At 40.3% G+C, this 59,129-nt stretch overlaps 2 protein-coding genes across 3 annotated transcripts; one reads left to right on the top strand and one right to left on the bottom strand.

Annotated features, from left to right (window-relative positions):
• Positions 1-14,337: 14,337 nt before the first annotated feature.
• LOC139453126 (uncharacterized) lies at positions 14,338-19,527 on the bottom strand. Its single transcript, XM_071234756.1, has 3 exons — positions 18,237-19,527; positions 17,118-17,272; positions 14,338-14,626 (listed from the first exon to the last, which is right to left on the bottom strand). Exons 1-3 carry the CDS (start codon positions 19,432-19,434, stop codon positions 14,444-14,446), a joined length of 1,536 nt encoding a protein of 511 aa, XP_071090857.1. The 5' UTR covers positions 19,435-19,527; the 3' UTR covers positions 14,338-14,443.
• Positions 19,528-25,223: 5,696 nt separating this feature from the next.
• On the top strand, positions 25,224-57,058 carry LOC139452720 (carbohydrate sulfotransferase 15-like). 2 transcript variants are annotated; one of them, XM_071234296.1, is made up of 9 exons: positions 25,224-25,646; positions 31,732-31,908; positions 33,684-33,903; positions 34,634-34,672; positions 35,622-35,729; positions 39,694-39,850; positions 41,033-41,186; positions 43,298-43,445; positions 55,723-57,058. In XM_071234296.1, exons 1-9 carry the CDS (start codon positions 25,641-25,643, stop codon positions 55,899-55,901), a joined length of 1,188 nt encoding a protein of 395 aa, XP_071090397.1. In that variant the 5' UTR covers positions 25,224-25,640; the 3' UTR covers positions 55,902-57,058. The 2 variants fall into 2 exon arrangements, with proteins under 2 accessions (XP_071090397.1, XP_071090396.1); XM_071234295.1 differs by lacking the exon at positions 25,224-25,646 and adding an exon at positions 27,358-27,411.
• The last annotated feature ends 2,071 nt before the right edge of the window (positions 57,059-59,129 follow it).

The following is a 59,129-nucleotide window of genomic DNA, read 5'->3' as shown; positions in this document are numbered from 1 at the left end:
CAGACAGAGGCACTAGCTCATCAGACAGAAGTACTGGCTCAGAGTATGGAGCGTATGATGTCGCTAAACGAAGCCCAGTCTAACTCTAGACGACAGGCTGAGACCCCACGTCCAGCTGACAGGCAGCCGATGGGCCAGTCCCCGAGACAGCCCAGTGGACCCAGAGGGAGGGGTGCAGGTGGTTCACCTTGGCATTCCGACGCAAGACGAACCGGTAATATACCCAGTGGTTCGAGGCCGGCAAATTTCCGGGGTTATACGGACAAACCGAGTTTCCGGGGGTATACGAATAAACCGGGATATGAATGGGCTCCAGACGGATCGCCCATATGTAACCACTGCGGGGTAGTGGGTCACACTCAAAGGAGGTGTAGAACCAGACAGTACACTTACGACGGACCGAATCAGGGAAACTATTAAACCCTGTAGGCGATGACCGTAGTCACGCAGGGGGTAAGGACACGGTTAAGGAGATGACAGGCGACGTGCAAGGAGGATTAACCACTGAAGTATCGATAGGTCGGGTACGAGTAGACGCTTTAGTAGATACTGGGGCAGACCTTAGTATAATCGACAAAGAAGTGTTTGATTCAATACACAAGAAGAAAATATCAGCTTACCAAACTGACCCCATTTCATTGGTACCGATGATAGGAGTTTCGGGGAAAAATTTAAACGTGGTAGCCAAAGCTAAGATTGAAATAGTCTTGGGTATGTCAAAATTTAACGTGAATGTACAAGTTATTGAAGGGTTAAGGAAAAAGATGATTCTAGGAAATGATTTTCTGACAGGCTTTGGAGCTATGATAGATTTTAATAGGAAGACTCTAGCAATACAAGGAGAAATAGTACTGCTGGAACCCGCCGAGAAGCACGCTTCCAGAAATCAAGAGTACTTAGTCAAAGCTACTAGATCAACTCACATAGCACCTAAGTCAGTGACCCTAATACTCTGTAACATAGGGACAAGAACCGGTCCAAATTGTTTGTTGGTATCACCTTTAGATAACTCAACTCTCTTCATGAACCAACCAGGACTACTTATGGCAAGCTCGGTAAATTACTCTAGAGAAGGGGTAATACAAATAGAAGTGATAAATGAGACGGGAAGAGCTTATAGGGTTAAGAAAGGTCAAGTGACGGCAATAGCCGAAGGGATATCAGAAGGCAGTGTAAGGACATTAGAAGAACAAATACAGAGAGGGGGAACAACTAGTGTAAGAACGGCAGAAGTAAATCACATGAGTGGGGCATCTACGACAGACAAACTGAGAAAAATACAACTTGACCATGTACCGCCCGGCCAGCGCTATTCGATAAGGAAAATATTGAGAGCAAATTCAGAGCTTTTTGTAGAGACAGATATGTAATTAGGAAAGACTGACGTCATCAAGGCAAAATTGGACACAGGGGATCAACCCCCCTTTAGGCAGAAACCCTACCGGGTACCTATCAATCAAAGACCAGAACTAGAACAGAAAATGAACGATCTGTTAGATGCAGGTATTATCAGGCCGTCTACGAGCAAATATGCTTCTCCAGTAGTGCTAGTACAACAGCCGCACAAACCACTGAGAGTATGCATAGACATGAGAATGTTGAACCGTCAGTTAAGGCAAAACAGCTACCCTCTTCCGCACATGGAAGATGTGATATCAGATTTGGGCGAGGCAAAGTATTACACTGTGCTGGATTTAAAAAGTGGTTATTTCCAAATAGAATTAGAAGAAGAATCCAAGGTTAAGACCGCGTTCACAACCAGGTATGGACTATATGAGTTTAACAGATTACCTTTAGGCATATCTACAGCACCGTCTATATTTCAAAATTTGATGGACAAAATTATGGCTGGAGCCTTGAACAAGTATGTGAAAGTTTTCATTGACGACATTTTGATATATTCAAGGACGTTTGAAGAGCATCTTAAACACCTAGAAGACGTGTTTGCTAGACTGAAAGAAGCAGGGTTAAAATTGAAAACCACAAAATGTGAGTTACTTAAGAAAGAAATTAAATATCTGGGACACCACATTTCCACGGATGGTATAAAGCCAGATCCTGGGAAGGTAGAAGTGATACAAAGGTTGGAACGGCCACAGACAGTGAAACAAATCAGGTCATACATAGGATGTTTATCATTCTACCGAAAATTTATACCAAACTTTTCGGAGTTAGCTCAACCACTGACTGCCATGACAAGAAAACACGCTAAATTTGATTGGACAGAACAAGCGGATACAGCGTTTGAGGAGTTAAAACATAAACTAACTGTGGCTCCCATATTAGCCTACGCAGACCCCACCAGACCATAGAAACTGTACACCGATGCATCATTACATGCTGTTGGGGGAATATTAACGCAGGAATTCGAAGAAGGTGAAAAAGTGATACAGTACATATCACATCAGCTTAGCCCTGGACAGCAGAAATGGCCAGGCATAGAGAGAGAGGGATACGCAATAATCTATTGTGTGATTAAACTAAGACATTTCTTGGTGGCGGCAAAGTTTACTATTTTTACGGATCACAAACCGTTGAGGTCATTGTTTACGGCCGAAATGAAAAACCCTCGTATACAGAGATGGGCCATTATTCTAGACGAGATGAACTGTGAAATAAAACACACACCGGGAAAAGATAATGCCCACGCTGACATGTTATCCCGCATTAAAGCTACGGAGCCTTACACGGCTGATGAAGTAGATAAACAAATATATGTGATGGATACAGACAAGCCCGACTATGACAGACTTGAGTTAGTAGAGACAGAGGACTCTAGCGACGGGGAAGAAGGTAGATCTGAGATAGATAGTAAGTTAGGAATCACTAATCCTAAGCAGTTGCAGAAAAATGACCCAAGTTTGAGGGAATTGAGGAATAAGATGAGGAAGGGGGTGTCGGATAAGACTACAGAGGACTATGTTTTATTGGAAGGAGTGCTATACCATATAGGCCGACCAATAAAGAACGACAAGAGTCCCACGTTACAGTTAGCAATACCCAGCGAAATGTCTCAAACTATCTTGGACGGTATGCATAACAATGTGTACAGTGGCCACACGGGCATAGACAAGACATATGACAAGATAAGAAGTAGGTATTTCTGGTCAAACATGTATAAGGATGTAGTTAATTACGTGGGCAAATGTGATAAGTGCAATGCTAAAAAGCTACGTAGGCAGAAGGTTTTTATGCAAGACATGCCACAACCGGAATATCCCTATCAGATTATTGGCATTGACACATGTGGAGATTTTCCGCTGAGTGACAATGGGAACAGGTATATGCTCACTATCATAGATCATTTTAGTGGATGGCCAGAAGTTATACCTGTTCCGGATAAGAAAGCAGAGACGGTAGCCAGAGTATTGTTGGAAGAAATAATACCAAGACATGCTTGCCCTAAAAGGATTATTTCGGACAGGGGAACTGAATTTTGTAATGAAATAACTAGCCACCTTACGGGTCAATTAAATATACATCACATCAGAACTTCAGCTTATCACGCAGCATCAAACGGGAAAACCGAAAGATTTCATAGGTTTTTAAAAGACACCATGAGTAAGTATGTAAATAGAAGGCAGACCGATTGGGATAGGTACATCGCCCCCATATTGATGGCATATCGTACCTCTGTGAATGAGAGCTCAAAGTTTACACCATACTTCTTGATGTATGGGAGAGACCCGTTATTACCAATGGACACGCTGTTAGAACCCAAGCTTAAATACATGGGGGAGGATTATGTTCCTACTATGTTGCAACGACTGAATACAGCCTTTTCAGAAGTAAAGCAGAATATGGGAGAAAGTAGAGCTAAGAACAAAATCCAGTTTGCTAAAAGGGCTAAGAAATGCGAGTTTAAAGTAGGTGATGCAGTATACTACTATGACCCAACCACCTTGTTGGGAGTGTCAGCGAAACTAACCTCAAAGTGGAAACCGTACTACAGGATAGTTGAACAGATTTCACCAGTGAATTTTAGGATAAGACACCAGATGACAGGGAAGACAAAATTAGTACACGCAGAAAATATAAGGGAGGCACATCCCGAAAATACTTGGGATGAGGAAAGGGAACAATACCAACCGATACTAAATAAGGTTAAGGTAGGGAAGGCTAGGAAGGAATTACCGGTAAAATTACGAACACAACCCATTAGGAGCGCAAGGTTAAATGTACCTAACACCGGAGGTAGCGGGGACCATGGGAAGGGGGGAACAGAACCGCAAGGTTACAGCTCGGGGGAAGAGAGTCTGGATACTGACCCCGAGGCAGATTACGACCAACCGGCAGGTGCGAACGATGCACTTGTACGAGGTCAAGGACCTCTTGACCCGAACGAGGCTGACGCTGAGGAAACAAGGGCCATGAATAATGACGGACTTAGTCTAGACAGTGACAGTTCGTACGACACAGAAGACGAGTTACCGCTCGTGCATTGGTCAGCCGTTTCCCCTACTGAGGAGACTATAGACGTGGATAGTCCAATGTCATGTAGGGAAGGTCTGAAAAGGAGGGTGGTCTTATCCCCTCAGGTAAGCGAACAGGAAAAAAGGGCCAGAATGGAGCACAATTATTCAGACAATGAAACCGAAATAGAGTTCGACGATTCGGAGGACGTTTCAGAAACGGAGGACTCTGGCCTAACCAGTAAAGTGATGAGACTGATAGGCCTATGGTAAAGGTCCCAGATGGCAAACTCACGGCTAAATTCAGTAAGTTGAATGGTCGGAGTAGGTACCTGATTTACTTGAACGCAAGTAATCACGGTTCAGGGCGAAGTCAGGAACGTACTGTCACGCCAAGATAAGTAAAACTACTGGTTATGTCGCTGCATACAAGTATAGTATGGCGGGATTAAGGGGGAACTATATATGTATCAGTATATATGAAATGTATTACAGATGTGCTTGCATATATATACAACGTAATGAATGAATACAAAATTGTTAAAATTGTATGTTACAGATGGTTCTAAGGTATCTCTCAGTGTTAAGCTTTATAGGGATAATTGTATTAATGCAGTCTGTGCAACCAGGGAAAGCCTTAGCGGGAGTAAACTTTGTACACTTGAACGATGTGTTCGCTTCTTATAGTACCTGGCTAATATCCTTCACAGTGGATCTTAGACCCTATGACCGACAACTGAATAAGATTAACGACAATATTCATATATTTCGGAATACGGTAAATGCATTAAAAATACCGACGAGCAAATACGAGGACGTGACTCAATACATACATAACAGCATTCGGGCCTTACTACAAAAAGAGAGCCAACAGATATTGGACAAATATAACAAGTTTAGAGTTTTGTATGGAAACCTACAAACTGTTACACGGACGCAGGGCGAACGAAAAAGACAAAAGAGAGCGCTACTGAATGTAGGCGGATTCCTGTCCCAAACTATTCGGTACAGCGAGTCAGGACGAGATGGAAAGAGTTAGGCAGAACATAAATTCCTTAAGAAATAGCCAGGAAAAGGTTATTCATGTATTAGAACGCAGCCTGACTATATTAAACGTCTCGAATGCAGACATTCAAGTAAACCGAGCAAGTATAAATAGGCTAGGAAATCTCACTGTTACTATGGCTACCAAACTTTATGAACTATATGACAAAATTAGTCTGGGAATGAGGCCAGTGATATCCTATACGGAAACAGTAGGTCAAATTCACGCGATGTTTCACTTGCTAAACAATGCAATTGACTCCCTGGGCGCGACTTTACAAGATATGTTTAATCAAATGATAAGATGTATACAAGGACAGATTTCTAGGACATTGATCCCTGAACATGCCCTACGTAAGGCCTTGTATACCCTGAAACGGAGGTTACCACCTACGCTAAGACTACCTTACGTGGTGAGCAAGGCTACCTTAAAATTGTATTATCAAAACTTCCATACTACGCTTTTACCTGATCGAAATTCCTTCATGTTATAGTGGCGATACCACTGCTACAAATTTCAGCGTACTTTGAATTATACAAAATAGTAATGGTACCTACGCCCAATGTAGTCGGAAATACAACCTATACCTTCCAAACCGAGACTGATTTTTTGGCGATATCACCTGATAAAGGAAAATACACGCTATTAGACAAAGCTGAAGTTTCATCCTGTGCGAAACGGGATATAGCGTATTGTCCCCTGATTGCGGCTACTTATGTTACCACGATGGTTCCAGTGTGTATAACCTCGCTGTTTTTACAAAAATCAGATAAGATAAAGGAAAATTGTGAAATCAAAATTAAACCTCCGTCAGACACTCCTATTATTAAATCTTTAGCGAAAGGCAAATGGTTGGTATATACTAAGGAAAGATTAGATATTGAATTAGCTTGTCTTCCTCCAAACTCCGATTTACCCACTACTATTTCAGTAGAGGCAGGGGCAAGTGTGATATCTATACCCATCCGATGCGCTGCACACTCGACTCATTTTAGCTTACCAGTTTATTTGAGGCCTGAGTCGCAATATAAAATTAGACCTAGTTTCCATAAGGAACTAAGTCTGGAAATGTATACAACGCGGTCGTCAAAATCCACTGCTAAATTAGTAACGACCACTAAGGGACCTACACAGTTTAAGATTCCACCGATAGAACCAGTTGATAACATTGATGAATTACTGGATGAACTGGATAGTGCAGACGAAGATATCGATTTTAATAATGGTGTTCAGTCTAATCCATCAAGTACCTTAACCATTTCGTATGCAGTTACCGGCGTATGTGTAGTGCCACTAGTTATACTTATACTAATTATTATATATTCAAGGAGTAAGTGTAGAAGTAGGGAAATTGCTAGCAGACAAAGTGATCATGAACGGGTAGAACTGAGAGAGAGAAACCCTAGAACCCACCGAACAGCCCAGGCAGAGTTGATTCCTATGACCGAAACAACCACCACCACACGATCCCAAGAAGTTTCGCCTAGACCAGCTCCTCGACTAGCAGGTCAGAAGAGAAAACATTCACCGGTTTATCGGGAGAAGATAAGCGAAGAACGAACATCCCGCGATGGAAACTCTGATGAGGAGACCATGCATCTTACATCGGCACCCCTTGATGTACGCAGACAAAACCCAAATCAAGGAACAGGTTCATTCCGATTGGTGCAGTAACAACTACCAACTAAATGGCGGGAATTTCAGGGAATGGCGTGTTGCAAGTGGATAAAGGCCTGTAACTAGAGGCTACGGTGTGATTAATAATTGTGCAGCCAAAAGTGAATGTGTGGCTGGATTATTCGAGGACGAAGATAAAAGAAGGGATAGTGTATTCTCGTATGAATATGCCGAGAAATCCCTAAGAGACTATTCATCAATGCAGACCAAGAACTGTAAACTATTAAGTACCAAAAGAGACAAGTTGTGCTAATGGACTATGAGTATATGCAAGAAAATGTAATTGTAAATACATTTTCTTACCCTAAGAAAGGGAGGATTGTAACCAGGAGTTGCACACCCGGTTATAATTATCTATAAATACGTAAATTAAATGCAAGTATATTGATGTACATGAATTATATATTACTATGAAATTGTTAATTTCACTATGAGATGAAATGACTCACGTTGTATACCTATATGTACGAGGAGCGCAGGTGGCGGCCAATTATATTTAATTAATTGGTTTTCCATAAAGAATGACAGGGTACACAGTACAGGGATCTCAGAGTCATGTAGAAGAGTCAAGGCTGTCACGAACCAGCCAAGATGATTTAAGAGATATTAGTAGATAGCATTTAACTATACGAATTGTACAAGGGGAAGAACCGGTTCCACTCATGTAATTGGAAGTTAGATTATATATCAAGGACTTGATAGATGAGATTAACCTGAAGGTACAAGGTTAGAATCTCTGATAAATTACTAAGAAGCTGGTTAGCTACTCAGTCTTCATAACAGACTCACGTGTTGATCAAACCTCGTGACGTCATAGTAATTTATCATTAGAAAAGTTTAAGGATAAAATGAGGTGGAAAATCATGAGTCGGGGAGAACGGTTTGCGGGACGCAAGTAGATAGGTCAGAGGTCACTGCGCTCCTAAGTAACTCAGATTGCCGCCAGCACGTTTGTGTGGTATCTGTTTTACTGTACATAAACCAGTTTGAATAAAACTTATCGTAACTTGAATTAAGTCGTTGTGTTCCTGCTGTGGTGACTCCTGATTGCGAAGATCAAGAAAAAAGGACCAAGGTTACACAAGCAGAAAAAGACGCGGTCTCTAAACCAGACGTCGGCCAAAGAAGATCTAGAGGGCAAGATCAACTGTCCCCGTGAGCTGTTCTTCGCCAAGAGTCAGCCCATACCCCGGCTATCCGGTGAAGAGATACCGAATCAGCTGCGAGAGGATGGGATCGTCCCCGACCGACACCGATCAGGTGGAGTTGCTTTCTCGGTTGCTGTCAAGGATGGCGTAACCGGCCCACGTGGTAAACCACCCAGACGCCTGGAGCATATGTCTATCAAAGGCCATTATACCTCGGAAGAACGCCAGATAATTGCTGATGTCACTCGCTTCGACAAGTACGTACCTATTCTTATTTCAAAACAAACAATCTTCTCTTAACAATTGAAACATATATTTACCAGTCTAAGTACGTGCCACTGTCCGCTGCAGGTTTGTGGAACAAGTTCAGAGGCGAGCCCTGGATCGAGACATTAAAAGAAAGACGGTGGTTCTGGAGAAGGAGAGGCAAAACCTCATGAAGAAGATGATGGCGCATCAGAAGCTATGTGAGAGGGATAAACGTCTTCAGCAGTTTACAGAGGAAAAGGAGGAGGGGAAGGCGGCCAAGAAGAAGGCGAAGGCTGCAAGGAAGAATGATAAGGCAGCAATAAAGAATTCGCCTGTCAAGAAGTAGAGGAAGACTGAGGGAGAAGTGGGGACGGGCAGGCGCCTCGGTAGTGAGGAGAGCCCGCTTTATGAACACCTTGCATCTCTGATGTGACCATGTTGTCATATGAATGCAAAGGAAGCTTAGTTACAATAGGTTTATAACGTTAATGTATAAATATAAAAATAAAATTAAAAATGGAATACTACACAATATCAAAAATATTTATTGTATCTTCTTATCATCAATACCAGTGTGGTAGCGTGGAGAAGCCTCTGTGGACAGAAGCGCCCGGGTTGTGAACACCATACTCTATGGTATATTATATATCTTTATGTTATAATTATCATTTGAATGTTAGAAATATCTCAGATAAAATATGTAAAAAAATAATAAATTCTAAATCCACAATATTTTCAAAGTCAAATTCATAGAGTCGTCTCGATAGGGACAGGCGCAAAGCTAATGATCAAGTGTGTGGTAACGTCTTTCATATGGAAGTCCTTGCTTCAAAAAATGTTTAACAAAACAGGTGTTCCTGTACACATTTAGTTTTGGTGTACTTTTCATTATGTAAATACTTCGTAACCGTTGTCTAAGTGTAATTTAACATTATCAGATCAATAAAGTTTTATAATGAGAATGAGAATTTTTTTTTTTATAGTTAAGGTATCTTTTAGTTCAATTCTCTGCTTTGGCCTCCTTGGTATATATGCCTATTTTACTCCGTTTACATGCACACCATTTACTCACACAAGTAATTTTACACACGTTGGTAGGGATGACGTTCTATTTCAAGAACGTGATCTTTCAGACTTTTGCTTGCGTGATTCTAGCAAAGATTGCGTTGATCAACTCTTTAACATGTGTGATTTTGGATGTTTTGTTTTGTTTTGTCTTGCCACGACCTTATACAGTTAGACCAGATAAGCTCAATAGGTTTGAGTTCACAATGTCAAACTGGCGTACGTAGGACAACGTGACCGTGTTGTGTCGCCAGGACATCTGTCCTGTACTTTACTGGCTTCATATTCAGGCGACCCGTGAAGATTCCGGGGTATTCAGCAACCCATACTTGCCGTAAAAGGCGACTATGCTTGTCGTAAAAGGCGACTAACGGGATCGGGTGGTCGGGCTAGCTGACTTGGTTGATGCGTGTCATCGATCCCAATTGCATGGATCGATGCTCATGATATCAATCACTGGATTATCTGGTCCAGACTCGATTATTTACAGACCGCCGTCATATAGCTGGAATATTGCTGAGTGCGGCGTTAAACAACAAACCACCAACAACAACAAAATCATATTCAGGCGAGTATTATTAATGAGTTGAACTTTTGTATCAGATCTGGTCTGAAGTCGACATTGCACGATGTCAGATAATCCTGCATGGTCGCTTTCTTCTACTCGAGGTTGGCGCGACAGTATCTGGTTCCGAGGCGTCATGATAACGTTATCCATGGCAGTGTCACTGGGATTGTATGGATTGGGCAGGAGCTGGTGTTCCAACCAGTCTATGATCACTATTCATTTCCTTATAATTTCATACTATAAAGTTTACACTGTTTCTTTCATGCTGATTGGCTGAAGGGATGGTCACGTGTTCTGACGTTTTGAGTTCAAACACCTGTGAACGGACAGAAAAGTTCACACGATGTGAACAATGTTTTTGTGAAATTGATCGTGTGAACCTTTGCCGAAACTACTTTCCGGGGTTTCCAAGACTTCTCGATCGGTGTTTACGATCAACTCGTTTTTCTATTTTCTTTTTAATCCCTTATTTATCAGCAATATGATTAATTTAGTATTTTGCCTGGTCTTGTAACATTTCACCTGACTTGTAAATAATAGATGTTTTGGTGCTGGTGTTTGATGTCGTCTAGCTGCTAGGCCTACATGAAACAAAATGGATTGTCCTTACGGTGATTCGGATATGGAATGGCTATCTATCAATACTAATAATGCAAGTGAAGAAAATGAATTCTGTAAAATTACTGAGGTGAACGAAATTGATTTATTGAGCGATATTGACTTTGATGCCTTGTTTTCGGAAATGAAAAACACTCAATTAATAGGCTCTGAAAATGTTCAATGGTAAGCCAAATAAAACTTATCTGGCTTTTAAAGACCTAAGACATAAAAAGGTAAGGAAAGAAACTTTAATTAAAAAAACCGATTGGTCATCGGAGACGAGTAAATATCCGTAGACGGAATTGTTGGCCGACCTTCTCCGTGCATTCTAGGCCGAGAAGCGGCGGCATATGATTGGTTTTAAGCCGCACTCAGCAATAGTCCGGCTAAATGACGGCGCGGTCTGTAAATAATCGAGTCTAGACCAGACAATCCAGTGATTGATATCATGAGCATCGATCCACGCAATTGGGATCCCTGACATGCATCAACCAAGTCAGCGAGTCTGACCACCCGATCCCGTTAGTCGCCTTTTACGACAAGAAAAGTCGCCCTTTACGGCAAGTATGGGTTACTGCATGAAGACCTATTCTATCCCGGAATCTTCACGGGTCAGGCGGCACATGAGGAAGGACTAGGCACAGAAATGAAGCCGGCACATACAGGAGGTGAATCTCAGGTGACAAGAAACACCACCCAAGCAAAATATTACAGCACACACGACAAATCACAAACTCCAAATATAACACACCCTGACGTTGAAAATTAACAACATACACACAAGTTTCAGAGGACTCCATTCAGTCCCCACCAGTCCATTTTAGTTACTCTCTAGCAATAGTCATTCATTCATCTTGTTTTAACGAGCAAAAACATTTTTCCAGCCTTTCCGACAGTTGTTTTATCGAGTCGAATCTCAATCTCCGTTTGTTTTCAAACTGTGGTATATGATAAACGTGACAGTAAGATACATTCGTCGTAGGCTTATCCCTCGGAGATGTATTCCCCGAGGGATAAGTTTACAACTTATAATACAGTAGGTCCATCTCAGGTGACAAGAAACACCACCCAAGCGAGGTATTGCAGCACACACGACAAATCACAAACTCCAAATATAACACACCTGACGTTGAAAATTAACGCAATACACACAAGTTTCAGAGGACTCCGTTCAATCCCCACCAGTCCATTCCACATCGTCCGAATGTTGGTTTGCGATTATCCAAACACAAGCAACACATTCATAACTCAGTCATATTACCAATTTTCTAGTGCCATGGGAAGATTTATGCGTCGGGGTATTTTCCATAACTGTTCCATAAACTTTATTTTCAACAGCAGCTATAAGTATAAATTTCATCCTCATGCTCCTTCCGTCTCGAAATGCACCTCTTTACAAACTTATGTGACGTCATATATAAATTCACACTCGATGGTTGACCTCGCCTCGGTGCATCGAGTCATGTTTATATTTTTGTTCACTTTCCTGTTATCTATTTTTAAGATTTGATTAATCCCAAATATCGTTTGTCAATTTGTTCAGAGAATAAAATTATGTTGATGATGACATATTTTTAGATTATGTTGTATATATTCATAGAACTATTTTTCGTTGCGTAACTGAGTATGAGTGTGGAAAGATATGTGACCGAGAGCCGGCAAATACCGACAAAATAACATTGTTGCAATGTTCTTCTGCGAAACCAGAGAACTTCAAATTTAAGCAAACATTGTTACCATCTTATTCAGCGAGACCAATAAACTACAAAGTATATGAAATTATAAGAATTGAACGTCAGTTTGTGCGGGTTCATAGAAGCGTGGATCGATGCTCACGATATCAATCACTGGATTGTATTGTGCAGACTCGATTATATACAGACCGCCGTCATATAGCTGGAATATTGCGGAGTGCGGGGTTGAATATTAAACCAACCAACCAACCTTTTTTACGACCTGGTTTTGATTTTTAGACGACCAGTTATTTTTTTACCTGATACTTGTTGGTATAAAAGCCCCAGACTTTGGGAAGTGCTGTGATACAGTGTATCTAAACCAATAAATGTTTTCCCTCTATCTCTCTCAAGTGTAAAAAAGTTGGATGCATTTCCTACTACGTACACTCCATGTCGTGTACAATGGCTATGGCTGTGCACTTGCAATGCAACATGCATCGAAGGAGCACTGTTGATGCACTTGTAGAATGTTTTCCATTTGACTTTCCCATTTGACTTGTTTTTGTGAATCAGATGTTTTTTGTTTGTTTGTTTTTATTATAATTATTATTGTTGTTGTTATTATTATTATTATTATTATTATTATTACTATTATAACACCACATACGCATATATCTATATAGTCTATTTCAGAATCCCCTCATTGGACTTAGAATAACATTTATTTATCTAATCTGAACTTGCTGTTTTCGTTCGAATTTTTCTCCTGTAAAATTGTCGATAGTACCCCTTGTTACTGAAGTACTTCAAAACAGAGGTAGGTAGATTGGTAGTTTCCCATATATTTCTCTAGCAATACTCTGTGAAACAGTCTATCTTGTTTTAACGGGCAAAAAGCATTTTTCCAGAATTTCCTACAGTACTTTTATCGAGTCGAATCTCAATCTCCGTTTGTTTTCAAACTGTGGTATATGATAGACGTGACAGTAAGATACTTTCGTTGTAGGCTTATCCCTCGGGGAATACATCTCCGAGGGATAAGCTTACAACTTATAATAGCACGTCATCGCGCTCAATGATCCGCCAGTGGACACTTTTTATGACCACTCGCCCAGTGCAAACACAGACTATACAATATTTTCAGGGTGCTTCAATCAATAAGTATAGTTCTTATCGACACGCTTTTTTTTAAAACTTATACGAATTTATTCAGTTATTCTACTTTCGTGTTCATGTGTCGATGGGATGCCTTGTTTTCTAGATACCCATTTTGTGAAGGAGTTCAACGTCGCTTAAACTGTCAGTTATATATCACGGCGTGTCATCTTAATTTGGGAGGAAAGCCAGAAGTGATGCAGGTCTTAGAATTTTACCACCACGTATACGGGTATGTTGCTGACAAACCAAGAAACATTATCAGGGTGAGACTTGGATTCGAACCCACGATAATATGTGTCAGAGTGAAAAAGCTAAATCGGGACGGCCTGTGTAAGGGTGGTGTGTGTGTGTGTGTGTGTGCGTGTGTGCGTCCGTGCGTGCGTGCGTGCGTGAGTGCGTCCGTGTGCGTGCGTGCCAATGGTATATAGCATGGGGTTAATCAGAACAGATCTAAGAGTGAGTAGGTGTTTTCCACCTCTCTTATCTATATTAAATCTCCATCTGTTAATAATCGATCTGGAGTCCGGGAACCCAGGGTTGATGAATTATCAACGCCCAACACTGTCGGGGCACGATGACCCACAAAGATAACTCCATGCTGCAGGTCAGGGTCGAATTGTAACCACCCTATTCAATACGGAATCAATGAATAGGAATTTATTCCGAGTTCCAACATAGAGTCACACGTATAAGTTTACCACGTATACAGTTTATCCCTGTTGGGAATCGAACTGGGGTATGAGTCACTATAGCTGAATAAACAGTTCATTTTGCATATCAAAACATATCAAGCCTTTCCCTTGCAGAATCTTTTTTTAATAAGTTTTTTGTTTCACTTTGTCCACTTAAACACATGCTTCTTTATTGTCTCTGACTTGTGTCCGCCATTTTGGAGACTTTGATTTAATGCCATGTGCTCCCCACTGATGGCGGGCTAGAGCGTCTGACCTCGTGTATCTCTGCTCACATCCGGGTACATTACACATGTGCACCTTCTTTTCCGCCGTCTTCAGATGCGTCTTCTGGTGCTGCAAATAACAACATCATCATCAACAAGAGAGATTAGACCAGAGTCTCGATCAGGTGAGGTGAAATGTGTATAACGTCGCGTCTAAGATAATTGCACTTATAAAGCACTTATATGGCTGTTTGTACTAGTCCGGACTAATACCGATTTTATAGCTTGTCAATTGAGATACCATGCCGCAGTTTATCATGAATACCGCACTCAGACACAGTAAACTGACTCCGAGCCGACCAGTCCTTGTTTTATCCCCTTAATGTCGAGCGCCAGGCAGGGGAACAACAAGTACCATCTTTTAACTTCTTTTGGTATGACGCGGCCGGAGATCGAACCCCGGACCTTCCGCTCTCCGGGCGGACGCTCTACCACTAGACAACTGAGGCCAAGTCGTATATAATACACCTGCAAAACAGTTAAGCACCACCATGCTTGCTGATTTGATTTGATTTGATTGATGCATGTTGTCGTATCCCAATTGGGTGGATCGATGCTCACGATGCCAGTCACCTGATTGTCTGGTCCAGACTCGATTATTTACAGACCACCGTCATGTTCCTAGAATAGTGCTGAGTGCGGCGTTAAACAACAAACAAACAAACATTGTCATGACTTCTATGAAATATCAACATATGACATTCATATCATATTCATAAATACTTACTACATAAACACGGAATGTTTTTTCAGTTCATATAGACGTATTATAGTCAGTGGTTATAACCTTTTTCTAGGGATAAAGATAACGTTAAAGACATAGGTCAGAATTATACACGGTTAAATCGAAAGTTTCGTGACCTCATTGATATTCCTTTGTGTAATGTGAGACCTCAACATGTGTATTTAGAATATCATCTCTTGGAAGAAGTAACATCATGTTAAAGACTGGCAACTGTGTCTGCTTTTGAGTCAACTAGAGAAACTGCGAAATTGGAGAAGACTGAGAAACGAGCTGTGATTGTGTTAATACATTCATACAAAGGGCCAGTTACCAAAGCACCACGCGGAGATATAAAAAGCACAAGATGGGATGACTGTTCTATTAAACTGTTTTTTAATGGAGTGTGGTTAAGAATCGAGGTAGAAGTAGCAAAGACGATGACTCAATGTCAGCTCGCCCTTAAAGTACCACGTCTGACACTCACGGGGAGGCTGGTCATTGTTGGCTGACGGACGTATCACAATTAGACATGTGTCTGACACTGGGATCAGTTGTGTATCCGTATAGTTCACGTTGAGTGAAAATCCGGGGTACAATCATCTTCCCGAGGCAAGAGAGTTAACTGACTTTAAAAGTCCAGGATCCACCCTTGCCGAACTAGGCTGGAATTACTGGGCTCGACCGTAGCGCCACCAGTGGCTATTACCAGTTATGTCCCTTCTGAGCCTCTCCTATGGACCAATCAGATTCAACCTCTCGCATCACTTGCGTTTGTTTCACACAAAATGGTGGCGCCGATTCAGGACGATCTGATCGATAATCAAGATCTATATTGTAATAAAACGGGTCTTACATCGCGAAATGCATCAAATCACGTGAGCACCTTGATTAAAAACATTAAAAGATTTGGAAAATGACAACGAGTTGGCGGTGCACATGCTTTGCTAATCCTGCAATCGACCGAAATCTGCACGACAGTTTACGAACCGGATTTCGATTTTGGTGCGCGATTTAGATTGGACTATGCATAGACTCGTTAGTCGAGCCAAAATATAACTCCATAATTCAAGCCTAGTTTGGCAAGGGTGGAAACTGGACTTTTATAGTCAGTTAACTCCCTTGCCTCGGGAAGATGGGGTACAATAGGACTTCAGCACAGCAATCCATATCGTAAGAGGCGACTGACGGGATCGGGCGGTCAGGCTCACTGACTCGGTTGATGCATGCGTGTCATTGTATCCCAATTACGTGGATCGATGCTCATGATGAAAATCACTATACTGTCTGGTCCAGACTCGATTATTTACAGACCGCCGTCATATAGCTGGAATATTGCTGAGTGCGGCGTTAAACAACAAATACACACAACAAACAAACTGAATGTTGATACGGATCAACAGCTGATTGAACATACCCTTGGACCCTTTGACCAGTTATCGGCAGAATTGTTGATGCAAATTGTAAATTTGACCCAGAGTCAAAACATTTGGTGTCACTCCTACTAAAGATGTACAAGAGGGTAGCGCCAGCGCTAACTTGCATGGAAATAGACGGGAGGACCATTTAAGGCCATCCGATTAGAATTGGAGAGTTGCTTCCCTTAGTTGTGCCAGAATCCGATGATCGATGGTTCGAATTTAGCAAAAGTGGCATTTCGTCTTGGACCTGCATCACTTTTGAATTCACAAACACGCTTAATTATTGGCCAAAGCGGTGGTAAACCCAACTCACTCACTCACTTCGATTAGATACCTCAATTATAAATGAAATATATCACTATTTGGTCTACTATTATATATTGAAAACAGTATGCGTATATTTTCAAAGTATTCTTTACCTTATTGAGATGATCCTTCCTTCCGAACTTTTTGCTGCACGTGCTGCACGTGTGAGGGCGGAGTCCGGAGTGGATTCGACGGTGACGGGTCAGTTCTTCGTTCCTGGCAAATGCTCGGCCACAGTCCACGAAGTCACAGCGAAATGGCTTCTCACCTGAATCACATAAACAACAGGTTATAGAACAGATTCTTACAGGTACGAATAAACACAAGTTGCGGGGTACATGCATACGTGACGTAATAAAAGCCAGAGGATTTCCACGTTCAAAATATTTCATCTAATAGAAATAGCACTAGTACCACCACTAATCACCAGCACCACCACTACCACTAACACTGCTACTACTACACGTACTACTACCACTACTATTTGCATTATCTCTAACATACAACTACCACCACAACTACTTTTATTTTTACTACTACGACTACTACTACCACTACTAGGACGACGACTACACCTATTACTATCACTAATAGTTTTATTACCTCTACTACTACTACAACTACGTTTATTTCTACTTCTACTACCAATACTACGCCTACTACTACACTCCTACTCCTACTACTACTACAACTTCGTCTACTAGTACTACTAGTGTTACTACACCTACTACTACTATTCTTATTATTATTACTACTACCACAACTACTACGGTCGAATAGTTTCATATGCTGAAAGAATGACGAAATAAAGAAATGGTCACGAACCGCTTCATCACACACTTTTCTATACATGCATTGTTACCACCTGATACACATCCTAAACGCCTCTTTCAAGCACTGGATATCGTGCTTAGCTTTGTTTGTTTTGTTTGTTTGTTTTGTTTGTTTGTTGTTTAACGCCGTACTCTGCAATATTCCAGCTATATGACGGCAGTCTGTAAAATAATCGACACTGGACCAGACAATCCAGTGATTAATAGCATAACATCGATCCACGCAATTGGGATCGATGACATGTAACAACCAAGTCAGCGAGCCTGACCATCCGATCCCGTTAGTCGCCTTTTACGACAAGCACAGTCGCCTTTTACGGCAAGCATGGGTTGCTGAAGACTATTCTAACCCGGAATCTTCACGGGTCGTTTTGTTTGTAAACATCGCCCTTGTCCTACCTGTGTGTACTCGGAGATGTCCCTTAAGCTGACCGTTGTTGGCACAGGAGACGCTACAGTAGGGGCACTTATACTTCCTCCCCCTCCTGTCATCCCCCTCCTCGGAATGGGGGGACAGCAGAGGGTCATTCAGCATCTCCAGGAAGGGATCCGAGAATGATGCCTCAAACGGATATTCCGATGGGAACCCTGAAGTAAATTCCGGTTTTAACCCCATTTCCGGTTCCACTGAAACAGGAAACTCGGAACTGTCCGCAAGTCCGTATTTAGTGTCCAGGAAGAATTTCAATTTTGCACTGTCAGTGTTCGGAGCTTGATGGTTGCTTGGTTTAAACTCTGGGATGTAAGGAAAACTAGGATTCCTCATTTGTTCCTGTGGCCTCCATGCTTGAAATGCGCTCGTTGTACTATGATCCCCGTGAGGTAATTTCAAAACTTCTTTTTCCGCCCGCGGAAGCCATTGGCTCGGTTGCAATGTTGGTTGATGCGGAACAACAAACCCGGGTCTTTTGAATTCAGGGTATAGACAATTTTGGTATCCAGCTGAATTAAATCCAAGACCGTCTTTTGTGCATTCCCCTCCTTTGACGTTATCGCCTTGAAACATGCGTTTGTATTCAAGTCCCTGCAACCCAAGCCTGAACCGGTCTTTCTCAAAATATGAAGTTTGAGCTTCCTTATTTTCGGCATCTTTAAATCTTTCGCCGAATGTCAAGGACGGCCGTTGGTAGATCAGGACCGGAGAAAATGTCTTTGGGGTCACATGTCCCCTGGGGTACACACCCGGATGTTGACCGTAGTTGGGGAGGTGCATATGTGGAGGCGGAAATGAAAGAGGATGTGACAGTGGGCTTGACATAGGGCTTGACATCGTGCTTGACAGTGGAGTTGACATAGCGTTTGGTGCAGCTTGATACGGGCAGGCTTGGCTGCCGTGGCACATTGGCTGGTTGTAAAGGTGGCTGAAAGAATCTCTTGTAGGGATATGGCGTTGAGATGAAATATATCTCGGTTCCGGGTGGGTTGAAATCGACATGTTTTGGTCCTTGTCGTTTTCTTTGAAATCCGTTACACTCCATGTAAATCGACATGAAAAATCTACAAGTGTCGTCGACGTCACGCCCTTCATCTGCGCGAAACTGTACACCACTGGAGACAGGTTCCCTTCTTTGAAAATACGATCCGAGGTTTGATCCATTTCAGTTTGAAATTGACACTTGTCAATTTCAAAATGTCAATTTCACCCACCTACGAATTTGGGTACATTTCACACAAAAACTTCTACATCATCCACGGGACCTGAACGTCCTTACTGCAACGCACGCCCATAAACAGTACAATCAGATTGATAATATACTATCTATGTGCAACCAGCTTCCAATCAAAGTTCATGTCAACAATTACGCCCCCTGCTCTTTGAACGGTCGTCATCGTCTATTGTGGTATACAGCTGATTACACTACACGTATAACAGTACCCTATACTTAACATACATCACAGGTATCCATTACGCCTTTTGACAGGAGTCGTCTCATATATCCATGAATAAGTGTCATTTTCTTATATAAAATTTATTTTTCAAAATAAGCGCAATAATAAGAGTGAATGTACACAATTTCTTCATTGATCAAGTTGCTGATCGAGCTATTTAAAACTGTAGACACTATTTCATGAATAATTATTTAAATGTTTTAATTGAACTTTTAACAATACAGGAGATTATTCATGTGATAACTGAACTGTTATTTATGATAACATTCGGTTTAACGTCGGCATCAGCAATAAGAAGTACGTCTGCAGTAAACTGATGACCCGTAATATCACCAACAACGATTCTAATTATTCCACATCAGTTGAATAAAAAAATGTTTTGGAGATGATTGTACACGCTTATGAACACGTAATATTTTCCAATTTTAAATGTCACAGTTAAAATGACATTCCGAATATTGCATTAAACTTTTATCCACTTGGCCATATTTGTTATCCGCACGCCTTCCGACCGCCTATTATCCACCCGGCCATCCTTACCAGGCGGAGGTTTGAAGGGGTTTAGCACTGGGCGTGACTGGACAGGCTGCTGCGCACGTTGTATCAGCACTTATACAAAGTCCACCGAGGCGATTAAGTCAGTTCTTCGTATCAGGGAGAGAATACAAATCGCGTTGATAGATAGGAGCGTTGTTGTAAGGCTATCGTGCAGTAGATGTAAGGCTTGTGGTTTAGCTCGTATCAGCGTTTATTGTTTCTCTCGTCAAGTGTTGAACCAAGGGGACAGTGGTGTAAGGTGATCAAATTTGGGATCATTCGATCAAGATATGTTCACTTGTTTTGCGCCGTTGAAATAAAACATGTCACAGCGAGCCATGTACTGCGTTTCAACAGGATCTTCCAAGTGAGTTTACGCCACAGCAATTATCACCCAATGTTGAAATGTGGAAGATGTAATCTATCCACTTTTATAAATGTTTTCGTTTGTAATTGTTCATTCAAACGTGCAGAATATACTACTTTTAACAAGTAAAAGAACACCCAGAGTTGGAAGGATGTGTGTTGCAATACCAACCATCCATGACAGATTAACTATCGTCATATGAACGAAATTCTGGTTTTCTTTAACTTCATTTGAGTATTGTTTGAGTATTTGTTTCAAAGTCTCAGCAGGGGGTTATATGATGGTCATATACCATTTTAGCCAGATATATAACATGCAACATATAGATAATAATATAAAGTACCTAAGAAAATGGGCGGTCGGGTAGCCAAGTGGTTAAAGCGTTCGGTCGTCGCGCCGAAGACCTGGGTTCGATTCCCGACATGGGTGCAATGTCTGACGCCCATTTCTGGTGTTCCCCGCCGTGATATTGCTGGAATATTGCGTTTGTCTAATTAATTCTAGCCATTTTCACAGAAATGCAAACACCCATATTTACAAAAGTGGGTTGTACGAGGGATCAAGTTGACCAGTATTAGCTCAGATCTATTGTGTGGAGAATCGAGCCCGGTTAACGCTTTACCCACTAGGCCACCCGGCGCCATGCCTATAGGTATTTTGCTATCAGGAATGGTGTGTGATAGTAACACAATACCCATATCATTCCTCATCGTAACTGTCACAAACATGAGATAAGCGAAATGACAATTTATTAGGTAAGTATGTAAATGAGTTAGGGTTAACGCCGCTTTGAACAGTATTTCAGTCCTGTGGCTGCGTGTCAGCCCGAAGTGATGCAGGTCTTAGAAGTTTACCACTCTGGTGACATCCACCAGCAATCTGGAATTTGAACCCACCATTATAGGTGTCTGGGGCGCCCAAGGGAGATAGACAAGTAAGTGTCGATCCAAACACATAAAACATATGTAAAGTGAAAAAGTGAAAATAGGTCACTTTTATATTCTCCAAGTCGGGTTATTTTGTTAACAGTTGTTTTGCGTGATTCCGCTGAAGATACATGAAAAACAAATATGTTTGGAAGATAAATGTTTAAAACGTCAATTGTATATTTCGTTAAACTATCGCATGGTTTGTTTCATCATTATTTCGTAGAACTATCACAACGTTTTTTCCCTATTTTATTTCATAATTTGAAATCACAGCTTATGTCCCATCATTTGGTCATTAAACCAGACAATATAGGTATTTAAGGGTTGACTTTCACTTATGAACGTCAGTTTTGTGGTCATGTGACCGACCTCTCGTCCAGTGGAAAAGCCGTATATCGTGGCAACTTCACATTAAAATAAATCTTTCCAATAACTACCACAGTCCAACTGAATTATATTTCCCCTAGAGCTAGACTATCGAATTCGCTATGAAATCGTTTATTACATATTATGCATTTGTGTTGTCTGAAGAAAAAACAACAGTCTAATGCTGATTTACACACACACACACACACACACACACACACACACACACACACACACACACACACACACACACACACACACACACACCCCTGTATCCGTGTATAACAACGTGTATTCCATTCTTGTTTCTGACAGCGTTAATCCATTCATTTTTTCCCAGTTAATCAATTGACTTGCCTTTGCCTATGTTGATGACGGGCGCCACGGTGGGACAGGATACGCTCACCCTTTCGCGAATACCTGGATCATCACTTTTTGATAGTGATTCAGAAACGAATGTTCATGATATAGTCGGAACCGTACGCTCGACTGAGCAGAGATTTCTTATGATTTGTTTGTTGTTTAACGCCGCTCACAGCAATATTCCAACTATATGACAGCGGTCTGTAAATAATCGAGTCTGCACCAGACAGGAGTGATTGATATCATGAGCATCGAGATTTCTTATGAATATGAAAAGGGTTTTTGGAAAAATCTATTTCGATATAACAATTATATCGTTAATTCCATTCCAAAAAATAACTACGTACACAAGTACATATATCACAGCATTTATTCTATTAATTCTTGTGTCTTGTGTCATCACCATAAATAAATAAATAAATAAATAAATAAATGAATGAATGAATGAATGAATGAATGAATGAATGAATGAATGAATGAATGAATGAATGAATGAATGAATGAATGAATGAATGAATGAATGAATGAATGAATGAATAAATAAATAAATAAATAAATCTATTTCGCCATAACAATTATATCGTTAATTCCATTCATTTTATAACTACGTACACAAGTACATATATCACAACATTTATTCTATTAATTCTTGTGTCTTGAGTCATCAAAATAAATAAATAAATAGATAATTAATAAATAAATAAATAAATAAATAAATAAATACATAAATACATAAATACATAAATCTCTGGAGTTGACGTTTTCAATTCGTGAAAAGTGTGTCTCTAATACTAAATTGTTCTTCAGACTTTACGAGGGCTCAGCGCACCAACGGCGAAACACGTAATGGTTTCAACACTTCGAGGCTGGCTGCTTGTACCAGTCCGTACTAATGCCGACTTTATAGTGTTAGTCCACTTACATACCATGCGGCTGTTTTAACATGGATACAGTATACTGACACTGGACCCACCAGTCCTTGTTTTATCCCCAATGCCGAGCGCCAGGCAAGTACTAATAACGTCTTTTGGTGTGACGTGGAAGGAGATCGAACCACCGAACTTCCGCTGGTCCACTAGACCACGGAGGCGGTCTTGATGAAGATGAATAAGTGTATCTCGTAGTAACCATGTGGAAACCAGTGTTAAAGTTCACCCCATGTGTTTATCTTTTGACCCCCAGATTGGTTTGAGGTCCAACTAGTAATGTGGTTTCATATGACATATGACGTCACACTGCGAGAAATAAAACTCATTGATTTTGTTATAAACAATTCATAATCAATAAAATGTGTGTTTGGCTCAATTCACACATGTAGGTTATAATAAAAAACGTCATTTGAGTGTATTGATACACGTAGGTATAATAAATCAATAATTACTTTGAAATATAGTTCATTAATTGGGCGTTCAGGATTCAACGTTGGACCTGTAAATACGTGCTCAGTACAAATACGTGCAACACTTCGGGCTTCCCTCCCAGATTAAGCTGACACGTCGGGATATAACTGGAATACTGATAAAAGCGGCGTTAAACCCAACTCACTCACTTCTTCAGTGTACCACTGCCTCAAACCCACGTCATAATGGTATTATTCGAGTTTACGAGTGTTGACCAGTTTGTTTCATGTCAACAAGCAAACACAGCACGTGTGTCAATGGCGAAAGTAGCAACAGAATACGGGAACAAATATGTACGCGTCGTTTACTGCACTGCTAACAGCGCTGGCAGAGTTTACGAAGGCTTCAAGCTGAATCAATTTGAGCTTGTTAGGTGCAAGTCAAGAGCTGTTATATGACTAATTTAGATGCAGTAAAACCACTTTTCACCATCACTTCAAGGTACTATAACCAGCCTTGTCAGCCTCCATGTTAAGCAAATATGTACTGCTACAGTTGAAACCCGTTATTCCAGGCACGGATGTTCGGGGGTTTATGTTAGGGAGTGTCGTGTGTTATCATATGTGTCGAAGCAATAGGTTGTGTTATTTACTAATATTGGATCAGTTGTCAGTTGCAGTCTTCAGTTAAGGGGGTTTGGCTTTTAAATGTTCAACCCCATGATGTCCCTGAAATATCGATCAAAGCGGGGTGACTCACTACAGCTAATACATCTGTCGGTATAATCGTGATTTATATTAACAATAATCAATGATAAGGCATATATGCAGAGACTCTGAAGTAATCGGCATACATATATATATACACACAGATACAAGTATACATATTGCACTTATATAACGACGTGCATGCACGTGTGTGTGTGTGTGTGTGTGTGTGTGTGTGTGTGTGTGTGTGTGTGTGTGTGTGTGTGTGTGTGATTGTACTAGTCCATCTGACTGATGCCGATTTATAGTGCGAGCACAAGAGTACATGAGTACCCCACTCAGACACAGTATTCTCACTCCGATCCGACCAGTCCTTGTTTTAGCCCCTTAATGCCGAGCGCCGGACGAGAGAGAGAGAATACTCATATATATATATATATATATATATATATATATATATATATATATATATATATGAGCATTCTCTATAATATATATAGTAAACTACGCTTATAACGAACACGCTCATAACGAACTGACGGATATAGCGAACTTACTTTTTGGTCTCGACTACTTGCTGTAGTCATGCTGTATATGTACTTATAACGAACTACGGTTATAACTAAAAGTAGTAGTCACATTGAGTTCGTTATAACCGTAGTTTACTATATATATATATATATATATATATATATATATAAACACACCACATTATACATATACAAACACATATACATATACACACAGATATATATATATATATCGGATAAGATAGAGAGAATTTCAGAGAGGGGGATACAGCAAAAACCAGTACAGAGAAGAACGAGCGATGGATGGAAAATGCACGTGGGAGGCGGAGAAAGTTCACATCGGAGAGAGAGAAACGACGAGGAGGTCGAGGGAGAGGGAGTAAACGGGAGACAGAAAGAGTGACAGAACGCGGGGGAGATATAGAACGGGAGGGAGACAATACACATACAGAGAGCGAGATACGGAGACAGGCAAGCTGGAGAGAATGCACTGTGGGAGCCCCTACACAGAGTGCTGCCACATCCAGCTATAACAGTTCGCATGGTATGTCGATGCGTTCACCATATTAATTAGACACGTGGTTATGTCGATTGCCATCGCGACAGATGCAGCAGTTCAACCTTCGACCTGATAGGTGTCCGGCAGCACATAAACACAGGGCAACTCCCCTTAACCTAGGCATGAAAACGTGGACACTTAAGCCAAGGACATCCACCGTCACGGGATGAAGAACTGATCCTGACGGCCCTCAGTGCTACCGAGCTGTATTTCAAATGAAGGTGTGTGCCTTGTCATTGTTCTTTATCGTTAATAGACATTGAGTAAACGTCAACTGCACCTGATGAAAAGTAAATACGTAATGCAGATTGGCGATGTAATTGTACATGTAATTTCATTCAGATAGTTGTCGATGTGTGCTACCTGATATGTTTGTTAACAGCTGTTGGTGCATATTGTTGTCTGCAGTGCAACAAACATGGATTTCCAATGCTTAGGGCTGTGAAGTATTCCACATAAATATTGAAAATTGAACAGGAGGAGCGTCATCACGGCGTATTGGATACATTAGAGTATTTAACTGAAACTGAACAAAGAATGGTCCTCAGGGTCACGTGTATGTTTAACTAGTCGCTACTGTTTGTTTTTGTTTGTTTGTTGTTTAACGCCGCACTCAGCAACATTCCAGCTATATGACGGTCTGTAAATAATCGAGCCTGGACCAGACAATCCAGTGTCGCCTTTTACGGCAAGCATGGGTTGCGGAAGACCTATTCTATCCCGGATCTTCACGGGTCACAACTAAACCTTTTACTCCTAATACTTCCGGGGTAGTATAGGTCTTCAGCAACCCATGCTTCCCGTAAAAGGCGACTGTGCTTATGGTAAGAGGCGACTAACAGGATCGGGTGGTCAGGCTCGCTGACTTGGTTGATGCATGTCATCTATCCCAATTGCGTGGATCGATGCGCATGATATCAATCACTGGATTGTTTTGTCCAGACTCGATTATTTACTGACCGCCGTCACATAGCTGGAATATTGCCGAGTGCGGCGTTAAACAACAAACAGAAGAAAAGATGACCCCGTCGTCAGGCACGAGTACTGCCGTGCGGTGTCAGAAACAAACATATTTTTTTATGCAAATTAATTGTGTGAGTGGGCGGGTGCTACGGGTAGGGAGGATATTGTAATTGTTGCCTCTCTCGGAGAAAGCGTATACCGAAGAACGAGTGAGTTTTTTTCTGGCGTTTACGTATTATTTTACATATTTATCAATAAATATGCCGTTTATTTATCAATTCAGATTGACTGTTAAAGGACGTATGATCAAATAATAGGTCACTGCTGTGAATAATTCATAATTTATGCCAGAATTTGGTACATCATAATTGGGGTCAATATCTTTTATACCTACACTTTTTAAACTGGTATCGCGGTGGCAATGCGCGATCGACAGTGAAGATGTGGATGGAAAAGCAGAAAGCGTGAAACAGGTCCCATCAACATGTGAGGCAATCGGATCGCCCCAACGGCATACGTAAGCTTGCAATGAGGGACTAAACACTAGGACTTGTTCACGTGACTGCCACATGACACAAGACATCTGTCCGACGCTGATGTATATCTTGAAAGTGTTTTTGATACGAACGATTATGCGTGCTCATGTGCGTATTGTCAAGCGCGCAATATATTGCTTTCATGAGCTCGAAGCGGCGGGTTCTGGCGGTTTGTGCACTACGCTAGTACCACGGACTATATGCGTGTTTTAAAAGTGTTGTGGACCGACAGATGTTGACCCAAGGACACATAGACTCCCGTGTGTAAGGAGACTAACAGATATCCAACTATTGTACCCGGGATACTAGTGGTCCATGAAGCATTATAGAGGTATCGGAAAGAGTCGAGAGAATCCGAGTGCAAAACAGACCGAGACCTTCAGAGGACCGCTTGCCTGACAGTAGTTTCTCGGCTTATTCTGGAGAGGATTGATCGGGCGTATACGTTCTTCAGATAACCTTCATGTGTGGAAACACAATACGCACGGTAACATCTGTTTGCTAATATCGAATACACTGTAAGGCACACGCCTCCCAAACATTTGACGCTATATACATTGTATACTTAAAGGCCCGGTCGATGGGATTTTATCGTATGGTAACGCTGCATCTAGAAATGAATAACTTTTTTCGGCCCAGTGTTAATCCCGTTGGACAAACCAGCAATATTTACAGTAATAAAATTCCGATTTTAGTCATCACTTTTGGTTTTAGGAAAGCCAATATATAAATGAATACTGTTTGATGCCGCATTCGGCCATGACCCAGGTCCATCAGAGGCCTGTAAAGATTCCCGAAAAGTCAGTGACTGAAAGTAGAAGCAATGGGCCATGTCATCGGAGTTGGGATGGCACGCAATTACAGCCACACGGCCAGGCCACCCAATCCCTAGTTTAGTCGGCCTTCGTGGCGAGCATCGGGGACTCCTTCTAATCCGAAATGGGGGCACGGGTGGCCCAGTCGTCTGAGGCGCCGCGATTCGCTGTGCAGAATTGCGTCCCTTGGGTACGCCAGAAACCTATGATTGTGGGTTCGAATCCCGGTTCGCCCCAATTATGTTTCTAGGTTTGTCAGCACCATACCCGTGCTCGTGGGTTTCACCGAAGTGGTAAACGTCTGAGACCTGCATCACTTCGGGCTTTCCTCCCACATTAAGCTGACACGCCGCGATATAACTGGAATACTGTTAACAGCGGCGTTAAACTCACTCACTCTAATCCGAAATCCTCACAGAGGTGACATTGTACAGAACTAAACTCACTGTATACTTCTTAATTGATTGTGGTGTTTTGACGTATATTCACACAAGCCTTTGTACAGAAACAATGATAAATCACACGTAAAAGAGACGTGCTATAGGTTGGTAAGTGAGTGAGTGACTTGAGTAAGCGACGCCTTGAACGGTATTTCGATTGTACGACGGTTAGCCCAAAGTAAATACAAAGAAAATTGGGGTGGTAGACGTTCATTACTTTGAGGATGCTGCTGAGGACACTGCTGACGAACCAAGGGTCATAATCGGAATTAAATAATGGAAAAGCTGATTATGTCAAAATGACAAAAACCTTTCCACAGAAATTTCTCCTAAAAGCAGAGGCCATTGCACGATACCGACTACATCATGAGCATGTGTTTACGAATCACCATCAAATAGTGATGATACCAGGTGTTTGCGAAAAGGTGGGCGTACCCTGCCCCACCGATGACAAGATCGTTTTCTCCTATAGGAGGTTGCGTCACTGCACTTTCTGATCAGCTTCTAAATTCTCGGTATTAGTGAGCGAATCATGCAGACAAGCAGATTTCGGTATCTCAAATTTGAACATAATCATGGAGATCCGAATGCAAAGATATAAAACGAATGCCTATTATGTTATTGTGCATATTTCATAAACACTGCTGTTGCGTCTACACACGAAAGGATGCACAATGGGGTGGGGGGGTATTTTTGTTCTTTGATTGTTTTGTTCTGGTAAAGAAACGAAGCCGAAATGTCTAAGAAAACTAAACACTGATTGGCTCAAGAACCCACGCATCCTTCAGTTTGATTGGGCGGTCAAAGTTCGCTATGAGTTCATATGACACGGGATGTATCGTCAGTTCTCCACGCAGCGAGGTGTCGTATCGGAGTAGAAGTCTGATTTTTATGAGCTAGAAACACACGCAAAGTCATGCAAATCGACACACTTTCAAACTAAGGCCAGCCACAAACTAAATATTTGTCATCCATTACAGTAGGAAGTTTCTCTGTTTGAGCAAATTATCGTTGAGACTAAACTTTATCTACCAAATATAAATTGAACAAATTATTGCCTCGTTAAAGAGAATGTGTGTGCTGTTCAACTGTGTCAATATTTATATCATGTGTTCAATATAGATATCGGTATTGTTATATGTTGGTCGCATAATTATGAATGTAAATAGGACTGTTTTGACATTGGTTTACTATAGTTGATTTCATTTCGGGGTGGTAGAGGTGACTGATTGTTAAAACGTTAACCATAAGTCCTGGTTCGACTCCACACATGGGTACACTGTTTGAAGGCTATTCCCTGTGTACCGCGGGGGTACATTGTCCGAATAATGATAAAATAACATCAAACAATACTTTCTGAATGACCTAATATGTAGAGCTGACCGAAATAATAAATAAATAATATCAGTGCACGGTTGGCCCAGTCGTCTTAGGCGCCGCAATTCGTTGTGCAGAGTTGCAACCCTTGGGCACGCCAGAAACTTGTGATCGTGGGTTTGAATCCCAGTTCGCCCCGATTATGTTTCTTGGTTTTTCAGCACCACACCCCTGCTTGTGGATATCACCGAAGTGGTAAACGTCCGAGACTTGCATCACTCCGGGCTTTCCTCCAACATTAAACTGAACAGGAATCGTGTTCATAGCGGCGTTATACCCAACTCACTCACTTATACAAATCTTACATTACACATTTTAATCTACATATGGATTAATAATTCCCGGTGTTTATTGATGGGAACGTGTGCATATATTTCACGGAACAATACTTGACATCGCTGGTACTCTTTCATGGGTATTTAGAAGTGGTGTATTTTCTCCCTTGACACCCATGAATGGGTAAGCCGGAAATAAGTTAATTCATTCTGCAGGGCTAAAAGAAGTACACATATTTGAAACAAACATGGTTTGTTTATCCCATCGTGATGTATTTGATACGGGTATCATGGTTGTGTTTTGGACCATTTTCAGTGTTTCGGCGGCTGTTTTCAGCCCACTAACGTTTTGATAACGTTTGTATTTTTTTAAGGGTATACTTTCTTTTGCTTGGCAGTGTATATGACTTCACTGGAAAAGTTTTTGATTGGGCAAGTATACGAAAAAATCTTATTTCTCATGAAATATTTCAAAACTTACTGGTGGTGAGGTGAAATGGGGTTTAACGTCGCGTCCAAGATTATTGCACTTATATAGCGACGTGCATACATGTGTATGTGTTTGTGTGTGTGGCTGCTTGTACTAGTCCGGACTGATGCCGATTTATAGTGCTAGCACACTGAGATACCATGCCGCAGTTTAACATGAATACCCCACTCAGACACAGTATACTGACTCCGAGCCGACCAGTCCTTGTTTTAGCCCCTTAATGCCGAGCGACAGGGTAACAACAAGTACTATTTTTAAACGTCTATTGGTATGACGCGGTCTGGGATCGAACCCCGGACCTTCCGCTCTCCGGGCGGACGCTCTACCATTAGACCATGGAGGCAGTCTCAAAACTTACTGGGTTCGGAGGGAAGATTTAAGTTTGTTATTATTTTATCAGTAGGGTACAAATCTATAAAACTGAACGTGATTTAAATGAGGCACCACTTTACCTCAATCGGTCATGACACCTGCATCTAGAAGTATCACGACCCGAGGCGAACCACGTGAATCAGATACACAATGCATAGTGCATAATCTGGTGCATTAACGAACTTTGATGTCTGAAAGTCGTGGTACAGGACACGCTCACGGTTTGATAGTGATGTAAAAACACGAGACTGTCGGAATAATACAATCGATATTTTATGGAGATGAAAGGGGTTTTGTCGCTTTTATAAGGAGTGTTTAATTTTAGTAAGACTGAGCCATGATAAACACGAGATATCTACATCGCACGTCACCATTATGACGTCATATCGCTCATTGTGACGCAAAAGATATGACGTCACAGTCGTATATAGAAAAGCGCCAAAATTACAAGCTCTCTCTTGTCTCCAAAACGTAAATACATTCCCTTTGTAGATTTCTATCGTGTTTCCTGATTGAAATGTATTGCCACACACCCTTTGAATATTGTAGCAACCGCACCTGTGCATTTTGTAACCTGTAATTGTAGATATAATTATTTAAATATGCCTACCGACAGAGACTGAAAATAGTACTATTCTATCAATTTTAGCTTCCGCGGTGATGCGGCCGTCAAACCAGCTGTTTCAATCAGAGGGGGTTTATTGTGATTTAATAGCCGCTGATTGACCAATCAGAATCGAGTAAATTCCAAATTCATGGTAGAATAAGTATTAACGAGGCTCCACTGTCAGAAGCTGTAGGAGATGAACACATACCCGAGGGAGGGTGCTTACTTGTTTTCAAACAATACTGCTCGTGACCACACACTGCACCCATCTTTCAAACAAAACAGCTATATCGTCGTTTGAACAACAATTTCCAACGCAGAGCTACTTTCCATGTTGACTTGACGACGAAAAATCGAATGTGGACCCGAACGCTCAGTTTGCATGTTGTTAGTTACATGCAAACCTGAAGCATATTTTTGTCCTATTCCAGTGGCGTAAAAGGATATGCACTGCTGTATTGTCTCTGACATTGACGCTCCTGGCGTGGATGTCCACTACAATGTCCAGTGCGAAGGTTGGAAGGAAGACACCGATGGTCAGACCAATATGTCCCGGACCAGAGAGACCAGGGGAGAAGACTCAACAAGGATTTGATATTCTCAGTTTTGTAAGTATAAAGGAATGTATGTAGGTGCGTGTGCTGGCGATTGAGTGAGTGAAGGAGGGAAGGAAAGATAATTGAGTTTGGAGGGAAGGAAAGGGTGAGTTCGCGAGGATGACATTAAGGGAGGAGTGAGGGTGGGAATGACAACATGGTGCCTCGCGTGACGTTACCTTTCTGTATTGTACTGTGCACGTTTGTTGTTGTTTCTGTTGTTGTTGTTGTTGTTGTTGTTGTTGTTGTTGTTTAACACCTAACTCCGCAATTTTCCAGCTATATGATGCCGGTCTGTAAATACTTAGACCAGACAATCCAGTGATTGACATCATGACCTTATACGCAATTGGGACACAATGACATGCATCAACCAAGTCAGCGAGCCTGACCAGCCGATCCCGTTAGTCGCCTCTTTCGACAAGCATTGTCGCCTCTTTCGGCAAGCATAGTCGCCTCTTTCGGCAAGCATAGTCGCCTCTTTCGACAAGCATAGTCGCCTCTTTCGGCAAGCATAGTCGCCTCTTTCGGCAAGCATAGTCGCCTCTTTCTGCAAGCATAGTCGCCTATTTCGGCAAGCATAGTCGCCTCTTTCGGCAAGCATAGTCGCCTCTTTCGGCAAGCATAGTCGCCTCTTTCGGCAAGCATAGTCGCCTCTTTCGACAAGCATAGTCGCCTCTTTCGGCAAGCATGGATGGCTGAAAATCCACCCCATATCAGTCCAAAGGATAATTGTATGGACTCTATGATCCCGTTAGGTTGTACACGCCAGGTAGATCACTTGAAGCTGAATCACAAGATGTACTGAGCATTCCAAAGGTAAAAACTGCCAATACTGTTCCTTCTCTCTGCCGCAGCCATTGCTTGTTCGTGGAGTAATGCGAGTTATAAAATCATAATTATCATACTAACGGTGTGATTATATCGAAATGATGTTTCTTTTAAAAGCAACCTAACCATAATTTCCTCATACTTATACTATAGAACGAATGATTTTACTCTCATCATACGAATAATGCTTTGAACATACCCATATAAACAATGATGGTCGCATGCTTATACATAATGCTTTAATCATAACTATTCTAACAATGTTATAATTCGAAATAAAATACATATCCATTCTTTGGACGTAATCACATAACGAATTATTTTATAATTATGAAACTAACAAAGTTATAATCATATTAACAAACGATTGGTCGTATAAAAAAGCATATCATATAATGAACAGTTTGATCAATGATGATACTCACAATACTTTGATCTTAAGGATACAATGCTTTGATCCTAAGGATACAATGCTTTGATCATAAAGATACAATGCTTTGATCCTAAGGATACAATGCTTTGATCATGAGGATACAATGCTTTGATCATATCGATACAATGCTTTGATCCTAAGGATACAATGCTTTGATCATAAGGATACAATGTTTTGATCCTAAAGATAAAATGCTTTGATCCTAAGAATGCAATGCTTTGATCCTAAGGATACAATGCTTTGATCCTAAGAATACAATGCTTTGACGATATGGATACAATGCTTTGATGATATGAATACAATGCTTTGATCTTAAGGATACAATGCTTTATCCTAAGGATACAATTCTTTGATCATATGGATACAATGCTTTGATCCTAAGGGTACAATGCTTTGTTCATAAGGATATAATGCTTTGATCATATGGATGCAATACTTTGATCATATGGATACAATGCTTTGATCATAAGGATACAATGCTTTGATCATAAGGATACAATGCTTTGTTCAAAATCTACTACAGCCTCGACCTGAGTACATCGGCAACTTCCGCAACCCGTGTTGGTATGGGCACAGCTTCCCGGATGACATCCAGTCATCAATCCGCTGCATCCCCGTGTTCTATATAGTCGGACAACCAAAGTGTGGAACCACCGACCTCTTCAGTAAACTCTCCGCGCACCCCGATATAGCCGATAAAACTGCCTACTCAGCGGTTCACTGGTTGTCAAGGGGACGATTTAGTAAGTATGGCCGCTTATATATATTGAACAGGTGGAGTTTACGACACAGTCTTGGGCTTCCTTTAGGAATACCAGGATCCGCTGACCGTGGGTTCGAATCTCAGTTTTCACTCTGATTATGATCCTTTCTTCGTCAGCACTATACCCCTGCTCGTGTTTCACAAAAGTGGTGAACGTCTACGAACTGCGTCACTTTGGGCCTGAGTGGGTTAGATCGCTGACTTTGTGTGCAGTCGACTAGGTGCCTCACATAGCAGTTCCGGACGGGACTCAACCCCAAAAAGTACGAGAATCTGTACTTTACTCAGAAAGTGTTATCCTAAAAATAACATCTGTTACATTGATAACTTTCTAAATGGCATTGTGTGTTCACGTCTATCCAAGTGTTCATATCAGTGACTATTAACACGTCACCAATCAAATCTTATGTTAGTACTCGTACTACAGACATATGTCCCTGATTCGCGCAGTATATAGCAGTGAGCAGGGGGCACCCTGTGCTTATCTATATTCACGCTACAACAAGCCACGGGACTTCGAGAACGGGATTTGCACATTGTACCCGGGCTGTCAGCGTGATAAGGGAAGTTTGGACTACATAGTTCTCCCCTATAAATATCGATCAGATCAAAATCGATATATTCACAAATTTGCCTTATCTATTAATATACTATTGAATATGTTCTGAATTATATTTATGTAAATTGAACTGTGTATCTCTTAATTTTAGAGCAGAGGCTTATAGACGCACCGCCGAAATACAGACCTCGTAAGTGTATAGTTTTATGAAATTTGAATACTGCAAGGGATTTATATATGGTCTATAGAGTGTGTGATATGACACTGTTAAGAATGTTTGCTCGTGTAATTTTGTCTTCACAGCGCAACTCGAACTGTCTTTTTCCGGGGGCCCTTTAACAACAAACCACAGGTCTCTCTGTCGCACATCTGAAGCTGTGCAGCAGAGTACCTTAAACTACAGTCAAATACACGGCGCAATATCGCATACAAAACGTGAAATAATGCACAATTTACGACAGGGAAAAGTGAATGGGAGTAGCACCGAACCGTTCTGAGAACTATGACGTCACTGCATGGTAACCTTGCTGCGCATGCGTGACGCCAATGGACTGCATTATGTCGTCATAGATGATGTCGTTGCACGTACCAAATAAGGGGGAAAAGTAAATGCGCACGTATTATCCATTTGCTAAATAAATTGCACACAACACATGGAAATTATTATTATTATTATTATTATTATTATTATTATTATTATTATTATTATTGTGTAAAATGTTGAGAGGGTGGGTGATTACCCTACATGCCCCAATAGTGAGTGCGAATTTGGCGCGGTAGTAAATAAGGGCGCCCAGTTCAGTAGAATGTATACTAACAGCCCTCATTTGTCAATTGTAAAGTTAAAAAAAATCGTCATGGTTTTGAAATACCTATTAAATACTCAAATGTATATAGAAAAGCAGACATCATTCCAAGGAACTCTACATCATCCATTTCATGAAGGAGTGACCTGGATCTGCCAAACATTATTTACCCAAGCCATATATTCATGTGAGTCACACGACGTTGGTCAATGAAAAATATTTCAGCGTTTAATATATACGCATTTCCCAAAATAATAATCTGACAGTTACTTGTACTTCTGTGTCGACTTGCATGTCATCTTGATGTCATCGGTTTGTCATTGTGTGTTCCAGGTGTCACGTTTGATCATTATGCTTCGAGATTCCGTAACAGCACCAATCAAGTGGAACGGAAGGTGGATCTCAGTTCCAACATAATAGATTACCATCCCATGATCATAGGTAGGTCGCTGGTGGCCAGTTGGTTGCTCGGGTCAAGTTACTTTAGATGCTGGCATCAGATTACTGTCTCGGATGTTATTACACGGCGAGCCTGCTGAACTGAGCATAGGCTTGGTTGTTATGTTGTCATAATCGTTGACTGTACATACTCTGGTTGTCATGAGCGTTGACTGTACATACTCTGGTTGTCATAAGCGTTGACTGTACATACTCTGGTTGTCATAAGCGTTGACTGTACATACTCTGGTTGTCACAAGCGTTGACTGTACATACTCTGGTTGTCATAAGCGTTGACTGTACATACTCTGGTTGTCACAAGCGTTGACTGTACATACTCTGGTTGTCATAATCGTTGACTGTTACAGTACATACTCTGGTTGTCATAATCGTTGACTGTACATACTCTAGTTGTCATAAGTGTTGACTGTCACAGACTCTGGTTGTCATAAGTGTTGACTGTACATACTCTGGTTGTCATAATCGTTGACTGTACATACTCTGGTTGTCATAAGCGTTGACTGTCACAGACTCTGGTTGTCATAAGTGTTGAATGTCACAGACTCTGGTTGTCATAAGCGTTGACTGTACATACTCTGGTTGTCATAAGCGTTGACTGTACATACTCTGGTTGTCATAAGTGTTGACTGTACATACTCTAGTTGTCATAAGCGTTGACTGTACATACTCTGGTTGTCATAAGCGTTGACTGTACATACTCTGGTTGTCATAAGTGTTGACTGTACATACTCTGGTTGTCATAAGCGTTGACTGTACATATTCTGGTTGTCATAATCGTTGACTGTACATACTCTGGTTGTCATAAGCGTTGACTGTATATACTCTGGTTGTCATAAGCGTTGACTGTATATACTCTGGTTGTCATAAGCGTTGACTGTACATACTCTGGTTGTCATAAGCGTTGACTGTACATACTCTGGTTGTCATAATCGTTGCCTGTACATACTCTGGTTGTCATAAGCGTTGACTGTACATACTCTGGTTGTCATAAGCGTTGACTGTACATACTCTGGTTGTCACAAGCGTTGACTGTACATATTCTGTTTGTCATAATCGTTGACTGTACATACTCTGGTTGTCATAAGTGTTGACTGTCACAGACTCTGGTTGTCATAAGCGTTGACTGTACATACTCTGGTTGTCATAATCGTTGACTGTACATACTCTGGTTGTCATAAGCGTTGACTGTACATACCCTGGTTGTCATACGCGTTGACTGTACATACTCTGGTTGTCATACGCGTTGACTGTACATACTCTGGTTGTCATAAGCGTTGACTGTACATACTCTGGTTGTCATAATCGTTGACTGTACATACTCTGGTTGTCATAATCGTTGACTGTACATACTCTGGTTGTCATAATCGTTGACTGTACATACTCTGGTTGTCATAAGTGTTGACTGTCACAGACTCTGGTTGTCATACGCGTTGACTGTACATACTTTGGTTGTCATAAGCTTTGACTGTCACAGACTCTGGTTGTCATAGGCGTTGACTCTACATACTCTGGTTGTCATACGCGTTGACTGTACATACTCTGGTTGTCATACGCGTTGACTGTACATACTCTGGTTGTCATAAGCGTTGACTGTACATACTCTGGTTGTCATAAGCGTTGACTGTACATATTCTGGTTGTCATAATCGTTGACTGTACATACTCTGGTTGTCATAATCGTTGACTGTACATACTCTGGTTGTCATAAGCGTTGACTGTACATATTCTGGTTGTCATAATCGTTGACTGTACATACTCTGGTTGTCATAAGCGTTGACTGTATATACTCTGGTTGTCATAATCGTTGACTGTCACATACTCTGGTTGTCATAATCATTGTCTGTACATACTTTGGTTGTCATAATCGTTGACTGTACATACTCTGGTTGTCACAAGCGTTGACTGTACATACTCTGGTTGTCATAATCGTTGACTGTACATACTCTGGTTGTCATTATCGTTGACTGTACATACTCTGGTTGACATAAGCGTTGACTGTACATACTCTGGTTGTCATAAGCGTTGACTGTACATACTCTGGTTGTCATAAGCGTTGACTGTACATACTCTGGTTGTCATAAGCGTTGACTGTACATACTCTGGTTGTCATACGCGTTGACTGTACATACTCTGGTTGTCATAATCGATGACTGTACATACTCTGGTTGTCATAATCGTTGACTGTACATACTCTGGTTGTCATAATCGTTGACTGTACATACTCTGGTTGTCATAATCGTTGACTGTACATACTCTGGTTGTCATAAGCGTTGACTGTACATACTCTGGTTGTCATAAGTGTTGACTGTCACAGACTCTGGTTGTCATACGCGTTGACTGTACATACTTTGGTTGTCATAATCGTTGACTCTACATACTCTGGTTGTCATAAGCGTTGACTGTACATACTCTGGTTGTCATAATCGTTGACTGTACATACTCTGGTTGTCATAATCGTTGACTGTATATACTCTGGTTGTCATAATAGTTGACTGTCACAGGCTCTGGTTATCATAATCGTTGTCTGTACATACTCTGGTTGTCATAATCGTTGACTGTACATACTCTGGTTGTCACAAGCGTTGACTGTACATACTCTGGTTGTCATAATCGTTGACTGTCACATACTCTGGTTGTCATAAGTGTTGACTGTCACAGACTCTGGTTGTCATACGCGTTGACTGTACATACTCTGGTTGTCATAAGCGTTGACTGTACATACTCTGGTTGTCATACGCGTTGACTGTACATACTCTGGTTGTCATAATCGTTGACTGTACATACTCTGGTTGTCATAAGCGTTGACTGTACATATTCTGGTTGTCATAATCGTTGACTGTACATACTCTGGTTGTCATAAGTGTTGACTGTCACAGACTCTGGTTGTCATAAGCGTTGACTGTCACAGTCACTGGTTGTCATAAGCTTTGACTGTCACCGACACTGGTTGTGATAAGCGTTGACTGTCACAGAGTCACTGGTTGTCATAAGCGTTGACTGTCACCGACTCTGGTTGTCATAAGCGTTGACTGTCACAGTCACTGGTTGTCATAAGCGTTGATTGTCACTGTCACTGATTGTCATGAGCGTTGACTGTCACAGACTCTGGTTGTCATAAGCGTTGACTGTCACACTGTCACTGATTGTCATGAGCGTTGACTGTCACAGTCACTGGTTGTCATAAGCGTTGACTGTCACAGAGTCACTGGTTGTCATAAGTGTTGACTGTCACCGACTCTGGTTGTCATAAGTGTTGACTGTCACCGACTCTGGTTGTCATGAACGTTGACTGTCACACAATCACCGGTTGTCATAAGCGTTGACTGTCACACAGTCACTGGTTGTCATAAGCGTTGACTGTCACCGATTCTGGTTGTCATGAGCGTTGACTGTCACACAGTCACTGGTTGTTATATGTGTTGACTGTCACAGTCACTGGTTGTCATAAGCGCTGCCTGTCATAGTCACTGGTTGTCAAAAGCATTGATTGTCACATATATACTGTTATAAAATCGAATAGTTCTTAAATTACTTTAAATCAATAGATAACAGGGCTGGGACGAAACACCAACTGTGCGATCCGATACCTCTTACAATACCTTGCTCACGATCAGATACGAATCATGATACTTGCATGTGCTCTTAACTGTGGTAAGCCATCTTTTGCATGGAACCGATGGCCAAATACCTGGCACACTGACTATTTACACTGTGCAGTGTCAAATATGGCACAATGGATGAAAATATTTACGTTTTCACAACTTATTTTGACTTCTATTTAGTGTTTAGTATAAGAGTTATTAAAGCAAGCATTGAAGGTAAGAATCAGTATTTTTCACTTAGTGTGCGACTGTGAGCGATACTTGTATCGAGAAGTAAAACATCGTTTTACACCGATGCATCAGTGTGTCGTCCTATCACTAATAGATGGTCCTTATTCGTTTCAGGCGATCACTCGCCTTCTACCTTTGCGGACAACCAGCACTGGCAGGAATATGTTGGTAATGAGAACTGCGAAGAACCAAGGATCATCAATGCCCATTATCTACGACATATGATACCAGAGGCCAAAATAATACTGACACTGAGGGAACCAGTATCCAGGTCAGTATCCGTCTGCTGTCTACGTCCCTACATGTTTCTCTTTGGATTCCGGGGTCGGAGGCCGCCTCCGTGGTCTAGTGGTAAAGCGTCCGCCCGGAGAGCGGAAGGCCCGAGGTTGGATCCCAGGCCGCTTAATACCAAAAGATGTTAAAAGATGGTACTTGTTGTTACCCTGTCTGACGCTCGGCATTAAGGGGCTTAAACAAGGACTGGTCGGCTCGGAGTCAGTTTACTGTGTCTGAGTGAGGTATTCATGTTTAGCTGAGGCATTGTATTTTAGTGTGTTAGCACTATAAATCGGCATCAGTCCGGACTTGTACAAGCAGACACGCACGCGCACGCGCACACACACACACACACACACACACACACACACACACACACACACACACACACACACACACACACACACACACACACACACACACACCACACACACACCACACACACACACGTCGCTATATAAGAGCAATTATCTTGGACGCGACGTTAAACCCTATTTCATCTCACCTCACCGGGGGTCGGGGTAGGTTCCTGTACCCTATGCTGATCATAATAGGCGCATTAGATGGGGATCGGATGTTCTGGCCAGGTGTCATGGCTGATAATGTATCATCGTAGCCCGACGGCATTGAACGTAATTCTTGCAGTTAATCATAACCAACAACGGTTATAACGAACTAAAACTAGTGGTCACTTTGACTTCGTTATAACCGTAGTTTACTGTACATGCACAAATCACAAAAACTATCTAAAACAACAAAGTTTATGTCCCAGGGGAGAGCTAATCCCCAGCCTGTTCTCATTAATATAAATACAAAAATACTAAAGTAAACAGAATGATGTTTGTGTTCACATGTTAACATGTATGACACATGTTTAAGTATTTGACATGAGTCAGAATATTTTTACATGAACATATATCAAAGCAAACAATGCTTGTCTTAAAAGGCGACGATGCTTGTCGTTAAAGGCGAATAACGAGATCGGTGGTCAGACTCGCTGACTTGGTTGATGTATGATGTGATCGTATCCCAATCGATGCTTATTCATTGGATTGTCTGGCACAGACTTGATTTTTTACATTCCTCACTCATAATATAGCTTGAATATCTCTGAGTGCGGCGTAAAACAACAAGCAAACCTAACAAAACCTTTGTCTAATATTATGTTCTTTTCCAGGCTCTATTCCAGTTACTGCTATTTTCTTGGCGACGGAACACCAGAAGCCTTTCATGAAAGTGTTGTGCGGGAAACCAAGATGTACACCGACTGCTTCAAACGACACAGTGTACGACGATGTGCTTACGATAATACGTTGTCGGGGATGAGTGATGTAAGTGTGTTTCACTTGTTGGTGTTTTTGTTTTCGAGCCAGTGGAATTTAATCGATGGCAACTTTTAAGTTTAACTGGGAATAGTTACGACGACAGACTATCAATACCGTATTCCCTGTAATAAGCACCCAGGGCGCTCTCAAAATTAGTAATAGGGGGCTCTTATTAGAATATTATGTTGGGGGAAAAAATAGAGTTGAAAGATAAATTTCGTGGTTTATGCTGACAGCCTGAAATGTTTTGGTACGACAGATATATTTTTCTAGAATTTAATCGCCCATAATTAAGGGTGCATATAACACACGTGTGCGTATTGTACGCGAATAAATAAGTCTTGTGAACATTGATCAATCGGAAGGGGTGCTAATTGGGATTGTTCACCGGCCAATATATTAGTAAATACCGCCGTGGGCGCTTATTAGAGCGGGGCGCTTATTACGTCGAATATGGTACTTTCTGTAAGGGAACTAAACGAAAACACATATTATTATCACATCTAATTAATACTAAACCATTGTATTTCATCAAAAAGCCATAAACCAATTTCATTTTATTACTTTTACGTATACCAGACAACTTTGAAACGTACCTTCGGTAATGTATCTAATCTATTTATATATATTATAAATGTTCATCCAGGTGTTCAATCAAGTGAGTGAGTGAGTGAATATGGTTTTACGCCGCTTTTAGCAATATTCGGGCAATATCACGGCAGGGGGACACCAGAAATGGGCTTCACACATTGTACCCATATCGGTTATCGAACCCGGGTTTTCGGCGTGACGAGCGAACGCTTTAACCACTAGGCTACCCGACCGCCCTTGTTCAATCAAGAGATAACCTCCTATTAATGACGTACGGAAATATGACACGAGTGACTGAGTTTGGTTCAACGCCGCTTCTAACAATATTCCAGTTACATCACAGCGTGTCTGCTTAATGTGTGAGGAACATCTGAAGTGATGCAGGTCCACGAGCGCAGGGTATGGTGCTTACAAACGGGACGAACCGAGATTCGAACCCACAAACAAATTATGTGAACATATTTTGGTTCAATGAAGACTAGGATAAGAAATGAATATGCAGCAACATGATCCCTACCATCTATGAAATGTTGGACATGTGAGCCGAAAAAAGCAAATTTATTGATTTTCAAAGCTAAGATGTCTGAGATACTAATCAGCAGTTGTGTAATATTATTTACTTTTCTTAATTTTTAAAAGTTTGAAATCAAAATATATTTTTAAAAATAGAGCCACGCAGAAGTATGCTTTGAGTGCTTACTACGCGGCAATACACTTCATTTCTTGGATTTAATATGGCTAACTTTAGCTATTTTCAATTGAAAATATAATATAGGATAAAATCAACGGTTTCCTTTACTTCTCCTTATATGACAATGGCAACTAATAATACCGACAATAGGTTATTGACCAGCTGGTAAAAGTCTATCTCTGAAGGGTTAAACCCATTAATGTGAGTGAATTTGCTTCGACTTCGTTTTAAGCAGTATTCCTGTTATATTCCTGACGTTTACCACTTCGGTGAAACCTACGAGAACGGATACGTTACTGAAAAACCAAGAAACATAATCTAGGCAAATCTAAAAATCATTTCTTGACAGGTTTCTGGTGCACCAATACATGTAATTAGACCACCAATGTTCCCAGACCCCCTAAATAGCCCAAACCACTGCCTTTATACATCTACAATTTTTTTATTAAGAATATTCACCGTCAACTAACTTAGAAACATGTTTATACTACCGTCCTATCAACTGGTCATATAATTCAATTCTGTACTGTTCTGTTGAAATTATCAAAATAAACCAAATTCAAATTAACAATTTAAATTTATGTATATTTATGAAAATACCCGGAATTGTATTTAAATTTAACAATACGCCATACCACGTTATCAGTATGTAAATATTCATTTGACGTCAGTGTAATTGTTTGACATGTAACAGGTTTATCCTTTACAAACCCGTGTACCTGGTTGTCCCCACTATGAGAAGGTAACCTTCATGTGTATCATGATACAGTGTAAACCAATACTGTGTGTCTATACATCATTCAGCTTCAGTCAATGTATTTCATCTCCTTCTTAGATGAAAGTCGGAATGGGGTTGTATTCCGTGTACCTTGAAGATTGGTTCCAGACGTTTCCAAGGAAACAGATATATGTGTCATTTCTTGAAAACTACTCGAAGGAACCAGAATCGACGCTTGAAGAAATGTTCAGATTTTTAGGAGTCTGTAAGTAAACATTTGAATATTTAGATTCACATACGTGTGAAATATCAATCTCATTAAAATCAGATCAACGTTCTCGCTGCCGCTAAACAAAGTTCTGAGGAGATACCATTACGGGTCACCTCAGAACGATCTTTCGCGAACTTTGACCGACCAATGAAATGACTAACAAGTCGACATCAGCCAATTAGAAAGCAGCTTCAGCTTCAACCTGGCGACATTCATTGAAAAATATGTTGACACAGTTCTCGATTAAAATTTGGAAAACCGAACAAACGAACATTCCGGAATGTCTAATTGATTGACATTGTATGGCAGTGAATCCCACGTACGGTGCAACGCCTCCTCCGTTAACGGAAACGGGCGAGTGGTGACGAATGCAGTCGTACGGGCCGTAACTGTCGTTCGAAATACACCGTGTTAACATTTTCGAGGTTGCACGCTAAGAAAACATATTCCGACCGTCACTTTCATGATCTGGTACGCGACGCTTTGATTGGTCGGATGAAAGGTTGTTCTGACGTGACCCGTAATGGGATGTCCTCAGATCTTTGTTGATAGCGATAGCGAGAACTAAGATCTGATTTTAATGAGATTGGTGAAATATGTTATGTTTATGTAGATGACGCATCATTATGTTAAACGTCTGGTATTCATTGTTATGGGAAAGAACATTCTCACTTTAAAGTAGTACGTGCATATAGATTGAGACCCTAGAAGATACGGAGTAGAATAGGTCTTCAGCAACCCATGCTTGCAGTAAATAGCGACTATGCTTGTCCTAAGAGGCGGCTATCGGGATCGGGTGTTCAGGCTCGCTGACTTGGTTGATGCATGTCATCGTATCCAATTGCGTGGATCGATGCTGATAATGTCAATCACTGGATTGTCTGGTCCAGACTCGATTATTTTCAGACCGCAGTCATATAGCTGGAATAGTGCTGAGTGCGGCGTTAAACGACAAATAAACAAACAACAGATAGATTGTAATCGGTCTGTAAAAAAGTAATTAATGCATGCTTTATGTAGAAATGAGGCACAAAGACAGACACATAAGTGTTGGTGTAAATATAGATTAAGATGCCCCAAACACTCTACATAGTCTATCAGCCCGGCAAAATTTCGGTACCAAAAAGGGGGCAAATTGTGACCGGTTTAAAATTGAAGGTAATGCTATCTATATGTAGAATAAATATGATAGCATTTGAAATCGAGTAGCTTTGCATGTTTTTTTTGCAAGTTCTTTTGAAGGTCTCCAAAGTTGGCACAGAAGAATGGCCAGTACAATAAGTTGTCCGGTGAGTAGTATATAATTCACTTCTTTGTTTACTTCCTGTCTTGGTGATTTGACCATTGACCTTTTTCACACTTTCGCCATCTTGGATCGAAAACGAGGCTTGGAGAGCATAGCTCCATGCAGTGAGAGTAGGGAACAGACAGCATGTTGTGCATTTCACTGATGGACATTTTAAACAAAAAAAAATAGTATCCTCTGTATCTAATACAGAAGATATTTCACATTAAATCTTGAGGTACAACCAAAATATGCCTGTAATACACTTGAATTAGCATTTTGCTGTCAGGATCCCGGAAGTGAATCGAAAGGTGTATTTCGAGATACGTATTTCAGAAATAGATTGTTTTATCATAACCTCGTCGGCATATAGAGACAATGTGACAGTACATTCAATGACGGAAGTTTTGTATCGTAAATAAACCGCATAACATGAAACACGTCAGTTTCCTTTTGCAAAATTGCTCAGTCAATGCGTGGCTTGGCGAACTCTAGATCAAGATTGAGATATGTTTATTTCACGTTTCATAGTGGTGTTTGCTGCACAACGCACCATCGTTTTGCCATGAGTCCAGTTGACGAAAGACACTTTTTCTGCTAAGATTTTCATTTTAACATATTACAATGTTAATTATGAAAATAATTCGTGTGTCAAAATAAATATTCAGAAGGGGCGATAACTCTATTCAGTGTGTACAATGACAGATGATACTTTCAAACATCACTTACTTAACTGATTATTGCCGATTGAGATTGCACCGTGCACAACAAAAGTAATAATGTGTGAACTGTTTAAAATAAGTTAAAGGGAAACTAAAAATTGATAAATATAAATAATGTATGAAATTGAAAAAATATAAGAATTGATACAACTACCAACTTCTTGAACACCCTCACCTAATCCTGTATGATGATAGGTAATTGTATATCAAAAGGAAGCTACTAATACATTTATCCTGAATAGTTTGAAAATGTCTTAATCAGATATGAGTACAGATAAAATAACAAAAGATAAAAAGGAATCAACTTCAATTGGTAATCAAGCCAAGATAAAATATATGTATCTGTACAAATTATGTTGATGGAACAATCTGGATTTCTCATATTTAACAAAGAAAAACAAACCAAAATTTTCATATCTTTATTTCTCACAATATAAGTTTTCAAAACCTAACATCGACTGGGTGTCTTTGTCAGTCAAAAGCACCTAATTAAATTCCAGGAGAAAATAATTTTCTTGCTTGTAAACAAATGGTACAATGTGCTTTTTCAGTGTCCGATAAATATTGGCCATGTTGATTTGTGAGTGAATAAGGCTTTTCACTTCCTCGTCCTATTTAAGTGAAATATGACAGGAAGCACATTTGTTGATTAAATGATTATGGCTTTACACTTCCTCGTCCTTTGACAGGACGCACATTGTAACCATTGTGTTACTGTCAGCATAAGGTCCTTCAGACATCCGTCACCGGATACTAGTACTTCATTGTGTTGACTCGCTGGCCTGAAATGAATAATTCAATAATATTGTAATAATATTCCTACTTCAATAACATTTTTTATAAACAATGCATATTCACTTTCTCTCAAAATATTGCTTATTTAGAAAACAACATTCTTCTGAAATAGAGAAGTTTAAGGAAATTTAATCACAGTGTGTAACATTACATGCTACTTAAGAACAATCTTGAAGGCATCAATTCATCTGATATGTCGAAAACTCAAACAGTATATTCTTTGTAAACAGTAAACTCAACAGATGCATGAATTTAATGACAGTGTACTAAAGCTCTTTATATCAATGTCACACAGAAATTCACTCTTGTTTTAATGAAACACGTTTTGATATTTGCATTACCAGTATGTATTTAATCATGAAATACTTTGTTAAGTCTAACCATGTTGAAAACATACTTTCGCTGGAGTGAAAATCAGGTGAAATATCACGTTTTGTCACACCTACAGTCAGTCTGCCTCATTGACACTATGGTTTTCTGAGTAAGGTCATGAAGATCACAAAGATAATATAAGACTTGAATTTATTTTGTCAAATGAAATGTTTATCTCTTCTTGTGGTTTACTAAAGTTGATATCTTGACTTGAAAATATTAACTTTGTCAGATCACAAGATGAAATATTATTAAACATATTTTATTGTCCAAAAAGACAAAGGGCAGCACTTATTACTGCCTTCTCCCTATATACAGTTATACATAATATTGCATAATGAAAATGAACAATTTACAGTTGAAGCTTCCCATTGTGGAAACATAGTGCGCAATATATATATACAGTGCTCATATGAAGGATATGTACAATGTGCTGGAAAGTGAAGACAGTGTGTATCTCATACATATCCTAATATTATACATTTTAGTGTTGAATATAAATTTAACAATATTAATGAATAACAGTTTGGAAACAATAATATGCTAGCTACTGAATCTGTTAGTCGTTTCTATAAATTTGTGTACAGACAAGAATATTTTTGTATTCAGGAAAACATCTAAGTTTGGATCACCAAAAAGAATACTATGTAGAGTTTTTTTGTCCTCCAAGATTATCGATAGCTGTCACAGCCTGTCAGTAATGTCTCCCTAAAATCATCATATAAGGTACATTCGAAGAAGAAATGGAATGAATTTTCACAAGGAGCATGCATACAAGGAGCATGAGATAATTTCATTCTATCATCGTTATTTGACAAGGAAAACAAATTTCTTCTATGTATTTATATTTTTTTATTTTTCGCGTTTTGATTGAATTATAAAAAAATATCAAAATGACTTGATTGAAATAAACTAAAGTTCTAAAGATTGTTAACAATAGTAAAATATTACATCATAACAATATGATTATTGCAAAATGACACAGTAAGCACAACTATATTCTTACATATAAATTGATATGATTAATAATCAATAATACATGGTAATTGCTTGCACAAAAGAAATCTTTTTAAAAGATTTTTCTTCGTTTTAAAAGTTTCAAAACATGTTTGTGGACCTAAAACCAGATGGGTTTCACAATTAAACAAAGGGAATTAATGAGTTATGATTGCAATACGCATGGGAATTAAAAATAATTCTGTTTATAATTTAAGTTTTTAGTAATGTCAATATCAATTTATGCATTTGAAATATTTGAATACAAACTGTTAAAGAGTTATCTGTTTCTGTAAATTATATAAAGATCAAATGTAGATTGAACATTTACTGGACATTAAATAGTTGGGGTTTTGTTCATTTCATGACATGATTAAATTGGTACAGTAAAGTAAATAATTCAGTTGAAATATTACACCTCATGCTATCTTATCTGTCAACATTGACAATCAAAATAACAGCTGTTCACAATCACAACAGCACAAGTAGATCGAGAGGTCTAATATTTTATTGGAATGCATTTGAGTCCATTACAATTTACATCAAATACGCAACTGATGCAAACTTTTGATTTGTTACGATTGTAAATTCTCAGTAGGTTACAATTTGATACATTATATCAACATATCAATTTAGTTAGTTTCTGACATATATCTGGTCAAAAGGTCAATATTTCGACTTCAAATACAACCCGGAAAGTTATTTAAACTCACAATAATTAGTTTGGCTTAATGGTGTGTAAACAATGAATTATTCTTTATAAGATTTCAGTAGCATTTGTATTACCGAAGTCTGTTCAGCTACCATAAACTGCACTGGGAGTTACCAGGTGGTCAAGGATATTTTAAATTGAAATCACAACAGAACGGCCAGATTCAAATTTATATCGGTAAGGAGACCAGATAACAGTAGAATAGTTTGTCAATAAGAATAATGTTCAATACTTACGATAAATGTACCGAGATGGTTAAATTGTCACAGTTTGTCCCGATTGCGTGCCTTGTTGACATCTCCATGTGTTTCATGTGCTATCCAGCCTTCACCTTCTGCTCTCCAAGCCTCGCTTTCAAACCGGAAGTAGCGAAGTGTGAAAAAGGTCAATAGCAACAGTAATTAATGAACATAAGTGATCATATTTCAATCTATCAGGGGTAAGTTGCTGTTTTGGCTGTTGCATAAACTACTATACATCTTACCAATAAAAAAGGGAGCCAAAAACTGCTTTGCAGACACAGTATATAAGTATATGGCACCAAGTGGTGCCAAACGTTTTTTTTATCAATGACTGTCTGTCAACATGTCATAAAATTGTAATTTTTATTTCATCAAAGTTGTAGGGTACACTGTAGAAGTGTTGACTCTTATCTAATGTTATGAAACAATTCAATAAAAAAGTTAATGGCATCAATAGCATCTCTGAATTTGGTAATGATGATGTAATGATGATGTAATAATGATGTAATGGTACATAGCACTTACTTACAACTAATCATCATTACTATCTTATTTTAACTTTATTTGAACTATTGTTGGAAAAAAAAAAATTTCTGCATAATTATTACATTTTCCAATAAAATGTTAAAACACATGTTAATTTGAATGTAATTGATTATATTTTTATATGATATGATGATAAAATTCCCAAAATGAGAAAGTTAAATTTTCTCATTCTCATACCTAAAAATGAAAGATGCCTACTTTTGAATTTAGAAATTGATAAATAGAAAATCTACAGATAACAACTGCAATTAATGAAGGTTTTTTCAATTCACATACAAGTATCCTTAGATGTAAAATATTAAAACACATGTTAATTTGAATGTACTTGATTATTTCTTTTATGATATGATAAAATTTCCAAAATGAGAAAATTAAAATTTCTTATTCTCATACCTAAAAATGAATGATGCCTACTTTTGAATTAAGAAACAGAAAATCTACAAAAAAACAACTGCAAATAATGAAGATTGTTTCAGTTCACATACTAGTATCCTTACATGTTAAATGTATTTAAAATTATTACTCATTCATACTAAACACATGATCTATTCACAATTATACAGTATACATTAAACATATTTTGTAATGTTTTGTTTCATTATCTTACAGATTACAAATTCATTCTTCAACCATGAATTAAACACCAAGTTGCCATTTGTATTACTACTACTTCTAATGGACAAATATGGAGATGGGACAAGTGCTGATAGCTGTAGTGACTGCAATATGGAAGACATTGTCACCGATGAACCGCCATGCAAAAAGCCCAGGAGTAGTACATCCTGCATCATTCACTATGAAGGTGAAGATATGGAAAGCCACTTGGTTCAACCTAAGAGCTTTGAATCGTGGGAAGCTCTGCTGAAAGCAGCACAAATACGAAATCACAAACCACTTCTGGAGTTTGCAAAGAGTACATCTGAGATACCAAACATTTTCTACCATCGGAAATGTCTTTGTAGATTTGCAATAAAACGGGAATTACAGTCACTACAGTCAAGCAAAACAGAAGAAGGTAGCCATACTTGTTTTGAAAACCGGAGATCGAACAGGCAATCACCAACTTCATCAAGGGTTTATGAAAAGCAATGCTTATTTTGCCGGAAGGTTAAGTATAAGAAGGGCCAGAAGAGTCGAGAACTCCTTATACAGTGTGTTGATCTCCGTGCAGATAGGAGAGTACGGGACATGGCCATAAAAAAACAAGATGTAGCAGTACTAAGTTTTGTAGCACGAGATATTGTTGCAGCAGAGGCCCACTACCATCGCTCATGTTATAAAAAATACACAAGGGCACCTGACTGCACTCCCTGTTCTATTCCAGAAGTTGATGAACATGACATCCAGTACCAGGAAGCAGAAGCTGATGCATATTTTCATCTGTTTAGCTATATCAGAAACACCCTGTTTTCAAACCCAAAGACTGTTAAAATGGTAGACCTCACAACAGTCCTGGTGGATCACATGAAGATGGCTGGGATAAGTAACATCAGGGAATCTACAAAGAAGCACATTCGGAGAAAACTTGAAGCTGAGTTCTGTCAAGCAATTCACATATTTCCAGATGATAAAGGCAAACTTCTTGTTATACCAGACAACCTGAGTATCTATGAACTTGCCAAGGAGAATATAAAACTTACAGATGATATGCATTCCAAGCAGAGTCAGTCATCAGAAGACAAGGGGGTTATAACCTCTGCTGCCATATTGCTGCGCTCAAGGATCAAGGAGCAAGATGATGTTTTGGAATGGCCGCACTTACCAGAATCACTTAACATAGCTGCAATAAAACTGCCTTTGTCACTGAAACAATTTCTTTTTGGGCTACTAACTGGTGACATTTCACCAAAGCAACCGTCAGAGAGGGTAACCTGGCTTGTCAACTCATTTGGACAGGACCTCCTCTATGCTGTGAGCTGTGGCAAGCAGAAACCACCAAAACACATCCTTTTGCCAGCTGTTGTCAAGAATGTCACTGGAAATGCTGAACTGATTCAAGCACTAAATAGACTCGGCCATGGGGTATCTTACTCACAGCTTGAGGAAAACGAGACTGGACTCTGCCTACAGAAATTGGCATCTTCTGTAGATGGTGATGTTGTGCTTCCAAGTACTGCTCAGCCCCATGTATTCACAACCATGGCGTGGGATAATATTGACATCCTAGAAGAGACATTGACAGGGGAAGGCACAAGTCATAGGGCTAATGGCATTATCGTTCAGCCAAGAATGCACGGACCACATGAAGAGAAACCTCAGCTACCAATAGTAGAAAAAAAGAAACAGAGAAGCATTCCTGATGAAGAGTTTGCACTGCCAGTATATAATACCGGCGAAAGATGTGGACCTGGGCAGCTGACCACTACTGACAGTAACAGAGATGACACATTGCATCAGGCATTGAGAAAAGATGTCTTATGGTTCCTCACTCGGCAAACAGATTCACCACAGCAAACCATTGGTAGCTGGACAGGATTTAACATTTCAGTCCGCCAAGATCTTGATGTCTGCCAAGACAACATAGGCTACCTTCCAACAATCAACGCTCCTGCAACAAGCCTAGCAACAATCTTAAACCAGGCGAAGAATATCATGGGGAACTTACATCTTAAAAAGGTGGTAATAGTCTTTGACCAAGCAATGTTTGCAAAAGTTGCTGAAGTTATCTGGAAGCGCAAGGACCATTATCCTGGTATCATCCTTCGACTTGGCACATTTCACACTATTTGCAATGTACTGAGCATTTTAGGGAAACGCTTTCAGGATGCAGGCTTGAGAGATCTTTGCATAGAGTCGGGTATTGTTGCAGAAGGTTCTTTTGGGGCTGTAATGGAAGGACGACAGTACAACCGAGCAGTTCGTGTTCACAAGTATGTCCTTGAAGCAATGTTGAGGATTGCTTGGAAAGGTTTTGTACCCTGGCTCAGAGAAACTCAAGCTGGAGAAGTGTGTAACCTTGAAGAAACACAGGAACTGATAACTGAACTTCAAGACAATGTCTGCCAGAAACAGTTTGATGAAGTCTTGGAAAACACTTCCTTCATAGCTACAGTCAAAGCCTTCCAATCTTACCTGGATTTTCTGAGGAATGACAATGGACCCAACTCTTCTTACTGGATGTCTTACATTGACATGGTACAGAAAATACTGCTGGGACTGATAAGGGCGTCACGTGAAGGAAACTGGGAACTTCACTTGGCAGCAGTGCGTGATATGATTCCCTGGTGTTTTGCCTATGACAAAGTGAACTATGCAAGATATTTGCCTGTCTACTATGAGAATATGACAATGCTACCAACACAACATCCTGATGTATATGAACAATTTCAGCATGGGAGGTTCTCTGTGCAACTCAGTCAAGATAATCCTTTCGGCAAAATTCCAGTCGACCAAGCCACTAAAGAGAGCGTGAACAAGGACACCAAAGTGCCAGGAGGAATCAGGAAATACAGTTTGAAAGCAGGGGCTGTAACAAGATTCTACTTAACTGCTGAATACCGGAGTGCATTCCTTCGTCAGTTCAGAGACATGTTGGGACTAAACAGATGTGATCTGCATCATGCAGAACTCCAGTCACCAAGAATGTTGAAAGATGAACAAGCAGTGAAAACAGTTGTTGATACCATTGAGAATTGGATTAATCCTTTTGATGGATATCAGGAAATAGTGAGCCTGTCCACTGCAACAGCTGCTACTACAGAAATTGCCAATGACCTCCTTATGGCAGAGAAAGTGGGTGAGAATGCCTATAAAAGATTTAGAGAAGAACGATTGGACAATGAATCACCAACAATCAAATTTCATGACAAATTGCCACAACACAAGCTACAAACCTTCACAAACATGTCAAAGAAGAAAACCAAAGTAAACTCATGTGGGAAAGATATCATCCTCGTGGCAGAAAGAAAACTTTTGCACAGATGATTCTGATTGCACAGGCCAGAAAAGAGCTGCAGATGAAAACTGTTCTTTGCTATCCCCTTGGACCACTGCCATGGTCGCTCTCAACACCTGATGGTAAACCAAGAAAAACCAACAAAGCAGTACTGGCACGAGAGATGCAGAAGAGAGCATCTGTAGCTGAAAACATTCCACAGCCATCTACAACAATAATTGATGGCATGGCCCTTGTTCAAAAAATGAAGGGAGATCAGAAAACGTTTGGTCAAGTCGCAACTTTGATTCTGTCATCAGCCCTCGGAGAGGGAGCCCATAGTTCACGGATTGACATAGTATTTGATGTTTATCAGCATCACAGTATCAAGGAGGCAGAGAGACTGAATCGCTGTCAAGACAATGGTGTCCAGTACAAGAACATAGCATCTGCACACGTTGTTCGCCAATGGAGAAACTTCTTGTCAAGTACTGACAATAAGACCTCACTGATTGAGTTCCTCGTCACTGAATGGAAACATCCAACCTCACGTGAACTATTAGCAGAGAAGGAATTATTTGTGACAAATGAAGAGAAATGCTATAGAATCACAAAAGACGACACACAAGAGGTACTAGAGCTGGAGTCCAGTCATGAGGAGGCTGATACCAGACTACTACTCCACGCTGCCCATGCTGCTGACAATCATACTTCTGCAGTTGTTATTGCCTCAGAAGACACTGATGTATTTCTTCTGTGCCTTGCCTTCAGTGACTCCATACATGTTCCACTTTAACAGAAATGTGGCAATATCACCAGAACAAGGTTCACTGATGTTGGAAAAGTTGCAAGAGCTGTTGGTATGGATGTGTGTAAAGGAATACTTGGGCTTCATGCCTTCACAGGTTGTGATTCTGTCAGTGCTTTTGCTGGTCGTGGGAAGATTCGTGCACTAAGAACATTAGAGAATGACAAAGCTGCACAGGATGTATTTAAAGAACTTGGTCAGGAATGGACACTGTCATCAACACTCTTTTCCAAGTTGGAAACGTACACCTGCCAGCTATATGGATCTCGAATGGCATCAATGAGAGTTAACGACTTCCGTTATCACCTATTCTACAGCAAGAAAGGTGCAATTGAGTCACACCAGATGCCACCATGTAAGGATGCTCTTCACAAACATGCAGAGAGGGCAAACTACCAAGCAGCAGTTTGGAAGAGGAGCCTGCAGCAGAAACCTGAGGTGCCTAGTCCTGATGGCTTTGGCTGGAGAATTGAGTGCGCACCTGAGGGAGGAGAAAAGCTTGTCATTGATTGGATGGACGGTGCACCAGCACCAGAAGCAGTACTTGAATTTCTTGCATGCAAATGCTCACGATCATGCAAGCTGCCATCATGTCCATGCATGGTCAACAGAATGAAGTGCTCTAGCATGTGTAAACTGAAAATGTGTGAACATCAAGAGGATGAGGTTGACACAGGAACTGATGTTTCATCTGAGGATGAATTTGATGAAGTCGACTTTTAGGGTGGTTAGAGGTTATCAACCACAAGAGGACTTTTCAATGTCCAATAACGTTGTGAGTGCAAAGAATGAATCAATTGTGTAATATTATGCAATGAAAAGATATTACAGATATTTCTTTTCACAAGTTAAACTGTCCTTGAATTGTTTGTTGAAAGAGAGCATCGTTTCATGGAATGACAAGATTTTAGTTTGTCTCAAAATGGTGGACGTACTCGTGGACATATTTTATATATAAAGCTACCAGTTACAGACTGCTATCATGCATTTTTATGAAGCAGGGATATTTCCCTTTTGAAACAACAAGGTTAGAATTTGCCCCCTTGAATGGTACCGATTAGTCAAATATGGGTGCCCGGCTGACAGACTAACATACGAGAGTACACTATCACCTGAATTAAGAATATGTTGTAGAAACATGACCATATAGTCTAAACCATATAGTCATACAGTGTCCAATGAAAGTGGGGAATGTGAATGATCTTTGTGGAAAATGTCAAAGTGTCTCCGACAAACAAAAAGTACAACTGTTATATTTTATTCTATACCCGTTTTCTGTCAATGTGATCAGAATTATGAATTAAGTGAGTCTGCCAGTGTTGCTTGCTTTAAATCCTCGCCACAATCCACAGCAGACAGGTGAATCCCGAGTACATGGCAGAATCCGTTAATCGTTGATTCGAATTCGAGAATCGCCCTGATTATCATCCGTGGTTTGTCACTATAATATCATTAACCATCCCGTGGGCTTCACCGAAGTCAGAAACGTTTACGATCTGCGTCATGTTTGCTCTTTTCTCCAGAGGGGGCACGGGTGGCCCAGTCGTCTAAGGCGCCGCGATTCGCTGTGCACAGTTGCGTCCCATGGGCATGCCAGAAACCTATGATTGTGGGTTCGAATCCTGGCTCGCCCCAATTATGTTTCTAGGTTTGTCAGCACCATACCCATGCTCGTGGGTTTCACCGAAGTGGTAAACGTCTGAGACCTGCATCACTTCGGGCTTTCCTCCCACATTAAGCTGACACGCCGTGGTATAACTGGAATACTGTTAAAAGCGGCGTTAAACCCAACTCACTCACTCACTCACTCTTTTCTCCACAAAAAGCTGACACACCGTGCTGTAACTGAAACAGGTGTAAACGATAGATGCCAAATCACCCAAACACATGTAACAGCTATGTTGTCTTCTGCTTTACAGCACCTTTGAGCCGGTCGGACATTCAGCAGATAGCAAACGCAACCACCAGGAATATAGGCAAAGTTCGAAAAAAATCACAACCAATGTTGGCAAAGACAAAAGCGTTACTGGACAAGTTTTATGAACCCTTCAATACAAGGCTGACAGATATGTTGAAAGAAGAACCTAACTGGTTTTGATGCACAAGGGACCCTCTGTTTCCGGACTGAACAGTGTCCTTTAACATGGTCTTAATATTTATTGGATAAAACCACGAGATAGACGTTCGGTATGCGGGGTGCCCGGTTTAACGAGGTCACGGTTGTATACGATTTTCGAATACAATTTAAAAGTAGAATGGGCACAATTTCAAAAAATAATCACAATCAATTCAACATGTATAATTCATTAATCAAACTGGTTGTGTATTTTTGAAATGCAGTTTGTTACTGATGATGAACACGACTGCTTCGTGTCATGACAAAGGTCGCAATGTGGCTGAAACATTGCTGAAGCGGCGTAAAATATTAACTCACTAGTCGCCTGAGAACAGTGATCAAAGAATTGCATGCATTGATCGTCCCAGTGTTTGAGTGTTCATGTAGAGTCAATATCGGTGAGGAATAGGTTAAACATGTTGAATGGTTTTCTGTCGCCAACGTCAAGAGCTGCTAACATCAAGAATGCTCAGGTTCCAATCCTCGCTGTGAATGGAGTATCACACCACATCTAACAATATTCAAATCATATATCGGCGAAGACACTAAAACATGGGATTCACTGATGTTAGTAAACGTTTACCAACGTGGGAATCGACCCCGGGTCTTCAGCAAGAACGTATAACCACTAACTGTGACACAGATGACATGGATGTGTAGACCTAAGGTTCCAGGCTATGTGGAAGAAGAACAAAGGCTTTCTTTCATCGGCACTGTTTGTCGTGTATATTAAGTAAATTGGTACATTCAGAACATAAACATTCATTTTTAACGAATACGAAATAATGATAAAATGTACACATATTCTTTACATCAGGTATGTTGTACTGTTGCGTCATATTTGTTGTTATGATCTCGAATCATTGAAGTTGTGATGACAATCAAAGATCCAATCAATTCCTAATCACCCTTGTAAATATCAATTCTGAGACACACGTACCTACTGCTGAAGTGAGTTATTACTTGCTTATATACATACACTGACCATTTTTAAGTTCAGAATTGGCCTTGTTCAATATCTGGCAGACGCCAGCAGTTAATAAGTAATTATATATTCTGTTCAGTCACAAACATTAAATATTGAAGATGAGTATAATGTTCTTGTGATATGTAGTTAGCAAAGTGAGTTAGTAGTCCTGGAATAAAGAGGTATGCATAATATATGTTAATGTCATCATTCAGAATGAAGCATTGTCCATTCTAATGGGCATAAATGTCGTGCAATGTTTAAAGACATTCCAATTTCAATATGAAAACATGTCTGTAATAATTGATGGTTCCATATATAATGCCCAAAGGTACGGTACATTTTCAATGTGAAGGTCATCTGTTCGTAATATCGCGTTGGGCCACCATCAGAGTCCAAAACGGACTGGCATCGTCGTCTCATGGAAGCAATCAGATCTCGAAATGTGCCCTGGGGAATGTCCACCCTTTCTGCCTGCAGTGCTTGTGCCAACTGTCAGAGGTTCTGTTGATGTTGCTGACGTGCTCGCAGCGGTTGATCCAGTGCACCCAATGCTGGTTCCACTGGGTTTATATCTGGAGACCTGGAGGACGGCGGTCTGTAAATAATCGAGTCTTGACCAGACCATCCAGTGATTGACATCTTGAGCATCGATCCATGCAATTGGGATACGATGACATGCAACAACCAAGTCAGCGAGCCTGACCACCCTATCACGTTAGTCGCCTCTTACGACAAGCATCGTCGGATTTTACGGGAAGCATGGGTTGCGAAAGACCTATACTACCCCGGATCTTCACGGGTCACTGAGGCCTTAAATGTTGTAACACTGATCAAACAACTTTTGATGCTTTCTGAACTATTTGTAGAAAGAATACACTTGATTGTAACCCTAAATTTGTTAAATACAGACACCTTCAGCAGCAATTATTTCCGAATCTAATCGTCTAATTTGGCACGTGGCATCTGTAACGGATCATTTACACCTCGACGTCCCATGACACCACATGGCGTGGAACGGCAAGCATATTGGATTGAAGGGTTTGGCCTTTGACATTTTCGTTTTTGTTTTTGACATTTTCATTTTCATTTTTTACCTTTTCGTTTCACTTTTCAGCGATTCAATATCTTCTTTACACATGATTTATCACATATTTGTAAGACAAATCGTGTTAATTTGCAAAAGGTTACGATAAAAGTCAGTGAAATATCAAAATATGGAAAAACAGACTCCATGTCCCTTATGGGCCACCGTACTGAAGCTGAAGTTATTTGGCACATTCTCTTGTTTTGATCCTGCCAGTCCCCGCAGAAATTCCCCCGCAGACTCGTGTGCATAATGAAACAGATTAGCAAGAAGGGGAACACAATTGGTGCCCATGGGGATGCCTACTTCTTTCCTAAATGTTGTATCCACATATTTCACATATATGTTGTCTATGAGGAGGGCCAACATTTCACATATTGTTTTCCCATTAAACTTTCATTCTTGACCAATTGACCTGAATCTTTGTAGAGATGTAACTACGTTTATAACGAACACGCTTATACCGAGCTGATTTTACGAACTGTTTGGGATCCCGTCCATTTGCTGTATATAGCCTGTATAAGTGCCTATTTACAAACCACTGTTAGAACGAAATAAAATTAGTGGTCCCTTTTATTTCGTTATAACCGTAGTTAACTTTAAATCTATGCTTACAACAATATAGTGACAATTGTCCCTTGGATCAAACAATGAAGTCGTGTGGGATAGTGACGCACAAAGTGGACAAATTGTTTTGAGACATTTGAGTTTCGTTCTTTTCTGAGACGGCAAAAGTTTTTTTTTAGAATGCACGTGGTATTAATTCCATTAGTCTCAAATACTTTCTAAATATAATGAAAGTCCTTCCTTGATTGTATTAAGGATTATGGATCATCTTTGAGACAGGGATTTGATGGTACCATTGCTGGACCCGGCAATATATCTCTCTTTGTACGGATATATATGGATTACGTCTGAAGAAGATGATCACGTCTAAATCACGTTAAAGACGTTTGGTCGTTAATTATATAAATGGCTGCAATAATGCCAATGCGAGGTTAAATTATAACTCAGCCACTTAAGATGTGTATGAGGTAATTCAAATAATTATAGGGATAATTGTATGAATACACGTGCATTTATCGTTAGGAGCAAGCAATGTGGACAAATTCACTGCCGGACAAAAGAAAGCACACTCCCGAAAACTGGATCAGAC

Source organism: Haliotis cracherodii, unplaced genomic scaffold (assembly GCF_022045235.1).
Source record: "Haliotis cracherodii isolate W230 unplaced genomic scaffold, xgHalCrac1.p SCAF_9, whole genome shotgun sequence".
In the NCBI taxonomy this organism is placed as follows: Eukaryota; Metazoa; Mollusca; class Gastropoda; order Lepetellida; family Haliotidae; genus Haliotis; species Haliotis cracherodii.
The sequence above is the reverse complement of the archived record's forward strand: the minus strand, read 5'-3'. Positions and strand labels throughout refer to the sequence as shown.

Coding starts and splice junctions, on each gene's coding strand:
- LOC139453126 (XM_071234756.1), bottom strand. CDS start 19,434: ATGGATCAAACCTCGGATCGTATTTTCAAAGAAGGGAACCTGTCTCCA. Junction 17,273..18,236: donor ACATCTCCGAGTACACACAG/GTAGGACAAGGG, acceptor TATGTGATTCAG/GTGAGAAGCCATTTCGCTGT. Junction 14,627..17,117: donor GGAAGGATCATCTCAATAAG/GTAAAGAATACT, acceptor TGTTATTTGCAG/CACCAGAAGACGCATCTGAA.
- LOC139452720 (XM_071234295.1), top strand. CDS start 27,388: ATGTGTGGAAACACAATACGCACG. Junction 31,909..33,683: donor GATTTGATATTCTCAGTTTT/GTAAGTATAAAG, acceptor AATCTACTACAG/CCTCGACCTGAGTACATCGG. Junction 39,851..41,032: donor CTGAGGGAACCAGTATCCAG/GTCAGTATCCGT, acceptor GTTCTTTTCCAG/GCTCTATTCCAGTTACTGCT.